The sequence below is a fragment of the Microtus oregoni genome, unplaced genomic scaffold (assembly GCF_018167655.1).
Source record: "Microtus oregoni isolate MIOR12 unplaced genomic scaffold, Mior012 000008F_ref0000371, whole genome shotgun sequence".
NCBI classification, from domain to species: Eukaryota; Metazoa; Chordata; class Mammalia; order Rodentia; family Cricetidae; genus Microtus; species Microtus oregoni.
Genome location: NW_024543067.1, coordinates 36,191,427 through 36,263,515, shown reverse-complemented (window position 1 = coordinate 36,263,515; position 72,089 = coordinate 36,191,427). Strand labels below are relative to the sequence as shown.

At 35.8% G+C, this 72,089-nt stretch overlaps 4 protein-coding genes and 1 pseudogene across 4 annotated transcripts; 2 read left to right on the top strand and 3 right to left on the bottom strand.

Annotated features, from left to right (window-relative positions):
• Window positions 1-1,529: 1,529 nt before the first annotated feature.
• Window positions 1,530-2,468, top strand: LOC121451684 (olfactory receptor 7G2-like). Its single transcript, XM_041657382.1, has one exon. It carries the CDS (start codon window positions 1,530-1,532, stop codon window positions 2,466-2,468), a length of 939 nt encoding a protein of 312 aa, XP_041513316.1.
• Window positions 2,469-21,023: 18,555 nt separating this feature from the next.
• LOC121451724 (olfactory receptor 7D4-like) lies at window positions 21,024-21,977 on the bottom strand. Its single transcript, XM_041657454.1, has one exon. It carries the CDS (start codon window positions 21,957-21,959, stop codon window positions 21,024-21,026), a length of 936 nt encoding a protein of 311 aa, XP_041513388.1. The 5' UTR covers window positions 21,960-21,977.
• Window positions 21,978-40,457: 18,480 nt separating this feature from the next.
• LOC121451930 (olfactory receptor 18-like) lies at window positions 40,458-46,941 on the bottom strand. The gene is made up of 2 exons (XM_041657753.1): window positions 46,913-46,941; window positions 40,458-41,400 (listed from the first exon to the last, which is right to left on the bottom strand). Exons 1-2 carry the CDS (start codon window positions 46,939-46,941, stop codon window positions 40,458-40,460), a joined length of 972 nt encoding a protein of 323 aa, XP_041513687.1.
• Window positions 46,942-55,828: 8,887 nt separating this feature from the next.
• On the top strand, window positions 55,829-56,221 carry LOC121451269 (annotated as a pseudogene).
• A 12,276-nt stretch (window positions 56,222-68,497) lies between these two features.
• LOC121451751 (olfactory receptor 7G2-like) lies at window positions 68,498-69,421 on the bottom strand. Its single transcript, XM_041657494.1, has one exon. The coding sequence runs from the start codon at window positions 69,419-69,421 to the stop codon at window positions 68,498-68,500; it is 924 nt and encodes a 307-aa protein (XP_041513428.1).
• Between the last annotated feature and the right edge of the window lie 2,668 nt (window positions 69,422-72,089).

Sequence of the window (72,089 nt, the reverse complement as noted above, 5' to 3'; positions counted from 1 at the left end):
GAGCCCCACTTTTTTGGTTATGTGGGTCACACACTCCTAGTGTCCTTGAACCCTTTGGCTCCTAAAATTCTTTCTTCCCTTCTTTCAGGGTGTTTTCCAAGAGTACAGACACAATAGAGATTTCTCTTTCCTCCTAATATTTAGCTGTGTGTCTCTGCATCTACTCCTATGAGCTGCTTGAAGAAGCCTCTCTGATGACAAGTAATATTATTTTTAATATTACTTCCCTAAATGCAAGACAGCCTCCCATTCAAATTTGCAAGTTGGATTTGATAAAATTAATTGTTTTTATAATAAGTTGAATCAAGCATCAGGTCAAATTAAGCACATAGATAAAAACTCTATTATCAAATTTATTTTGTAGAAGGGTTTACTATCTTGAGTAGATATGTAAGCCAAACAACTTAATCTTAAAAATAAAGTATTAAAATTTTATAATCACCTATTTATTCTTCAATTATATCCCTATTTTTCTATCTAGTTTAAAAGACAAAATGTAAATTGATGATATGTGTGTGTGTGTGTGTGTAAAAGGTGCTCAATATATATTTAATTAATTTAGTTGAGCACTGTAGATACCTGAAAAACACAGAAAGAATAGAGATTTTAGTTTTTAATCTCAGCTTCAGAGAGTTCATTCCATGACTGTAGCCCCATGTGCTTAAGATAGATATTACAGTTGCAATACTATGTGGTAGAGGAGAAAATTACCACATCTATTTTTATGCCACATCTTTGAAATCAGAGTGATGCAATAAAGAGAATGAGATTTCACAATCTGTTCTCCAGAGGAAGAGAACAAGTCACTTGCAAACTACATGCTTACCCATAGTAGGCATCTTTGGGATTAGAATAAAAGTGGAGTAAATAACTGGACTAATGAGGCAATTTTTATTTATCCCCTTGAGATATGTGATTGGGTAACTCAGTGTGAGGTGTAAGTTTAAAGCATAATACTTGCACACTCAGAACGAGAAGCACTTGGACCTTTTAGTGAAGTTACTGAGGACAAATACTAAATTTCCAATATACAGGTTAGCTTCTGAAATTAAGATAAGTATCTTATGAAAATTTTATCCTGAGGTAACATGAGTAAGAAAGTAAGTGAGAAAGAGTAAATATGAAAAGAGATCCTCTTGATTTGTCTTTTCTCAGTCAAGTAATCCCATGAAATAAATCCAACATTGATGAATATTTTATTTACCAGGTTCCATATTCTGAACAACCAGAGGTATGATTTTTATTCATTAAAAAATATTTTCTTTCTCAACACATATTTCTCTTAATATATTACACTATTTTTCTGATTTTTTATACTGTGGACAGAAGACTTTGGAGTACTTTAAACATTAAGACTATTATATATGAGGTAGGTAAAAAGAGATAATATAGGTTTCTATCAATAGAATATAACTATAGCCAGTGGTATTCTAAGGCTATTCTAACAAGTACTTAAGTGATTCTGTCACAGATGCTCTTGAATTCAATTTTCTTTTTACTTTATTCATTTCAAAATTCCCACAAAAATAATGGAACTAAAAAACCAAACAGCACTTTCAGAATTCCATCTGCTTGGACTGACAGACAATCACAAACTTCTGCCCCTCATCTTCACCATGTTCCTCTTCATGTATCTGATCACAGCTCTGGGAAACCTGCTTATCATCATGGCCATCAGCTCTGACTCCCAACTGCACACTCCCATGTACCTTTTCCTCTCTATTCTTTCCATTAATGACATTTGTTATAGTACAGTCACAATCCCCAAAATGCTGGTGAACATTCAAGTACAGGACAACAGCATAAGTTACATAGAATGTCTCTCTCAAATATGCTTTGTTTCAATTTTTGGTGGAATGGAAAATTTTCTACTGGCAGTGATGGCCTATGACCGCTATGTGGCCATTTGCAAACCCCTAAGGTACACAGTCATCATGAACTCTTTTCACTGTGTCCTGATGGTTCTATTCTCCCTTTTCCTTAGCATTATGGATGCCCTGCTCCACAGTCTGATGGTCCTGCGGCTTTCATTTTGCACAGAACTAGAAATCCCCCACTTTTTCTGTGAGCTTGCGCAGATTATCAAGCTTGCCTGTTCGGATACCTTTCTTAATAATTTCCTGATATTTGTTGCAGCATTTTTCTTTGGGGGTGGTCCTGTCTGTGGAATTATTTTTTCATATATTTACATCGTGTCCTCAGTCTTAAGAATGCCAACATCTGCAGGAAAGCACAGAGCCTTTTCCACTTGTGCATCACATCTGTCTGTCGTTTCCTTATTCTATGGGACAGGATTTGGTGTGTACATCAGTTCTGCAGTGACAGATTCTCTCGAAAACACTGCAATAGCTTCCATGATGTACAGTGTAGTTCCTCCATTGCTGAACCCCTTTATCTATAGTCTACGAAACAGGGAAATGAAGAAAGCATTGGGGAAACTTGCTGGTAGAATCATTTATCTTGTGTGATGTATCCTGTGGTATCCATGTGGCATTTTAGAGAAATTCAAATTCAGTAGAATTCTAGTGAACAAAAATTCTCCCCTTTTCTGTAGTACCTAAAATGACTTCAATGTGTGATAATGACTTGGCATACTTCAACTCACGCTCAATTTTGTTTATGTTGTATGGTCTGGATTAAGCTCTATCTATATTACCTTAGTTCTCAGGGCAGTTACTTTACCCACAATACACAGAAAGACTACCTAAAATTACAGATGTTATTATATTTTTTTCTCAAAAGTAGTTACAGTTGGTAAACTGGACTTGGTATGAATACCACTGAAATAAAACTGCATCTATGTGGTAGTATTATTTTTTTGGTGACCTGAGAATTTCAACTTATTACTTAGATTCCTATCAACTTGCTAGATATGTACTGAGAATCTATCATCATCTACCTATCTATCTATCTATCTATCTATCTATCTATCTATCATCTATCATTATAGTAAGGATATCTATTATAATGTATCTTTATTAATAAAATTTATTACATTAAAATATCAGTTAGTTCAGATTCATAAAGCTTTAAAATGAACAGTGAAATTGGTTTCAGTTTAAGATTATCAGTTGTTGCATTAGTGAATTAAAATATAACACTTCATTTTTTTCAAGTATGTTGGAAGATTTATAACAAGATATAGGTAATTTTCATTTGATTCTATAAAAAAAAATATTCCTCCCCGGAACTGGTTTTCTTTAGAAATGCTATGGATTTAGGGAAAAACATAGATGTCAAATTAAATATGATGCCAAAGACATACCATTTCAGCCCTTTGCTCTGTTACATGAATATTTAACACTTGAATAATTGACATAACACATCTTTGCATTGGACTGAGTGATGGCCTTATGTCCATCTGGTCATAGAAAATGTATTAGAAATAGCTTTTATTATGCAAAATACTAAAAATTCCACTAAGAATCTACATGTAGATTTTTAAATAATTGCATATTTATAATTTCTTATTATATTTTTACTGAATGTATTTTATATATTAGTACCAATGCTGTCTTTTATTCATGATATAAATGTATAGAAAGACAGGTGTGAATATGAGGCTAACAAAGAGAGAAGTAGCATAGAGAAGTAGACAATACCGTCTTTATGTTGAAAGCTATTGAAAATAAACAGGGGTCCTGGAAATACTGACATATTTGTAAAATCTTTGGATGCCAAGTTAAATATAAACAATGAGAAAGAAATGCCTCAAGTTAATATCAATACAAAGTATCTCTCCATTCCCCAATGAAAATTAACTTTTAATGTGACAGAACTCACAAAACTAAATACACAGAAAAAAAAACAAAAACTCAAATTCATAATTGGACAGTTTTTAAAAAATAATTGCCAGAAAGAATAAACGAGAACTTTTCTTAATAAAAAAAGGGAAGAAGAAAAATATGTAATAATATTTTTCCAACATAATATTTTATTGATTATTTTGGAGTTCTATAAAATTAACCTCAATCACACTCACTTCTCATTCCATACTGCTGGAAGGTTTTGGGCAGGCTGCTGGGCAGTGGAATGCATTAATCATCTTATTATGTGCTACATTTTGTGTGAGCAGTACCAGCGTGCTAGGCAAGATATACCAACTGATACAATAGTTTGAAAAGTCCTAAGAAATAATGTCACTTCTCAGACGAATTTGAGACTTTCCTACATAAGAGAAATTAATGACTGATGATGTAATGCTGATCCAAATCTCATGGATGTGAACATCATAAACCCTAGGTTAAAACCTGTTGCTGTTATTTTTAAATGTCCATGCTGATTGTCTTATACATATTTGTACTTTTATCCTTAGACCTGGGGTGCTCTCACCCATGGTCAGAGAATTTCTTTTGATACAGGCAGTAGTCGATGGAGAAATTCATAACTGGAAAAGTGCTGAGAATAAAAAATTGAGTTCTCATTCCTAAATGGGACACGTATAGTAACCATGCCATCAAGGCTTGGTGAACATGGCAGAAGACAAGGAGGAAAGAGTATCTAAGGCTGAATGAGGAGAATAGTGAAATGGTGTCTTCTGTAAATGGCATGCCTATGAAATTCCTGAACACCCTATGACTGTGGCTACCTTCACAAGAACTGTGCCAGATCAAGGCTGCCAAATTACTTGCACATATCAAGTGCACAATCTCGAGGTCAAACTTCTTCCATAAGATCTGTTTGGAGTGGGTAGTAGCTGGAGGAGGGAGAATCCTTCATTTTGGAGAATGTGGCACCAACTGGATTCAGTACATTCTCCAAAAAATATGTACATTAAATTGGAGGGAATTTTGTGGAAGAAAATGTGAGGAATGTTAGAGGGATAAATAGAGATAGATATGATTGTATTTCATTGTAACAATTTGTAGAATTCTGAGAAATAAAAATTTAAACATTTAAATAGAAAAAAGGGAAATGCATTGATAATTTATCTAGTTTTATTAAAAACCATACATAACAACAACATCATAACTATTTCTCGTCAAGATCCAGCCAGGCTATGTTTATGGATCCACTTTTTAATATTTTTCTACTAAATCAGCTCTTGATAATTTACATTTTTCCTCTAAAATCACTTTTAGATATATTTTATATATCTATAAATGATATTTTCTAATATCATTCCTGTCTCTGTGTTTTTTTCTCATCCTACTTTTGTTTAGGGTATTACTATTGGGAGGTTACACCATATTTTTCTATAAATCAACATAAAGCCTAAAAAGTAGCTTTCATTTTTATTTCTACTTAATACAAATCCCATGCAATGTCCTGTAATTTACTTTTTTTTGGAGGGAGCCAAAATGTACTGTACATTACTTAATGTAAATAATGACTTATGAACAAGCATTTGGTTGTTAATGATATTAAATATGAGCATCAAACTTTGCAGCTATAGATAGCAGAAACAACTCTTCAGGTTCTGAGTACAGTTCTTATTTTTAATCTATTGTTTGTATACAATGTTTATTTTTTCAGGAAATTATCTACTTTGAAAATAATGCAAAAGCCAGTAGCTTTATTATGTGATAATTTCTAGCAACAAAGGAGATAAACATATTGATCTGAATGAATACCTAAATGTATAAACATCAAGATCATAAGAAATAAAGTTATATATTTACATCCTACTCCTGAACTCCTGACTACGAATCCTTCAATCTAAGGGCACACACCAGAGACACACTTGTGAAAACATCTGTGTGAGCTTTATTCATCACCTCACCTTTGTTAACTAAGAGTAAATCACTTAGTGACACTAAGAGAAAATAAATGCATAATTTATAACCCTCATGGAATAAGAAAATAAGTAATATGAATAACAATACAAGAGCTATGATCTGTTATGTAATAGAGCTGTATAAGCATCAGTGTTGGTGCTGACAGGAATTTATTATGATTATTACATTTTGTTAATATACATTAATATCTACTTTTGTCAGAAACAAATAAGAAACCATGGTAGTGTGGATGAGAATGACACTTATAGGCTCATATATTTGAATACTCTTTTCCCCAGTTGGAAGACCTGTTTGTTGAAGATTAGGAGATGTAACCTCGTAAAAGGGAATGTTTCAATGGAGGTGGAATTTGAGGTTTTAAAACATTCCACTATCCCCATTGTCTTTTTCTGTCTCTGCATTGTGGATGCATTTCAATTGCAAATTCATTTTCAGTGTCAGCAGCCTGCTGTCATCTTCTCCAACACCAAGGTCATAGATTCTAACACTCTAAATCTTAAGCCCTAAATTAAATGCTTTCTTATACAACTTGTTTTGGCCATGATGTTTTATCACAGCAAAAGAAAAAAAGTTAGCTAAGACACGAGCAAAACACTACAATGTAGGAAAAACGAAATGCAGTATTTTATTTAAAGGGAGTTTTTCTGGGTAACTTCTGCTGCAGAGAGTAAAATGCCTTCTGATTGGGGTCTCCACCCCTGTCTCTCAGTTAGGTGCAAATAAGCAAAATACCTCCAAAAAGAATGCCTGAGTTTGCTGAAAATAGTGGAATAGTGAAGTAATTATGTCATATAATTTTCATTATTTTGCAACAGTGGTTCCCATATTTACATTTGTGGGCTATCTTCAGCATCAGAGGATATTTTTTAAATTCTGGTTTTGTATTGGTTGACTAATCTTTGTTTTTACACATTTTTTTTTAACAAGAGGTGAGTCTAAGGTACTATCTGAGAACCATTCTTCTATTAATAATACATTCTTTAAGATATTTACAGTTCCTATAGAAAACTTACCTATATTTCTACAACGTACATTCATCGTATTGACCCTGGAAGCACAGCACCCATTTTATCTGGAACCTTTCCTCCTCCTTAACATCCCAATATTACACATTTTAAACTTTTATTATATTTATTGTCATTAAACAATTGAGTCCATAGTGCTGTTCATAATCACATATGTTTATGGATATTTACTGGAGCTCTACAAACCTACCAGTGGCCATCCTCACAAAGTAAAGAAACTTTCCCTCACTCAGAAGCCATAGATTTCCAATAATTCATAGGGAAGTTTGCATTTCTCAGCACTCCTCTCTGTCATATGGCTCTAATATGATTTTATCCCCTCTTCCACTATTTTCTATAAGTCACAGAGCATAGACAATGATACACATGAAATGTGTCCATCGAAGAACTCTCAGTCAATTATTCATTCATTTCCAACAGTTGTGTCTCTGCATTAATCACTACCTTATTAAGTGAAATTCATTTTTAAACATGAGAGAAATACATGAGAGAGAATACATCTATAGGAATATAAATATAATTTTTTTTTTTTTGGTTTTTCGAGTCAGGGTTTCTCTGTGGTTTTGGAGCCTGTCCTGGAACTAGCTCTTGTAGACCAGGCTGGTCTCGAACTCACAGAGATCCGCCTGCCTCTGCCTCCACCTGGGATTAAAGGCGTGCGCCACCACCGCCCGGCTTATAAATATAAATATTAAGAATGAAGTTTGACACCATGTTTATTTGGCAAAAATGATGACAATGTCCTTACATTCCTGCCTAAAATCTCCATGGGCTAGATTTTTGCCATGTCCACAATCACCAACATGATCTGATAGAAGCTTCTCACAAGTGAGAAAAAGTGGAGAGGAAATATCATTAAAGATGTTCAACATTCTGAATAATTAGGGAATGAGATAAAAGCTATTTTGAAATTTCTCTTTACAATAGTCCAAAATGACCAAGATGAACAAAACAAATGGCAACATATTCTGGTAAGGATACTATGATAAGCTCTGTGAAGCTCTCAAAAAAGCAAAAGTATATTGATCATATGATCCAGCTACACTACTGCTTAGCATATGCCCTATGCCAGAAATATTTCTTTAGCCATGTTCAGCCATTGTTACTATATTATATTTGAAGTTATTCTTTAGTGACAGGCTCCTGAGAGGGAGGGCGAGAAAATAGGTAATTTGCAGATTGAGAGATCTTTCATGAGATGATGTCTCTGTAAGCAACTTTATTAAAGGTTATATTATCTTACATATGTTTTTCAAAGGGAATATGGGGCAGAATCAACAGAAAGCTTTCATATAATGGGATGAGGTCAGCAAAAGGCTAATGAAACAATATGGTACAAAATGAACACAAGATATCCTTTTTAAGATTTTATGATTTTATTTTATTTTTAAATTGATTTTATTGAGCTATACATTTTTCTATGCTCCCCTTCCTTCTGTTCACCTCCCATTCTCTCTTCTTCCATGGTCCCCATGCTCCCAGTTTACTCAGGAGATCTTGTCTTTGTCTATTTTCCATGTAGATTAGATCAATATATGTTTCTCTTAGGGTCCTCATTGTTGTATGGGTTCTCTGGGATTGTGAATTGTGGGCTGTATTTTTTTGTTTGTTTGTTTTATGTGTATAAGCCACATATGAGTGACTACATATGATATTTGTCTTTCTGTGTTTGGGTTACCTCATTCAAAATCAAACTTTATGGATCCATCCATTTGCCCATAAATTTCAAGATGTCAGGTTCTTTTCTGCTGTGTATCTCTATTGAATAAATGTACCGCATTTTCCTTATCCATTCTTCAGTCTGTGACATTTAGGTTGTTTTCAGGTTATGGAAACAATGCTGCTATGATTGAGCGTTATTTGGATATATACCAATAAGTAGCATTACTGGGTCCTGAGGTAGATTGTTTACTAATTTTCTGAGAAACTGACATACTGACATCCAGAGGATTTACCAGTTTGCACTCCTACCACTATGGTGGAGTGTTTCCTTTACACCACATCCTCTCCAGAAGAAGTTTTCATCAGTGTTTTTGATCTTGGCCATTCTTATAGGTGTGAGATGGAATCTCAGAGTTGTTTTGATTTGCATTTCTCTAATGGTTAAGCATGTTGAGCATTTCCATAAGTGTTTTTCAGCCATTTTAGATTCTTCTGTTGAGAATTCTCTGTTTAGGTCTGTGTCCTATTTTTTCATTGGATTATTTTGATGACCAATTTCTTGAGTTCTTTGTATATTTTAGAGATTAGTCTTCTGTCTGATGTGTGTTTGGTGAAGATCTTTTCCCATTCTGTAGGCTGCCATTTTGTAGTGTTGACCATGTCCTTTGCTTTACAGAAGCTTTATTGTTTCTCTCAGTGTCTGTGCTACTAGAGCTATATATACTCAAAGATGCTCAAGCATAACACAACGACATGTGCTCAACTATGTTCATAGCAACATTATGCATAATAGTGAGAACCTAGAGGTCCTTCAGCCAAAGAATGGATAAAGAAAATGTGAAACACTTGCACAATAGAGTACTACTCAGCAGTAAAAAAATAATGACATTTTGACATTTACAGATAAATGGATGGATCTAGAATAAAAGGCTATATTGAGTAAAATAACCCAGATCCAAAATGACAAATATATGTACTTTCTTATAAGTGGATTATAGACAATAAAGCAAAGAAAAACCTGCCTATGGTCCACAAGTACAGAGAATCTAGACAACAAAGAGGACCCTGAGAGAGACATACCTAGATCTACATAGGAAGAAGAGAAACACAAGATCTCCTGAGTAAATTGGGAGTGTGAGAGTCATGGAAAAGGGTAGAATAAGAAAAGGGAGGAAGGCAGGTTAATGGAGAAAAATATAAGCTGAATAAAAGAAAATAAAAATATTCCCAATACTTTAATATTACGGCTTATATTTTACAGATACTCAATAGATAAAAAATTAGAATTTCATTCCTTTTTCTTCTATATATTTTGCTGTTTAATTTGAGATATAACTAAATATATCACCCAATATGATGTTTTCTAGATCCATCCATTTGCCTGCAAATTTCAAGATGCCATTCCTTTTTTACCACTGTGTATCACTCCATTGTATAAATGTAACTCATTTTCCTTATCCATTCTTAAGTCAAGTAACATTTAGGTTGCTTACACATTCTGGTTATTACAAATAATGCTGCTATTAACAAAGATGAACACATGCATTTGTAGTATTATTGAGCATCCTTTGGGTATATACTCAAAAGTGGTATTTCTGGGGTCTTGAGGTAGGTTGTTGCCTAATTTTCTGAGAAATTGCCATACAGATATCCAAAGCAACTGTACCAGTTTGCACTCCCACTATCAATGGAGGAGTGTTCCCCTTACCCTACATCATCTCAAGCATAACCTATCATCACTGTTTTTGATCTTGGGCATTCTGACATTTCTCGGATGGCTAAGGAAGTTGAGAGTTTCATTAAGTGTCTTTTAGCCATTTTAAATTCACCTGTTGGAATTTATCTGTTTAGGTCTATCCCCATTTTTATTGGATTATTTATTCTTTTGATGAATATTTTCTTGAATTCTTTCTATAATTTGGAGTTTGATGTGTGTTTGGTAAAGATCTATTCCCATTCTTTAGGCTGCTGCTTTCTCTTGTTAACCATGTCCTTTAATTCTTCACAGAACTTGAAAGAAATTATACTCAACTTCATAAGAAAAGACAAAAAACTGAAGATATCCAAAACAATCCTGTATAATAAAGGAACTTCTAGAGATATCAAAATCCCTGACTTAAAACTCTACTACTGAGGTACAGTACTGAAAACAGCCTGGTATTGACATAAAAACAGACTGGAGGACCAGTGGACTTGAATCAAAAAATATAGACATAAAACCACAAAGCTATAAATATTTGATTTTTTTACAAAGACGCAAAAAATATAAAATCGAAAAAGAAAGCATATTCAGCAGATGGTGCTGGCACAACTGGATATCAACATGTAAAAGAAAGAAAACAGATCCATAACTATTGTTATGCATAAACCTCAAGTACAAATAAAACAAACGCCTCAACATAAAACCAGTCACACTGAATCTCATAGATGAGAAATTGTCAATTACACTTGAATGTATTGGCACAGTAGACCATTTCCTAAATATAACCCCAGTAGCACAGATACTGACAGCAACATTTAACAAATGGACCTCCTGAAACTGGAATTCCATTCCTAATGAAAGGAAATTCATGCCTGGTAATATAAACATAGCCAGGCACCCATGGCTATTAGATCCATGGATTCTAGAGTTAAGCCTACTACTGTCACTTGCCTAAACTGGAATAACTTTAAACTATTTTACAAATACATATTTTTATACATAGATAAGTGTAGCTCTTACCCCCATCAAACAAGCTTCTTTTTGCAGCTGCTTAAGAACATTACAGAAATTCACAATTGATCAAAATGCAGAGAATATACTATAACATACACAAATCCATTTTGCAAATCAACCATATAGCCTCTACACCAAGGCACAGGAAGCCTCAGAGAAGGTGAAGTAGAAATACTAACACAAGAAGATGACCAAGATGTTAGTCAGCTATTAGATACCATCTTTTATATATGACAGGGAAGAAGCACTCATGAAATGGTAACAATAATGTAATCTATACAAAATAAACACAATTACATTACTGATTCAATTGGTAATATGTATTTGTAAAATTTCACAAGGACCATATGCTGGATGAAGAGTTACAGTTTTGCAAGGAAACAGTAAATGCTTTCTAATAAATTATTCAATTCCAAATTGTTCGTATTATTCACATATTCATATGAGCAACAGTGAGTGGACACACTGGAATACAGTCTGAGAAGTTAGGGTATAAGAAGGCTTGACTAAACTCATTGGCAGAATAGTTTGTTTTGAGCTTTACCATGTGCTTTTTCAATGAAAGCTAAATAAGCCACAATTCATTTTTCTCCCACTATCCTTTTTCCTTTAATGATCATATTTTGTGGTCAGCATTTGCATCTTAACATTGCTTTGTGTCTAGTGCTTTCTCTTGTCTGTTTTGTGTTTTCTCACATTGTTTTTTATTTTTATTATCATTGAGGTTTATTATTTTTACACTGAAAACAGCCTGAATTTAAGATGTCATTTGATCATCCTGACACAGAAGAAATAGAAGAACATGATTTTAAATATAACTTTATTAGGATGATAGAGACCCTTAAAGAGGAAATGAAACATTTCCTTAAAGAAAGGGAGAAAAAGACAAACAAAAAACTGACATAAATCCATAGATCTCTTAAAGAAACCCCAAAAAACCAAGAGAAAAGAATCAAAAAGGTGAAGAAAACAGTTCAAACAGTTCAAGAATTGAAAACTGGAATAAAGGAAATAAAGAAAACACAAACTGAGTGCTAAGTTGGAAGCATAGACCCCAACCCCTTGCATCTATCACAGCCCCCAGACCTGAGAGTTGTATTGATCTGGACTTCAAATCCCTGAAGGTCAGGTCTTGACCCCTCCCTGGGGGGGTCAGGCCACAGAGTATTTAAGTGAACTCCCAAAAGAGGAACAGGTGGTCCCTTTCCTTTCCTCCTGGTGGTTGCATTCACTGCCTCCCAGTTCTCCCTTGGGGCCACCTGAGAGCGCAGGATTCCCACTAAACCTGGATGGTTTTTAATTTAGCTTGTTTTGATTTGGCTTGACTGGGAATTTGTGTTGGCAGAGAGCTCATGTTAGGAAAAATTCTTAACACTGAGGGAATGGTAGAAATGAAAAACTGTGTAAGTATACAAAAACTACAGATCAAGCATAATCAACAGAATATAACAGAAGGTAGAAAGAATCTCAAGTGTTGAAGAAACAAAAAAAAATAGATTCATTGGTCAAAGAAAATGTTAAATCCAACAAATTCTTAACATAAAACATCCAGAAAATCTGAGACACCATGGAAAGAGCAAACCTAAGAATAATTGGGATAGAAGAAAGAGAACTCTAACTCAAAGGCACAGAAAATATATTCAACAAAATCATAGATAAAATCTTTCACACCCTAAAAAGAGATATGCCTATTAAGGTACAAGAAGCTTCCTGAACACCAAATAGACTAGCCACAAGAAAAATACAAAAACATTCCTTGCCATCTAATAATCAAAATGCAAAACATACTAAATAAAGAAACAATAGTAAGAGCTGCAAAGAAAGAAGGTCAAGTAACTTATAAAAGTAAACCAATAAGAATTAAGCCCAGACATCTCAATGGAAATGTTGAAAGCTAGAAGATCCTAGACAGATGTATTGGAGGCACTAAGGGACCATGAATGCAAGCTCCGGCTACCATACCAGAAAAGCTTTTAATCTACATCAATATAGAAAACAAGATATTCCCTGAAATAACCAGATTTAAACAATACATATCCACAAATCCAGCCTTACGAAAAAATACTAGAAGGAAATTTTCATTCCAAGAAAACTAACTGTATAAATAAAAATACAACACCAGATAACCTAAATCAGCAAACCCCAAATAAGAGAAACACACAAACATTACCACTGAAAAAAAGCAGATATTAAAAATCACTGGTCATTAATATCTCTTAATATCATTGAACTGAATTCACCAATAAAAAGACACAGGCTAACAGAACAGATACAAACACAGGATCTGTCCTTCTATTGTATACAGAAAATACACCTCAACCCCAAAGACAGACATCACCTCAGAGTAGAGGATTGTGAAAAAGATTTTCTAGTCAAATGGACCTAAAAAACAATCCTAATATCTAACAAAATAGATTTTAAGCTAAAATCAATAAATCAGAAAATATTTATGAATAATAAATAAATAAATAAATGAGAAAAGACTCACCACAGGAAAAATAAACCATCAAGATGAAGTCTCAATCCTGAATATCTATGCCCCAAATACAAGAGCAACCACATAAGTAAAAGAAACATCACTAATGCTTAAACCGTACCTCAAACCCCACACACTAATAGTAGGAGACTTCAACTATCCACCTTCCCCAATGGACATGTCAACCATATAGACACTTAACAGAGAAATAAAAGAACTAACAGATGTAATAACTCAAATGAACTTAATAGACATCTACAGAACATTCCACCCAAATATAAAAGAATATACCTTCTTCTCTGAAGCTCACAGAACCGTCTCTAAAACTGACCACATATTCTGTAACAAAGCGAACCTCCTCAGATACAAACAAATTGTAATAACACCCTGTATCTTATATTGGATCATCATGATTTAAAGTTAGAATTCAACAACAACATTAATTGCAGAAATCCTACAAACTCATGGAAATTGAACACCCGTGGGTCAAGAAAGAAATAAGAAATTGGAGACTTTTGAGATCATCTGTGACATTACATTGATGATTTCTAAACTCAGTGTGATAAGTTTGCTCATTAACACAGCAGTAAATATAAATTCTGTCCAGTAGAGCTAAAGAATGGGACAGTTGTTTGATTTCACTTTAATGAGTTTTGATCTTATCCAAACTAATCAAAAGTCAAAGAAAGAGCAAGAAAATCAGAAATGTAAAGAGGGACATAACAATAGTAACCAAGGAAATCCATAGAATCATTAGGTCATACTACAAAAACCTGTACTCCAGCAAACTAGAAAATGAAAAAAATGGACAATTTTCTGGATAGGCACTACATGCAAATTAAATCAAGATGACATGAACAATATATATATTTATTTATTTTTAAATTGTTTTTATTAAGCTATATATTTTTCACCTTCCCTTCCTTCCTCTTCCCTCCCCTCCTACCATTTCCCATGGTCCTCATGATCCCAATGTACTTAGGAGATCTTGTCTTTTCCTACTTCCAATGTAGAGTAGATCCATGTATGTCTCTCTTAGGGTCCTAATTATTGTCTAAGTTCTCTGGGATTGTGAATTGTGGGCTGGTTTTCTTTGCTTTATGTCTAAAAGCCACCTATGAGTGAGTACATATGACATTTGTCTTTATGGGTTTGGGTTACCTCATACAATATGATATTTAAAAGATCCATCAATTTGTCTGCACATTTAAAGATTTTATTATTTTTTTCTCCTCTGTAGTACTCCATTTTGTAAATGTATCACATTATCCTTAAATATTCTTCACTCTGGGGCATTTAGGTTGTTTCCGGGTTATAGAAACAATGCTGCTATGAACATAGTTGAGCACATGTCCTTGTGGTATAATTGAGCAACCTTTGGGTATATACCCAAATGTGGTATTGCCAGGTCTTGAGGTAGTTTGTTTCCTAATTTTCTGAAAAATTGTCATACTGAAATCCAAAGCAGTGGTACCAGTTTGTACTATCAGCAGAAATGGAGGAGTGTTTCCTTTACCCCACATCCTCTCCAGCATAAATTGCCATAAGTGTTTTGATCTTGTCCATTGTTACAGGTGTAAGACAGAATCTCAGAGTTGTTTTGATTTTCTAATGACTAATCATGTTGAGTATTTCTTTAAGTTTCTTTCTGCCATTTTAGAATCATCTGTTGATAGTTCTCTGTTTGGGCCTGTACCCCATTTTGTTTTGAATTATTTGTTTTTTACTGACCAATTTCTTGAGTTCTTTTCATATTTTGGAGATCAGCCCTCTGTCTGATGTGGAGTTGCTGAAGATCTTTTTCCATTCTGTTGGCTGTCGTTTTGTCTTGTTTACCATGTCCTTTGCTTTACAGGAGCTTCTCAGTTTCAGGAGGTCCCAATTATAAATTGTTTATATGAGTGACTGTGCTACTGGGGTTATATTTAGGAAGTGGTCTCCTGTGATAATGCATTCAAATGTACTTCGACTTTCTCCTTTATGAGGGTCAGTGTGGTTGGTTTTACGATGAGGTCATTGATCCATTGGAACTTGAGTTTTGTGCACAACAGTAGATATAGATCTGTATTCGTTCTTCTACATGTTGATATCCAGTTATGCCAGAACCATTTGTTGAATGTGTTTTCTTTTTTCCATTTTATATTCGTTGTTTCATTGTCAAAAATTAGGTGTTCATTGGTCTGTGGATTGATATCTGGGTCTTTGATTCAGTTCTCTTACTCATCCTGTCTCTTTTATGTTAATCCTGGCTGTTTTCAGTACTGTAGATCAGTCCTCTGTCTGATATGGGGTTGGTAAAGATCTTTTCCCATTCTGTAAGCTACCTTTTTGTCTTATTGACTGTGTCTTTTGTTTTGCAGGAGCTTCTCAGAAGGATAAGTGACCCTGCTGAGATGTTTTGGGACTGAATACCATTGTGAAAGGAGACTCATGGCCTCACAAAGTTTGTATAGATATGAGAGTGATTTTCCAAAAGACAAGTGTTCCTGTAGCTCTGAAGAATGGGTTATCCCATGTGGATATGTATGTATATACTTCCCTTGGTTTTGTCTATTGGTCTGTCACCTATACATTTACTATATAATCTTGTAGGCTCACAGAGTGGCTTCCATTTAGTGCCTGACTTCAACAACTCTCTTTTTTAAATTAATTAATTAACTTTTAAAAACAATCTTTTCTAATTTTACATATCAATCCCAGTGGCTACGCCCTTCCCTCCTCCTGCTCTCTCCACTTTCTCCATCTATCCCACCCAAATCTACTCTTCAGAGAGGGTAAGACTTACCATGGGGAGTCAACAAAATCTAACACATAACTTTGAGATAGGGTCAAGGCCATTCCCACTATATCTGTGCTGAGCAAGGTATCCATCCAAAGAGAATGAGTTCCAAAAAGTAAGTACAAGCAGTAGGCATAAATCCTGGTCTCACTGCCAGTGGCCCCACAGTCTGCCCCAGTCATACAACTGTCACCCATATTCAGAGGGCCTAGTTTAGATGTATGCTTGTTCCTTTGCTGTTTTGTTGGAGTCAGTGTGCTCACATTAGCTTAGGTAAGCTGTTTCAGTGGGGATTTCCATCATGGTCTTTACCTCTTTGCTTGTATTCTCACTCTTCCCATGCTTTGAATGGACTTTGGGTCTCAGCCAACGACTCCACTGTGGATCCCTTCTTCTGCTTCCATCAGTTGCTGGATGAAGGTTCTATGATGATATTTAAGATAGTCATCAATCTGACTACAGGGCAAGGCCAGTTCAGGCACTGTCTCCACAATTGCTTAGGGTCTTAGTTAGGATCATTCTTGTGGATTCTTGGAAATTTCTATAATGCCAGGTTTCTTAATAGCCCCATAATGGCTCCTTCAATCAAGATGTCTCTTTCCTTCCTCTCTGTCTCTGTCCTTCCCCCATCTTGACATTCCTATTCCCTCAAGTTCTCCTTCCCTCCTCTTCCTTCCTTGCCGTCCCTTCTCCCCTCATCCCCATGCTCCCAATTTTCTCAGGAGATTTTGTCTATTTCTTTTTCCCAGGGGGATCTATATATGTTTCTCTTAGGGTTCTACTTGTTACTTAGCTTCTCTGGGATTGTGGACTATAAGTTCATTATCCTTTGTTTTACAGCTAGTATCCACATATGAGTGAGTCCATATGATGCTCATCTTTCTGGGTCTAAATTACCTCACTCAGGATGATTTTTTTTCTAGTTCTATCACTTGCATGCAAATTTTAAGCTGTCATTGTTTTTGCCATTTTCCGATGACTCACTTTGATTGTGGAGGGAGATCCTTTAACCCCTCACTCATGTGTTCTTCATGACCTAACGGTAGAACCATGTGGACAGTCCATTTTGAATGCCTGCTTAGGGTAGATCCTGGCCATTTGTAGAAGTCTTCCTTTGTTGTTGCCTTTTAGGAGAATAAAATTCTTTGGGCCTTTCTTTTTTAAAATTTGGAAACTTAGTTGTATTGTGTGTTCATCTGAAGACACCTCCTTCATTTATTCCATTTCACAATAAATTTCTGTTTATCTCTTTCATAAGGATCTTTGGCTCCAATATGAAATCTTCTGGTGCTTGATTTCTTCTTAAACTCTACAGTTTGTATTTCTTTTTCTTTGCTGGCCATTTTTCATTGGAGACCTGCATAAGAGTTGTTACTAATAACCATATGACAATAAATCTTATGGTGTATTTAAATATCCTCTCCCAAGGAAGTTAGCCTATTACTATTCAATTTAACATTAGACAGATTCTTTGGACAAAGAAGCAAAGCAACTACATTCTTTGCCAAAATATAATAAGAATGTGTCTCTAGACCAACTGCTGATATTGATCCCCTCTGAAATATTTTGATCTTAGCACTATTGTCTTCCAAGCTCCTACTTGAATGACCTCTAAGCCTTTTTATAACATTGAATCATGTTCCTAGTTCACAGTCAATGTTTTGCACATTCCTCCACAAGCAGCAAGTTGAAGCCTATCACAGCAATAGCCAATTCTCTGGTATCAACTTCTGTCTCAGATTTCTTTTCCCTTTTCTGTGATAAGATACTATGACCAAAGCAACTTTTAGGGAACAATATTTACTTTTGGGCTTATAGTTTCAGAGGTTTGGAATCTATTATGGTAGAGCAAAGGAATGAAAAGTTGAGAACTTACATCTGATCAGTAAGTAAGTGTTGAGAGGTGGAGACTGTGAATGATGAGAGGCTTTTGAAACCAAAGTCAAACCCTAGTGACACACCTGTTCTATATAATTCCTAAAGACTTTTATTAACTGGGTACCAACTATTCAAACAAATGAGCCTATGGGGGTCAGAATAATTCAAATCACCAGAGAGTTTTGGAGCAGTGATGTGAAACAGTGTTTTATGAATATAGCATAGTTATTCCATTCATGCTCTCTCTGCAAGGCATTTCCAAAATTCCTGTCATCATTTCATATTGTAAAGTCCCCATGCTTCCCTTAGGAATACAGACTGTTAATACATTCTGAGGCAAATGTGTGACATTTTCTTTGATGATATAGTTGCTTGTAAGTTGCATTGTTCCAGTAAATAATACTTATGCCATGTGAGATACCAAAATTCAACTCTTCTTGATCCCAAAAGGGACCAGAAAATAGAACATTACATGTTGGGAATAAAGGTTTCAAGTGCAGAGAGAAATGATCAAAGAGGTAAGGAAAAGAGTTAGAGAATGACTGAAGTTCTTATATAAATATAGTACATTGTCAAAGGATAAATTAAATTCATGAAAAAATTTAAAGAAAGAAGTTATATTTGCTTAGAGTGTCTCTCACAGGTCTTTAATATATAAAGAAAAATGATATACCTAAAATGTTTGAACTAATAGGCTCAGTAAAGATGTAGGATAAAAACCAATTTTCATGGATCAGTGTTTTTGCATAGAATAAAATTGAAACCTCTTATAAAGAAATAAAAATGATTGAATGTTCAATATTTGTATGTTCATATTTATTGTATATATTTATGAAATTATCAAACAAATAAAAATTGTGTGTGTGTGTGTGTGTGTATGTATAAACATTAACATGTCCTCATCATCAACATCCCAATTCTCTGCATCTGAGGACCTATATGGAACCCACTTCCCAGTGCCTCAGAACCTCTATAGGTTAGACGCTACATCTTTCGGTATAATCTCAACATCTCAGGATCCTTATGGCATTCACCTATAGCATCTCAGGTACTGGGGCACAAATGCTTCTCTGGTCAGAGGCCATATTTCCAGCAATTTAGGCATCTAACCTTTAGTTTCTCAGAACCTGAGTAAAACTTGCTACCCAGTTTGCAGATTATATTGTATACTTTCTGGAACCCTAATATTTAGTGTCTCAGAGTACCATTCCCAGACCTATGACTTACTCAAGAACACTAATCTTACTGTAATATAACCTGTGAGTAATTCCTACTTGCTTATGCCATAGCCAATCTTGTTCAGAACCGTAGCCTCTGCTTTCTCCATATCTTCTAGGAGTTTGTCTCTTCCTCAGGAGAGAGGCTATCAATTCTGAATCCCAACTTCTCATATCTAAGCATCTTCCTGGGGTAGCAATCTGTTCCTCAAGTCTAATAATATATCACATCAACCAGGCAAGCTACCCCTCTCAGAGTGCTTTCTAATGTAATATTTTATGTAGCCAAACTGCAACCACTTCAGCTACTGCACACAAAAGTCAATGCTGAATATTACTGAGACTGAACTTCAAGTATTATTAAGCTGATCAGATCAGTTGGAATAACATCAAGTAGAGAACCAAACACTCACTCAATGCATATGGATTAAAAACTCATACCAAAAGCCGTAAACAATGGAAATGTGCAAGTTCTGATATGAAAATACAGAAAATAAAATTTCAAGATAAACGTATCACCTCTGAAAATTAGCAATTACATAATAATGATTTCCAATGAGAACAACTTAGGTGAAATTCAAAGAATTCAAAATTATAAATATTTTCAAAGATATAAACATGATACATTAGTGAATTCCAAATTAATTTTTATTGCATTCTTCCCTTCCTTCCTCCAGTGTGGGTGTGCATGTATGTGTGATGGCAAAAGTGTGCAGATCACAGAATAACTTGGGGTAGCTTGAACTATTCATTTATATAGGTCCTATGTAGTAATATTAGTGGCGGGGCTGCATCCCTGGCACCCGGCCACCCGCACGGCTAGCTTTACAAGAAATAATTACACGGACACTGTATTCATTTAAACACTGCTTGGCCCTTTAGCTCTAGCCCTTACTGGCTAATTCTGATATCCGGATCAACCCATCTCTAATAATCTGTGAGCACCGGTCTTACCGGGAAGATTCTAGCCTACGTCCATCCTGGGTCAGAGCTTCATGGCGTGTGTCTGCCCAGGAGCCGGGAGCATGGTGTCTCTCCTGAGGCATCTGCTCCCAAGAGGAGAGTTGTCGAGTCTCTGAGCTCACTTCTTCTTCCTCCCAGCATTCTGTTCTGTTTACTCCACCCACCTATGTTCTAAGCTATGAGCCCAAGCAGTTTGTTTATTGCTTAACCAATGAAATCAACAGATTGATATATGACACTCCCACATCAGTCCTACGTATTGAACTCAGGTTTTTGAGCAATTCTACAAGTTCTCAATTTAAAATCAATGAGAGTTTTTATAACAAAAACAAAATGAAACAGACAAAAAACTGTACTACCTTTAACCAAGTTAAAAATTTTGAAGACTTTCTAAAAAAGATGAATGAGTATGGAAGCAACCGAGGGAAACACACATGAATCAAAAAAGAAATGGTGCTTTGTGAACATGAAATAAAAAAAGCATTTTTAGCATATAAATAGGATATTAAAATCAACAACATTTGTCTCAGAACCTACAATGCTTACATATTTATTTGGTCATTGGTTTGTTAGGGACAAGAAACTGCTCTAAGGAGTCTTACCAGAGCCCCCATCACATCTTTGTTCCTCAGGCTGTAGATGAAGGGGTTGAGCATGGGGGTGACCACAGTGTACATTACTGAGGCTACAATACTTCCTTGAGAAGAATGGGTCCCAGCAGAACTGAGGTAAACCCCAAGTGCTGTTCCATAAAATAAGCAGACCACACAGAGGTGAGACCCACAGGTTGAAAAGGCTTTAGACTTGCTTATTGCAGAAGACATCTTCAATAAGGCAGAGACAATATGAGAATAAGAAAAGATGATGCCAGTGACAGGAAACACGCAGAATAAGGCAGTACCTATATACAACAAGATATTATTGATGAGAGTATCAGAGCTTGCTACCCTAAGAACCTGAGCTAATTCACAGAAGAAATGTGGGATTTCTGTACCCATGGAGAAGGTCAGTTGCTTCATTAGTAGGCTATGAAGCATGGAAACTGGTAAAATGATGATCCAGCACATCAGAACAAGGAAGCCACAAAAGTGAGGGTTCATGATGACTGTGTAGTTTAAAGGGTGACAGATGGCTACAAATCGGTCAAAGGCCATTACAGTAAGTAGGAAATTATCCATTCCTGCAAAAACCATAAAAAAATATACTTGAGTGAGGCACTGTATGTAGGTGATATTTCTGTTCTTTGTTTGGATGCTCACCAGCATCTTTGGGATAGTGGTAGAGGTAAAACAGATGTCAACAAAGGATAGGTTGGTAAGGAAGAAGTACATGGGAGTGTGGAGGTGGGAGTCAGAGCTGACGGCCAGGATGATGAGCAGGTTCCCAAGCACTGTGACTAGATACATAAAGAAAAAGATGCCAAAGAGAATAGGCTGCAATTTGGGATCACCTGAGAGGCCCAGTAGGAGGAATTGTAATACATCTGTGTGGTTTTCTTTTCCCATTCCTGAGGGTTTTCTTTTTGACAAACAGGCAAATGTTCAGAAATCATCCACATTGCCATCAGTCCCACATGACTTTACACTCTCATCTTTGGATGGTTGTTCTTAAGCCTTCAGCATCCTTCCCATCACCATGATGTCCTTAGTGAATAACAATCTCATTTCACTTTAAATGTTTATAATGCTTCAAAAATTTTAGTTTATCAGAAAACTTTCATTATAAAACCACTCAATTATTTAAACTCCCTCTTGGCTTATCAATATGTATTAACTGTAGAATGGTCACAAGACATTTGTTCCAGAATGACCATAGAATTTCCTTGTTTCTAAAGTCCTGTAATAAATAAAATATGCATTTTAACCCAATCAATATTTATTTTTTAAATTTATAATTATTTGTATTTTAATAACGAGCAAATACTATTTCCTTTATAAATATTAGTCCTATTAGATTTATTTCAGATTTTAAAATGACTATCTATAGTAAGAATATCAACAAATGATATGTCATTGCTATTATTATTCTCTTTTATGATATGTATTTTATATATATAATTCTTTCAAATGTCAGAATGGAGCTTGGTTTAAAAAACTGAATTCTCAGCTCAAATATCTAGGAACAATATTTTAGTTTACCAAATTACCATTTATGTGATTCTGAGACAGTTATTTAAACCCACTTAGCTACAAATACTTTTACATCTTGATATTTACTACATAAGACTGAAAGAAGAAATTAAATGAGGTTACAATTTATTTGTTCTATTGTCATATGCAGTTGACATTCAAAAAATATTAACTTTTCTTCTGAGGATGCAATAATTCTGTACTACAGGGCTATTTAGCAATATCTGTTTAAACTTGAACATCCATAAAAGATGGAATTCTTTTTTTTTTTTTTTTTTTTTTTTGGTTTTTCGAGACAGGGCTTCTCTGTGGTTTTGGAGCCTGTCCTGGAACTAGCTCTTGTAGACCAGGCTGGTCTCAAACTCACAGAGATCCGCCTGCCTCTGCCTCCCTAGTGCTGGGATTAAAGGCGTGTGCCACCACCGCCCGGCTCAAAAGATGGAATTCTGATGGTTATAAAATACAACCATTAAAGGAAGGTTGGAGAGGGGAGCACGGAACCACAATTCTTAGTTAAGGGAGCCACTTTAGGGTTGGCAAGAGACCTGACCCTAGAGGGGCTCCCAGGTGCCCAAGCCGAGGTCCCCAGTTAGTTCCTTGGGCAGTTGAGGATAGGGAACCTGAAATGACCCTATCCTAGAGCAATACTGACGAATATCTTGCATATCATCATAGAACCTTCATCTGGTGATGGATGGAGATAGAGACAGAGACCCACACTGGAGCACTGGACTGAGCTCCCAAGGTCCCAATGAGGAGCAGAAGGAGGGAGAACATGAGCAAAGAAGTCGGGACCACGAGGGATGCACCCACCCACTGAGACAGTGGAGCTGATCTATTGGGAGCTCACCAAGACCAGCTGGACTGTGACTGAAAAAGCATGGAATACAACGGACTCTCTGAACATGGCGAACAATGAGGGCTGATGAGACACAAAGGACAATGGCACGGGGGTTTGATCCTACGTAATGTGATGGCTTTGTGGAAGCCTAGCCAGTTTGGATGTTCACCTTCCTAGATATGGATGGAGGGGGGAGGTCCTAGGTCTTACCACAGGGCAGAAAACCCTGACTGCTCTTTGGACTGGAGAGGGAGGGGGAAAGGAGTGGGGGGAGGGGGAGAAAGGTGGGAGGAGGGGGCGTAGGGTGGGAGGAGGGGGAGGGAAATGGGCGGCTGGGAGGAGGTGGAAACTTGTTTTTTTTTTCTCCTTTTCTCAATAAAAAAAATAAAAAAAAATAAAATACACCATTATTTTGAATGGGTGCAACTTTTTTGATCAGTGAACCTATGTTCTTTTAGTAAGAGAATGTCAATGTGTGTTCTTCCAAGATATATAAAAAGTAATGTGGGCTGCATGGAAGAGAGGGAGGAAGAATTATACAAGCCTGGGGGTGATGAAAGTTGTCACAAGGGAACCCACAGAGACAACTAACCTGGGTTCAGGGGAGCTCACAGATATTGGACCAACAGTAAAGGAGCCTGCTTGGGACTTACTTAGGCACTCTACATGTGTGTAACAGTAGTATAGCTTGATCTACTTTTGGAACCCCTCGAAATGGAAGTGGGGCATGTCCCTGATGCTTTGGCAAGCTTTTGGGAACCTATTCCTAAAACTGGGCTGCCTAACAAAGACTTAATATAAGATGAGGATCTTTATCTTACCTCAGTTTGATAAGCCATGCTTTGTTGACACCCATGGGAGGTCTGGCCCTTTCTGAACAGAAACAGAGGAGTGGACTGGTTGGGGCAGAGGGGAAATGGGGGGAGATAATGGGAGGAGAGTAGGGAGAGGAAATTCTGGTAGGGACGCAAAATAAATGAATAAATTTAATTAAAAGAAGAAGAAAAAAGGAAAAAATAATATAGGACCATTGAATTAAAATGAAATATAATATAATATAATATATATATATGAGAGGGTATGCTCACATTGTCATGTCCATGATAGGCAGTTTTTTTTAAGTTAGTACAATCAAGGGATAAAACAAGTATTTGATTAAATCAACCAAGATTTCTAAAGTAAATTATTTTAAAATATTAAGATAATAAATATGATTATTGAAAGTAAACATTTTCATGATATAAGTCACTATTATCAATATCTACTTAAGTTTATCTAAGTGATAAATCGATATTGAATAATAAGTTATTGCATAAAAGTGGGTAGGAAAGGTTTATCTTAAATACAAATGTTTCAGCAGAGAGAAGAAGTAAGGAACAAAGAAACATTCACAGCAGAGAGAAGGGTACAGGCATTTGTTGTATCAGATTCCAGGAAGTGACTGATGAAGAGATGAAGAGCAGATGGCAGAGTCAAGAAGAATACAATGCATGACGCAAAGTAAAGACATCCATTTATTCTTCCTTAATGTCATCATCAAACTGGTAGATTCAAATTCACCTTTTGTTCAGAATTTATGACAGTTTTCTCTCATCATTTACCTTTCCAAAGACTCAAATGTATCCTGAAATGTAAATGCTAAACAAATAAAATTTTTGAAATCATAGTAATGATGTGCACCTAATGTCAATTATGTAACAAAAATTAGAATCCAACCTCATCATGACTATCCCTCAATACAGATACAAACTGGGTAGTATAAACTATATTCCTGTCAAATTTTAAAATAAGGACACGATGAGAAGTTAATAGCAATTTTAGAAATGTTAGTCCAATTAACATAAGGATGTTAGTCAACAGAGTTTCCATAGCAATTTGTTATAACAACAATTGCGAAAGAAAATGTGGTTGAAAAAGTTTACAGCCATACTCATTGTTAGAGTACAATTTCCTAATCCAATAACTAATGATTATTTTCAAACCACAGTCTGGAAGATATTAACACGCTAGCATATCTGCCGCAAATCCATTAGCATGTTAATTTATTCTCCCCCAATCTCCATCCTATTTTTCTGAACACTTAAAGGATTATTTTAAAAGAAAGGGATTAGACAACTTATATGACAAAGGGAATGTCACTGAATGTTGAGCCTCATAATTAATTATAAGCAAATGTTAGTTGAAATAGAAATGTAAAACACTAATTACAACTAAAAGTAACAGGTGATATTGAAATTCAAGTAATCAGGAAAAAATAGGTAACAGAACAGAAAAATTAAGTACGATATAATTGACAATACCTGGTGCATAAGAAATTTTGATGAGTTGTTAATGAATAAATAATTGGATGCAGAATGTCTGGAAGGAGAGCACATGGGAAGAAATGTTGAAGAACTGGAGACTATACAAAATTCTATTTTTTAAGTAAAGTTGTGGAATTTTTATGTTTAAATTATTTACTTTATCTTTTGACATTATAGCATAATTACATCATTTATCCCATCATTTTCTTTCCTTTAAACCCTCCTATGTAACACTCCTTATTCTTTTTTCACTAATTATTGTTTTACACACACACACAGAGAGACGTTTCTAAATGTATAAATACAATCTATTCAGTCTATGTACTATTACTTGTATGTATGTTTTCAGGACTGATTATTCGGTGTTGGATAGCCAATTTGAGTGTTCGTCCCTGAGGAAGACTATTTCTTCTGATTTCAGAATTCCTTGATTGCCTGTAGCTTTTAACATCTTTTACCACTTCTCCCAGATCCTCCTCACTTCCTTGTAAATTCAACTTCATGTTTAGTTTCTTTCTCTCTCTCAAAATCTCTCCCAAACCAAATAAAATCCAAAGCCACAATCAAAACAGAGAAATTGAAAAACAGAAAGTCAGTAGGATCAAACCAAACAAACAGAAAATTCCCCCCAAAAACAAAAAGACAAAAAGTACACACACACTCATACCTAGTATAATTTTGTGTTAGTCAACTTCTGGACAAAAATTACTTTTCTTTATATGAGGCTCCAGATTCCAAAGAGTGAGATAAAGAAATAGAGTAGGAACAGAGAAAGAACCAAAACTGTGAAAACTAGTGTTATTTCAAAATACAGAGTTCACTTCCAGAGAAAAAGCTGTTGCATTCTCATTATTATTATTCCATAGACAAAGCTAATTTTTTTTTTAGTATCACTAGTGCTACTGTCTACCTCTAAATCCACTATCTTGACCAAGATATACAGATTCTCTCATATGTCTGTCACTAATTTTTTTCTATTTCCATAACGTGTTCCAATCCACACATGGATTATTAAGAGTCTAGAATAATGTAATTGTAGATGAAGGACAATGACATGGTTGAAGCTTCTATCATTTAAATCACTTAATTACCAGAGCTCCTCATTAAATAAATAAATTGTTCTATTTCTTTTCCAGGTCCCAACACTTTAGTTTTCCCTGAGGGGAAAAAAAAAGAAAATTGCAGAGAGGAAAATTTTTAGTTGATTTTATATTCAGTTGGACATTAACCAGGAGGCATAAACATTTCTTCTGAGGAAAGGTTATTTCAAAAGTTACAAGGAGTCTCCTATCAGAGTATTAATTTGTATGAGGATCCTAGAGATGATCTCTCTTTGATATCTGGGTATATGGAATTGATTTTTGTTTATCCACAATGTTATGTTACTGATGACAGCTTATGCTGGAGAGGTTGTGGGGTAAAGGGAACATTCTTGCATTGCTGGTGGGAGTGCAAGCTGGTACAGCCCCCTTTGAATGTCAGCATGGCAATTTCTTAGAGAATTAGGAAACAGCCTTCCTCAAGACTGAGTATTACCACTTTTGGGTATATATCCAAAGGATGCTCAATCATGCCACAAGGACATGTGCTCAACTATGTTCATAGTAGCATCGTTTGTCACAGCCAGAACCTGGAAACAACTTAAATGTCCCTCAACCAAAAAATGGATAAGGAAAATGCTGTACATTTACACAATGGAGTACTACACAGCAGAAAAAAATAATGACATCTTAAATTTTGTAGGGAAATGGATGGAGCTAGAAAAGATCATTTGGAGAGAGGTAACCCAGACCCAGAGGGACAGTTATGACATGTACTTATGCATAAGTGTTTTTTAAACATAAAGCAAAGAAAATCAGTTTACAAATCACAACCCCAGAGAACTTAGACAACAATGAGGACCCTAAGAGAGACATACATAGATCTAATCTACATGAGAAGGTGAAAAAGACAAGATCTCCTGAGTACATTGGGAGCATGGGCACCATAAGAAAGGGTTGAAAGGGTTGGGGGAGGCAGGGAGGAGAGCAGAAAAAATGTAGAGCACAATAAAAATAAATAAAATAAAAAGAAGTTCTTATTTTTCTTTGTAATTTTTATATTAAAAAGTTCAAATTAAAAGATACAATTATATGTGGTTAATGCATGCAAGATTGTTATGTAACACTACATTTCATGAATTGATAAATACAGAAATGTAACACATATGCTGCCTCATATAGTTATTAATTTTGTGATAAGACACTTAAAACACACTTAGAATTTTTCAAAATACTCATGAAATTCGTTAATATGTAATTAGAATTTTGTATATTTTGACATCCCCTTCCACTGGCTTAGATTTAGCTAAATAAGAACCTTATTTTGTATTTCTATGAAATAAACTTAGTAAAATTGTGATCTGATTGGTAATTATCTTACTTCTCATTTTGTAATATGATCTTGCAAATTCCTCATGGTTTGTCTAGGCAACCCACATTCTACAAGATGATTTTTCCTGTTTGTGAGTGATCTCATCAATGGACTTTCTGAATGAGAGATTGTTGATTTTGAAATCTAACATGACTATGTGCTTAGGACAATGATTGGAGGACCATGGTTTAAAATTAGAATTCAACAGCAACACTAATTCTTGAAAGCCCATAAACACATGGAAGTTAAACAATGCTCACCTGAAACATCAGTGGGTCAAGGATAAAATAAAAGAAGAAATTAAAGACTTCCTAAAATTCAATAAAAATGGCCACACCACATACCCAAATTTATGGGACACAATAAGAGGAAATTTCACAGCACTAAATGCCTACATAAAGAAGCTGGAAAAATTTTACACTAGTGAATTAACAGACATTTGAAAACTCTAGAACAAAAAGAAGCAAACTTACCCAGGATAAACAGATGGCAGAAATAATTAAATCAAGAGCTGAAATCAACAAAATAGAAACAAAGAAAACTATATAAAAAAATCAATGAGACAAAGAGTTGATTTTTTTGAGAAAATCAACAGAACAGAAAAATCTTTATCCAACTAACCAAAAGGTAGAAACAGAATATCCAAATTTAAAAAAAAAAATCAGAAATTAAAAGGGGGACATAAGAACAGATACAGAGGAAATCCAGAAAACCATTAGGTCAGATTTCAAAAAACCCATACTCCACAAAAATGGAAAACTTAAAAGAAATTGACAACTTTCTAGATAAATATCACTTACCAAAATTAAATCAAGACCAGATAAGCAAATTAAGTAGACCAATAACTGCTAAAGAAATAGAAACATTCATCCAAAGACTCTCAACCAAAAAAAAAAAAAAAAAAAAAAAAAAAAGCCAGGGCTAGATGGTTTCAGCTCAGAATTCTACAATATTTTCAAAGAAGAATTAATACCAATACTCCTAAAATTGTTCCATCAATAGAAACAGAAGGACCATTGCCAAACTCTTTTTATGAGGCTACATTTACCCTAATATCCAAACAACATAAAGACATTACTAAAAAGGAGAATTACAGACCAATCTCACTTATGGACATTGACACAAAAATACTCTGTAAAAGTACCAGCAAATTGAAACCATGAACATATCACAAAAATCATCAACCATGTTGAAGTTGGCTTTATCCCAGAGATTCAGGGTTGGTTCAACATATGAAAATCTGTCATATAATCCACCATATAAATGAAGTAAAAATTAAAACCATATGATGATCTTATTAGATGTTTAAAACCTTTGGGAAAATACAACACCCCATCATAATAAAGGGTTGGAGAGATCAGGGATACAAGGAACATACCTAGACATAATAAAAGCAATATACAGCAAGTCAGTAGCCCTGTTGTACATAGATGATAAATTGGCTGAGGAAGAAATCAGAGAAACATCACCCTTCACAATAGCCACAAATAGCATAAAATATTTTGGAGTAACTCACACCAAATAAGTGAAGGAGCTGTATGACAAGCACTTTAAATCTTTGAAGAAAAAAATTGAAGAAGATACCTGAAAATGACAATATATCCCAAGTTCTTGGGTGATATTATGTTAATTCTCTACCAAAATTAACATAATAAAAGTGGTCATATTACCAAAAGCAATCTACATATTCAATTCAATGCGCTTCAAATTTACAGCAAAATTCTTCACAGACCTCAAAAGAACAGTAGTCGAGCACAAACCCCCTCCCCCAGCTCCTTCTGCAGGGCTGTCTTTCTTTTGCACGACCTAGCCCCCCCAGCACCCCTCCCCAACCCTGCCCTGCTGTATGCTAGGACCAGTGCTCAAGTACAGTTTCAAGCTCCTAAACTAAGGCGACCCACCCAGAGTGGTGAGTGCCTGCCTAACGGGCAGGCCTCAGGGTCCCCTGTAAGGGAGCCAGGCACCTTCAGCTCCGGCACCAGGCTTCCTGCGCGTTCCTGGATACCATCCCCCCCTTGCTCCATTCATCCTGTTGGCCCTGGATCATTGGGCTACCTGCGGCCCTGTTTAGTTGCTGAGGAATCCCATCAGGACGGGTGAGTGTGTGCTACCCAGGGGCAGCCTGTCCTGGAAGAGAGCACAAACCCCCTCCCCCAGCTCCTTCTGCAGGGCTGTCTTTCTTTCGCACGACCCAGCCCCCCCAGCACCCCTCCCCAACCCTGCCCTGCTGTATGCTAGGACCAGTGCTCAAGTACAGTTTCAATCTCCTAAACTAAGGCGACCCACCCAGAGCGGTGAGTGTCTGCCTACCGGGCAGGCCTCAGGGTCCCCTGTAAGGGAGCCGGGCACCTCCAGCTCTGGCGCCAGGCTTCCTGCGCGCTCCTGGATACCACCCCCCCCCACTTGCTCCATTCATCCTGTTGGCCCTGGATCATTGGGCTACCAGCGGCCCTGTTTAGTTGCCAAGGAATCCCATCAGGACCTTTGCGGAGGAATCCCATCTGGACAGGAACGGTTCCTGCTTCTACACTGAAGAGATATACCCTGAGAGTCAATCACAGCAAAGTCTGGACCAAGAGACCAGGCCTCTCCTGGCTCCATTTGAAGGAAGAGATGGGAAGGCGCCAATACAAGAATTCCTCCAACAATCTGAAAGGCAACATGACACCACCAGAAACCAGAGATCCCGAAATAAGAAGAATTGTACACCCTACTCCTGAAGAAATAGAAGAAATCGACTCAAAAGTGAACTATATGAAAATAATAGAGGACCTTAAACAGGAGGTGAAAAACTGCCATAAACAATTAGAGATTACAAACAAAAAGGTAGAGGAAATGAATAAATCGCTCAAAAACACGCAAGAAAACCAAGAGAAACAAGAAAAAGCAATCAAACAGGTTAGGGAAGCGGTTCAAGACATGAAGAATGAAATGGAAGCAATGAAGAAAGCACAAACCGAGGGAAGAATGGAGATGGAAAATCTGGGTAAACGAACAGGAATGACAGAAACAAGTACTAACAACAGATTACAAGAGATAGAAGAGAGAATATCAGACACTGAAGATACCATAGAAAAAATAAACACACTGATCAAAGAAAACAGCAAAACCAACAAATTCTCATCACAAAACATTCAGGAAATTTGGGACACAATAAAAAGACCAAACCTAAGAATAATTGGAGTAGAAGAAGGAGAAGAAGTGCAGCTCAACGGTACAGAAAATATACTTAATAAAATTATAGAAGAAAACTTTCCCAACCTGAAGAAAGAGGTACCTATGTAGGTTCAAGAAGCATACAAAACACCAAATAGGCTGGATCAAAAAAAAAACATCCCCTCGCCATATAATAATCAAAACACAAAATACACAGAATAAAGAAAGAATATTAAGAGCCGCAAAGGAAAAAGGCCAAGTTACTTATAAAGGTAAACCTATCAGACTTACACCTGACTTCTCTATGGAAACCATGAAAGCCAGAAGGTCCTGGATAGATGTACTGCAAAAACTAAGAGATCATGGATGCAAGCCCAGACTACTATATCCAGCCAAGCTTTCGTTCACTATAAATGGAGAAAACAAAATTTTCCAGGATAAAAACAAATTCAAACAATACGTAGCCACAAATCCAGCCTTACAGAAAATTATAGAAGGAAAATCACTAACCAAGGAGTCCAACAATGCCCACAATAACTCAGTCATCTAGAGACCTTTCACCAGCACAACTCAAAGAAGGGAAACACACAAACCTTACTACTAAAAAAGTGACCGGAGTTAACAACCACTGGACATTAATATCACTTAATGTCAATGGGCTCAACTCACCTATAAAAAGGCACAGGCTAAGGGATTGGATACGAAAACAGGATCCAACATTCTGCTGTCTACAAGAAACACACCTCAACCAGAAAGACAGGCACCTACTCAGAGTAAAGGGCTTGGAAAAGGCTTACCAAGCAAATGGACCTAAGAAACAAGAAGGTGTGGCCATACTAATTTCTAACAAAGTTGACTTCAAACTTAAATCAATCAGAAGAGATGGAGAGGGACATTTTATACTCATAACAGGAACAATTCATCAGGATGAAGTCTCAATCCTGAATATCTACGCCCCTAATATAAAAGTGCCCACGTATGTAAAAGAAACATTACTAAAACTCAAGGCAGCCATCAAACCACACACACTAATAGTAGGAGACTTCAACACTCCTCTCTCACCAATGGACAGGTCAATCAAACAGAAACCTAACAGAGAAATTAGAGAATTAATGGAGGTAATGAAGCAAATGGACTTAACAGACATCTATAGATTATTCCACCCGAAGAGGAAAGAATATACCTTCTTCTCTGCAGCTCATGGAACCTTCTTGAAAATTGACCACATACTCGGTAGCAAAGCTAACTTACACAGTTACAAAAAAAATTAGTAACCACCTGCGTCTTATCAGATCACCATGGATTAAAGTTAGAATTCAACAACAATGCTACCCCCAGAAAGCCTACAAACTCATGGAAACTGAACAGTCAACTACTGAACCATACCTGGATTAAGGAAGAAATAAAGAAAGAAATTAAAGTCTTCCTTGAATTCAATGAAAATAAAGAAACAACATACTCGAACTTATGGGACACTATGAAAGCAGTCCTAAGAGGAAAGTTCATAGCACTAAGTGCCCACTTAAAAAAACAGAGAAAGCTCATATTGAAGACTTAACAGCCCACCTGAAAGCTCTAGCAAAAAAGAAGCAGACTCACCTAGGAGGAGTAGAAGATTGGAAATAATCAAACTGAGGGCTGAATTCAACAAAATAGAAACACAGAAAACAATCCAAAGAATCAATGAAACAAAAATCTGGTTCCTGGAGAAAATCAACAAGATTGACAAACCCCTATCCAAACTAATCAAACGGCAGAGAGAGAATACGCAAATTAATAAGATCAGAAATGAAAAGGGGGACATAACCACAGACACAGAGGAAATTCAGAGAATCATCAGATCTTATTACAAAAGCCTGTATAACACGAAACTGGAAAATGTAAAAGAAATGGACACTTTTTTAGATAAATACCATATACCAAACTTACACCAGGACCAGGTGAACAATCTAAACAGACCTGTTGGTCGCGAAGAATTAGAAGCTGTTATCAGAAACCTCCCTACCAAAAAAAGCCCAGGACCAGATGGTTTCAATGCGGAATTCTACCAGAACTTCCAAGAAGAGCTAATACCTATACTCCTTAATGTATTCCACAATATAGAAACAGAAGGGTCATTACCTAATTCCTTTTATGAAGCTACAGTTACTCTGATACCAAAACCACACAAAGACTCAACCAGGAAAGAGAATTACAGGCCAATCTCACTCATGAACATCGACGCAAAAATCCTCAACAAAATACTGGCAAACCGAATCCAAGAACACATCCGAAATATTATCCATTATGATCAAGTAGGCTTCATTCCTGAGATGCAGGGCTGGTTCAACATACGAAAATCTATCAATGTAATCCAGCATATAAATAAACTGAAAGAAAATAACCATATGATCATCTCATTAGATGCTGAAAAAGCATTTGACAAAATTCAACATCCATTTATGTTAAAAGTCTTGGAGAGATTAGGGATACAAGGGTCATACCTAAATATAATAAAAGCTATATACAGCAAGCCGACAGCTAACATCAAATTAAACGGAGAGAAACTCAAAGCCATCCCGCTAAAATCAGGAACACGACAAGGATGTCCACTCTCGCCATACCTCTTCAATATAGTACTTGAAGTTCTAGCAATAGCAATAAGACAACATAATGGGATCAAGGGGATTCGAATTGGAAAGGAAGAAGTTAAACTTTCGTTATTCGCAGATGATATGATAGTGTACTTAAGCGACCCCCAAAACTCCACCAAAGAACTTTTACAGCTGATAAACAGCTTTAGTAATGTGGCAGGATACAAGATCAACTCCAAAAAATCAGTCGCCCTCTTATACACAAAGGATAGGGAAGCAGAGAGGGAAATCAGAGAAGCTTCACCATTCACGATAGCCACAAACAGCATAAAATATCTTGGGGTAAATCTAACCAAGGAAGTGAGAGATCTATTTGACAAGAACTTTAAGGCATTGAAGAAAGAAATTGAAGAGGATACCAAAAAATGGATGGATCTACCTTGCTCTTGGATTGGGAGGATCAACATAGTAAAAATGGCAATTCTACCTAAGGCAATTTATAGATTCAATGCAATCCCCATCAAGATCCCATCAAAATTCTTCACAGATCTTGAGAGGACAATAATCAACTATATATGGAAAAACAAAAAACCCAGGATAGCCAAAACAATCCTATACAATAAAGGATCTTCTGGAGGCATTACCATCCCTGACTTCAAACTCTATTACAGAGCTACAGTAATGAAAACAGTGTGGTACTGGCATAAAAACAGAGAAGTAGACCAATGGAATCGTATAGAAGACCCAGATTTTAACCCACAAACCTATGAACACCTCATTTTTGATAAAGGAGCTAAAAGTATACAATGGAAGAAAGAAAGCATCTTCAACAAATGGTGCTGGCACAACTGGATGTCAACCTGTAGAAGAATGAAAATAGACCCACATCTTTCACCGTGCACAAAACTCAAGTCCAAATGGATTAAAGACCTCAATATCAGCCCGAACACACTGAACCTGATAGAAGAGAAAGTGGGAAATACCCTACAACAGATGGGCACAGGAGATCGCTTCCTATGTATAACCCCAGAAGCACAGACATTAAGGGCAACATTGAATAAATGGGACCTACTAAAACTGAGAAGCTTCTGCAAAGCAAAGGACACTGTCACTAAGACACAAAGGCAACCTACTGACTGGGAGAAGATTTTCACCAACCCCGCAACAGACAAAGGTCTGATCTCCAAAATATATAGAGAACTCAAGAAACTAGACTTTAAAATGCTAATTTACCCAATTAAAAAATGGGGCACTGAACTGAACAGAGAATTCTCAACAGAAGAAGTTCAAATGGCCAAAAGACACTTAAGGTCATGCTCAACTTCCTTAGCAATCAGGGAAATGCAAATCAAAACAACTTTGAGATATCATCTTTCACCTGTCAGAATGGCTAAAGTCAAAAACACCAACGATAACCTTTGCTGGAGAGGCTGTGGAGGAAGGGGTACCCTCATCCATTGCTGGTGGGAATGCAATCTTGTGCAACCACTGTGGAAGTCAGTGTTTCGGTTTCTCAGGAAATTCGGCATCAACCTACCCCTGGACCCAGCAATACCACTCTTGGGAATATACCCAAGAGATGCCCTATCATATGACAAAAGCATTTGTTCAACAATGTTCACAGCAGTATTATTTGTAATAGCCAGAACCTGGAAACAACCTAGATGCCCTTCAATGGAAGAATGGATGAAGAAAGTATGGAATATATACACATTAGAGTACTAAGCTCCGGTAAAAAACAATGACTTCTCGAATTTTGCATGCAAATGGATGGAAATAGAAAACACTATCCTGAGTGAGGTATCCCAGACCCAAAAAGATGAACATGGGATGTACTCACTCATAATTGGTTTCTAGCCATAAATAAGGGTCACGGAGTCTACAATATGTGAATCTAAAGAAGCTAAGTAAGAAGGGGAACCCAAGGAAAAACATATAGTTATCCTCTTGGCTAAGGGAAGTAGACAAAATTGCCAGGGAGAAAATTGGGATCTTGGGGGTGGGGTGGGATGGGGGTAAGGGGAGATGGGGAGAGAAAAGTTAAGGGAAGGAGGTCGGGCCTTGGGAAAACAGGAGGATTGGGATAAAGGAAGGTTGGACAGGGAAGCACGGAACCACAAATCTTAGTTAAGGGAGCCACTTTAGGGTTGGCAAGAGACCTGACCCTAGAGGGGCTCCCAGGTGCCCAAGCCGAGGTCCCCATTTAGTTCCTTGGGCAGTTGAGGATAGGGAACCTGAAATGACCCTATCCTAGAGCAATACTGACGAATACCTTGCATATCGTTATAGAACCTTCATCTGGTGATGGATGGAGATAGAGACAGAGACCCACACTGGAGCACTGGATTGAGCTCCCAAGGTCCCAATGAGGAGCAGAAGGAGGGAGAACATGAGCAAAGAAGTCGGGACCACGAGGGATGCACCCACTAACTGAGACAGTGGAGCTGATCTATTGAGAGCTCACCAAGACCAGCTGGACTGTGACTGAAAAAGCATGGGATAAAACTGGACTCTCTGAACATGGCGAACAATGAGGGCTGATGAGACACAAAGGACAATGGCACGGGGGTTTGATCCTACGTAATTTGATGGCTTTGTGGGAGCCTAGCCAGTTTGGATGTTCACCTTCCTAGATATGGACGGAGGTGGGAGGTCCTAGGTCTTACCACAGGGCAGAAAACCCTGACTGCTCTTTGGACTGGAGAGGGAGGGGGAAAGGAGTGGGGGGAGGGGGAGAAAGGTGGGAGGAGGGGGCGTAGGGTGGGAGGAGGGGGAGGGAAATGGGAGGCTGGGAGGAGGTGTAAACTTGTTTTTTTTCTTCTTTTCTCAATAAAAAAAAAGACTATAAAAAAAAGAACAGTAGTCAACTTCATAAGGACAAGTAAAAGACTTAGAATAGCCAAAAATAGCACAGTTAACAGTACAAGGCATGAGTTTTATTTGGTGAAGTAGGCCTTAAATCCAATCATAAAGTATTTGTTTACTCCATAAACTCAAGCCACAATTGCACAGATTGGTATATCTGACCAGACCAACCATCATTGTTGTTCACAGGGTTCCCAAAAGGATAAGGCTGTTGTTGGCCTCTTTTCCATGACAGCATTCAAAACACCTTCTAATACAATAAAGATAACAAGTAAGGAAAAAGCCTCAGATCAGTGTAGCTTCAAGTTGGGTTCTCTTCAAATGTAACAACTGCTCTTTACTGTGGAACCATCTCCCCAGCCTCTCGTACTGGGCTCTTTCATTTGACAACTATAGTATTTGGGAAATGTATTGTTCCCATGTTAAAGGCAACTCCATTTGAACTCTTTTTATATAGGTGTATGTCTTTAAGTGTGTTTCTGCAGTAGTATACTATGACAAACAGTGCTGCTATGAACATAGTTGAGCACATGTCCTTATGGCATGATTGAACCTCCTTTGACTATATACCCCAAAGTGGTATTACTTGGTGTTGAGGAAGGCTGTTTCCTAATTTTCTGAGAAATCACCACACTGACATCCAAAGGGGATGTACCAGCTTGCAGTCCCACCAGCAATGCAGAAGTGTTCCCCTTTCCCCCAAACCTCTTCCGCATAATTTGTCATCAGTGTTTTTTATCTTGGCCATTCTTACAGGTATAAGATGGAATTTTAGAGTTGTTTTGATTTGCATTTCTCTGATGACTAAGGATATAGAGCATTTTCTTAAGTGTCTTTCAGCCATTTTAGATTCCTCTGTTGAGAGTTCTCTGTTTAGGTCTGTACTCCATTTTTTCATTGGATTATTTATTCTTTTGATGACCAATTTCTTGAGCTCTTTGTATATTTTGGAGATCAGACCTCTGTGTGATGTGGGGTTGTTCAAGATCTTTTCCCATTTGTATGCTGTCATTTTGCTTTATTGACCATGTCCTTTGCTTTACAGAAGCTTCTCAGTTTCAAATGATCCCATTTATTTATTGTTACTCTCATTGTCTGTGTGACTGGTTGGGAAGTGTTCTCCTGTGCCCATGCTTTGAATAATACTTCTCACTTTCTCTTCTATCAGGTTCAGTGTGGTCAGACTTATATTGAGGTCTTTAATCCATTTGGTCTTGAGTTTTGTGCATTGAGGTAGATAGGAATCTATTTGCAGTCTTCTACATGTTGACATATAGTATGTGAGCATCATTTGTTGTAGAGGCTTTCTTTTTTCCATTGTATAATTTTGGCTTCTTTGTCAAAAATCAGGTATTCATAGGTGTATGGATTAATATCCGGGTCTTTAATTCCATTGGTCAACCTGTGTTTTTTTTAGGCCAATACCAAGCTATATTCTTTACTGTAGTTCTATGATGGAGCTTGATGTAAGGGAGAGTAATGACTCCAGAAGTTCCTTTATTGTACAGGCTTGTTTTGGATATCAAGGTTTTTTGATTGTCCATAGAAAGGTCAATATTGTTCTTTAGAGACCTGTGAAGAATTGTGTTGGTATTTTGATCGGTATTGCATTGAATCTGTAGATTAATTTTATTAGGATGACTATTTTTATAATGTTGATTCTACCTATCCAAGAGCATGGGATATATTTCTATTTTCTGATATCTTCTTCAATTTCTTATCTTAATGACTTAAAGTTCTTGTTGAATAAGTCTTTAACTTCTTGGTTAGTGTTATCACAATATTTTATGTTATTTGTGGCTGTTGTGAAAGGCGATATTTCTCTGATTTCCTTTTCAGCTTCTTTTTCATTTGTATATTGGCAGGCTACTGAGTATTTTGAGTTGGTTTTGTATCCTGTCACATTATGGAAAGTATTTATTAGCTATAGGAGTTCTCTGGTAGAGTTTTTGTTGTCACTTATTTATACTATCATATCATCTGCAAATAATGAAAGTTTGACTTCTTCCTTTCCAATGTGTATCCCCTTGATTTCCTTTTGTTTTCTTATTGCTCTAGCTAGAACTTCAAGAACTATGTTGAATAGATATTGAGACTGGTCAGCCTTGTATTTTTCAGATTTTAGTGGAATCAATTAGCATTTCTCTCCATTTACATTGATGTAAACTGTAAGCTTGCTGTATATTGCTTTTATTATATTTAGATATGTTCTTTGTATCCCTGATATCTCCAAGACCTTTATGATAAATGGGTGTTAAATTTTGTGAAATGTTCTTTCAGAGTCTAATGAGATGATCATAACCTTTTTTTTCTTTCAGCTTATTTACATTCACACATATAAAATAAAATAAGTCAATCTTAAAAAATTTCTCCCTGTTCCGTTCTATGAGTCTTCATTGTTCCTTCAGAAACATTTGTTTGTACTTCATATCGTTCATACATACAAACATATATTATTTCATGTATCTATATAAATTATAGGAACAATGAATGAGAGGAAACTTTTTTGCTTTCTGAAAATGCTATTATTTACTTGATATCACTATATTAATTTACTTTCTACAAATGAAATAAATTTTGTTAAACATGATTGAAGATCTTTCTGTTGTGTAAAAAAAAAATCTCATATATTCTTTACTCCTTTCTATATTTTTGGCAATGCAGGGACCTCTAAAACTTAGATATTGTGAGTAAAGTTGCAATAAACTTTGCCTGGAAATTATTTCTGTGATATGTTGAGTTGGAGTGTTTTGCATAAATACCTGGGAGTAGTAGAACTGTGTCATAAAGAAAATCAGTATTTAACTGTCTTGAGTAATTTCCATATGACTTAAATAGTTACTGGAGTAGTTTATATTCATATTTGTGATATAGAAATGTTCTTATTTGTTCATTATTAACTGTTATTTTCTTTCTTAATCATTGCCATTTTGACTGGGATGAGATGGATTATCAGTTTAGATTTGCTTTGCATTTATATGATCTATAATGAAATAAAACATTATTTCTTAGTTTATAAGTATTTTAAAAATGAAATATGTCGATATATATATATATCAAAGCATACATTGATTGTGAAAAGGGGTATAAGTTGTGAAAATAGAAAGGAACTTGAACTTAACTATTTCACTTTATTATTTTATTATTATTGAAAAAAATTTCTGCCTCCTCCCCGCCTCCCATTTCCCTCCCCCTCCCTCCACTCCACTCCCCCTTCCCCCACTCCATTCCCCCTCCCTCTCCAGTCCAAAGAGTAGTCAGGGTTCCCTGCCCTGTGGGAAGTCCAAGGTCCTCCCCCCTCCATCCAGGTCTAGGAAGGTGAGCATCCAAACTGGCTAGGCTCCCACAAAGCCAGTACATGCAGTAGATTCAAAACCCAGTGCCATTGTCCTTGGCTTCTCATCAGCCCTCATTGTCCGCCATGTTCAGAGAGTCCAGTTTTATCCCATCTTTTTTCAGTCCCAGTCCAGCTGGCCTTAAAGCCAGGGTCTTTACTAAGAAATTATGAATTTTCTTCAATATATTAATTTAGTTATGTTTAAGAAAATACCTAGACAAGATCTAGGTATTCTTATTCAATTAAATTAAAGAGAACCTGAAGGAATATCCATTTAGGTATTAGTGAAGTAGGATGAAAGTAGTAACACCAAATAGGTTGTGTTTTTAGGTGTAAATAGTTGGGCTAACAGCTCAAACTCCAGAAATGATGGAAGGGGTTGTGCAGTTATATCATTCTTTGTAGCAACCTCAAAAGGGCACTTTTAATTTCCCTGTTCCTCAGGCTGTAGATGAAAGGATTCAGCATAGGTGTGACTACTGTGTATATCAGTGAAGCCATTGCACAGCTTTCTGGAGAATTTGATACAGTTGAACCAACATATACTCCAATGGATGTTCCATAAAATAAGCAAACAACTGAAAGGTGAGACCCACAGGTGGAGAAGGCTTTATATTTTCCACTTGTTGATGGAACTCTCTGGATGGAAGAAATAATTTTATAGTAGGATAAAAAGATCCCTGAGGTTGAAAATAAACCAAAAAAGGCACCAATGAATTGAGTGACTATGATTTTGGTAAACATTTCAGAACAGTCAAGATTTAGAAGTTGAGAAGGATCACAAAAAAAGTTAGAGATTTTTATATCCTTGAAGTATGTAAATTGTTGCACAACCAAATTATGCACCTGAGAGTCTAAAAGACTGGCCAAAACACATAGCAAAACTAAGAACGCACAGAGGTGAGGGTTCATAATGGTTGTGTAATGCAGGGGGTGACAGATGGCCACAAACCTGTCATAGGCCATTGCAGTCAGAAGCATACTATCCATACACCCAAAAATTATGAACATAGACATCTGTGTTAGGCAGCTCACATAGGAGATGTCTCTGCTTTGATTTTGAATATCCCAAATCATCTTTGGGACTGTGGTGGAGATGAAACAGATGTCAGACCAGGAGAGGTTAGAGAGAAAGAAATACATTGGGTTATGGAGGTGGGAGTCAGAGGTGACAGCCAGGATGATGAGCAGGTTTCCAAGCACTGTAACTACATACATTAATAAGAACAATCCAAAGAGGATGGGCTGCAGTTCTGGATCCTCTGAGAGGCTCATGAGATGGAATTGTGAAACAACTGGTAGATTTTGCGCTTCTGTATTGTTTGGACACCTTTGGGCAAACAAAATTAATTGGAAAAATAGATAAAATAAGGCATGATTACATTATAATCTCAAAAATAAGAGAAACAACTTAAAAGGGAAAAATCCATATATTTAAGTTCAAGTAATTACAAGTAAAATGGTATAACTTGAAGTTCATCATGTACAGCATCATGACAATCCCAAGAACCTGGAATTTTCTATAAGGGTTTCTAAGTTACACATATCCTTTCATACAAATGTATTCCTGAGGAAGTAAGCTTAAGAGAATTTTAAAACCAAGGACATTAAAAATCATGTTAGAATACATGTTAGAAAGGTCATGTTAGAATACAGCTATCCTTTTGGTTGATGCAGAGAAAAAATAACCTTTCAATTTAAAAAATCATTTTTATTACAGCAAAATAACTATATCTTATTTTTTAAGACATAATTAAAATTTTTGGTGAGTTAAATTCTTAAGAAGATGGCAATTGCTTAAATTTTATTACTTTGTGCATTAACTTAACATTGTCCATTTAGACAGGGAAAGAAATTGTTATAAGGGAATGTTTGAAAATCCTATACTACATCAAGTAGGAAAACCTAAAAGAAATTAATGGATTTATAGATTATTCAAACCAACAAAATTAAACCCAGAATTTAGCAAACTAAATGTATCAATAGCAAATGAGTAGTTGAAAGTTTAATAAAAGATTTCCAACTTAAAATGTTCAGAGCCAGAAGGATTTACTGCTAAATTCTTCCAGACCTTTACAGGAGATAGAAAGAAACTTCTTAAATTATTTTTTTTTAAATCAGAGAAATAAGAAACATTTCTTAAATCCTGTGAATCTCTCATCATTATATAAGCCAAAACAAGGTAAAGACATACCAAAAGTGAAAACTACAGGCCAACATTGCTGGTGAACAGACATACATTAAAAGATAATATTAACCATAATTTATTTGGCTTTATTAAGAAGATTCAGGAATTTTCACCATATGTGTGCAATAAACCACAACAATATACTTAAAAACAAAATCAAGCAATCATCTAAAAGATGCAGAACAAAACCTGTGAAAAAATCCAAGATACCTTCATAATAAAAGTTCTAGAGTATGTAGTTTAGAACATACTCCATCATCATAATAAATTATATATTAGAAGCATGCAGTCATTATCATCCTAAATATATAAAGTTATGAAGGAATCCCATTGAAGTCACTAATGAGAAAGGACTCCTGAGAACTCAAGAACAATGGCAATGGGTTTTGGATCCTACTGCACGTACTGGCTTTGTGGGAGCCTAGGCAGTTTGCATGCTCAACTTACTAGACCTGGATGGAGGTGGGGGTTCCTTGGACTTCCCACAGGACAGGGAACCCTAATTGCTTTTCGAGCTGGGGGGGGGGACTTAATTGGGGGAGGGGGTGGGAAATGGGAGGCGGTGGCGGGGAAGAGACAGAAATCTTTAATAAATAAATAAATTAAAAAAAAAACAGCCACATAGACCAATAGGATAAAATCAAAGACCCAAACATTAACACTTGTAACTTCTGCCAACTAATGCTTGACAAAGACCCTCAAATTATATGCTTCAGATAAAATAATTTTAGCAAATGGTGCTGGCCTGTAAGAACGGCCATGATCAAAAGCACTGATGACAACTTATGCTGGAGAGGTTGTGGGGAAAAGGGAACACTTCCGCATTGCTAGTGGGAATGCAAGCTGGTACAACCCGTTTGGATGTCAGTCTGGAGATTTATCAGAAAAGTAGGAAACAACCTTCCTCAAGACCCAGTAATACCAGTCTTGGGTATATATCCAAAGGATGCTCCATCGTGCCAAAAGGACATGTGCTCAACTATGTTCATAACAGCATTGTTTGTCATAGACAGAACCTGGAAACAACCTAAATGCCCTTCAACGAAAGAGTGGATAAGGAAAATGTGGTACATTTACACAATGGAATACTACACAGAAGAAAAAAATAACGACATCTTGAATTTTGCAGGAAAGTGGATGGAGCTAGAAAACATTATTTTGAGTGAGGTAACCCAGACACGGAAAGACTATTATCACATGTCCACAATCCCAGAGAACTTAGACAACAATGAGGACACTAAGAGAGATATACATAGATATACATAGATCTAATCTACTTGGGAAGTAGAAAAAGACAAGATCTCCTGAGTAAATTGGGAGCATGGGGACCTTGAGAGAGGGTTGAATGGGGAAGGGGAAAGGCAAAGAGGGGAGCAGAGAGAAATGTAGAGCTCAATAAAAGTCAATAAAAATGGTGCTGGGAACACTGTATTTGTACACGCAGAAGAATGAAATTAGACCAGTATCTATCACCTTCTACAACAACAAACTCCAAGAGGATGGAAGATCTAAATGTGAAAATTGAAATTGCTAGAAGAATATATACCACAATTAGTGAAAAAGACGGCATGAACTTGAAAAAGAATAAAAAGGGGTATATGGGAGGAAAGGAAAGGGGAAATTATGTAATTATATTCTTAAAATGTAAAGGAAATAAGTTTTCCCCTTTGATCTTGGCATCTTTGACCTGTTAATATTGCTACATTGCTTTTTCTGTTCATAACCTTTTTATTTACAACAAAAAATTTGAGTTCCTGAGGTCTCACTATGTTTAACTCCCAGTAACCATATACCTAATTATATATGTCACTGATATTTTCTATTGTATGGGCTACAATTCTCTTATTTAAGTTATGCGAGGTAAACTTTGGGTCATTGTTTCATATTATGATTCAACTGGGAAAGTGCAAATGAAAAAAGCACAGGAAAAGATGTAAACATTTCTGCACATTGTCCTTATTTTTAATTACCATTATAGTTATTATTCTATGTGGTGAGCATTTTGCTTGCGTGTATATGTATGGGTGCTGGGAACCAAAACAGTGTTATCTGCAAAACATAACTACCCTTAACTGATGAGCCATCTCTCCAGCCTCTTCCCTCACTTTTAAAGTGGGCATAATAAATCACCTGCCTAAAGAACTTTGAGTCCTATTTATCTTTTTACTTTAAACATGTCTATAAAATCCTAATGTCACAAATTCAAATAATTACAAATATTTCTAATTACTGGTAAAACTGAACAACCCTAATTTTTATTGAATAACTATGTTTTTCTAATACTGGCTTAATTTCCTGAATATGATCTCTGGTTTCCTTCAATTTTTGTGCATTGTTTTAAAGTTATGGCTGAAAAAATTCATCATATACATACCATATTTTCTTTATCCATTCCTGTGTTGGATACTTAGACTGATTCCATAATTTGTCAATTGGAAATAGTGCTACATTCAAAGCTGATGTGTGTCTCTGTGCTGTAATGATTTGGAGTACGTTAGGTAAATATTTATAAGGGTTATAATTGAATCATATGGTAAATTTATGTTAGTTTTTGAGGAACCTTTATTCTTATTTTCAATTTTTCTGGGCTAAGGTGCCCCCACTAATAGTAAATTAAAATTTTGGTGAGGACAACTTTCAAAAGCATTGATGCTCCGGCTGATATAATATTTTAAAATATGGATTAGGCCAAGTTAGAAAATTCACATGCATTTATTTATTCTACCTTGTAAAATTTCTTAGGTCTATTAAATTGTGTTGTGATGATTAAGTAAATGAGTGTTATAATCCATTCAAAGATAAGGTTAAAAAATATCTCACTTCTATTCTCATGGAGGCATTTTGAAAGAGGCAAAAATATAGAAAAAAAAATCTGAGTGTTTTGAAGGAACCAATGTTTGTGAGCCAAGAAAGGGTCTATTTATTGTTGACATATTTTTTGAAACATCTTTTGTGATAACTGTAGTATAGGCTCTGAGGAATTGGAAAAAAATAGATATAATTATTATCTTCAATTTATTGTAGAATGCTCATATAAAAGAACAAAATGAAAAAAATCATTACATAAATAGAAAATCATAACTGTAGGTTACAATGTAGCTTATTTGAATCTTTACAAAGATTAACCTCATTATTAGTCATAATATCTAAAAATATTGTTATTTCTTTACCAATACTTTATAAATATGTATTAGTTACACACTGAGCTTCCCATTTATCTGTTACTATTCAATGCAGTTGTATCTACTAGGAATAGTCACAGATGAATATATCAATTTCAGAGATACTAACAGCATTTCAAGCATTATAGAAATAATAATCAAAGATAAATTAATTCAAAGTTAAATTATTTCTTGATATGATGAAATAACATTTTAATTTCTCTTTTTTCATTTTAATTTCTCTTAACCATCAAATATTTTGTTTAGTTATCTCATCTTAGAATAATACAAAATAGAATTTATCAGCATTACTGTGTGTTGAATGTGAGTAAGGCAAAAGTACATGTAATGTATCTTATATGCTAAACAGAAAAATACTATTTATTTTAGATCAATATAAATTTTTATTTTCTTTAGGTTTTGAGATTAAAATAATAGAATCATGTTACTTTCTACCTTCCTCCCATATACCCTTCCTACCCTTCCTTTCTCTTTTTCAAATTCATGGTCTCTGTTTTCATTAATTGTTATTGCACACACACGCACACAAACATGCACACACACACATACACACACACACCTAAATGTAAAGTACAAACTATACAGTTTGTATAATGGTTCTTGTATGTATGTGTTTAGGAGCTAACCGTTTGGTATTATTTCTTAGCGTATCTTTATGAGTTTTAGCAGTCAGGAATTCAAGACATGACAACATACACATATAAGCATTCATGATAATTCTGTTCAGTAACCAATAGGCCCCTTTTGAAAAAAAATGTTTCATCTTCACAATAGGATGGTACATTTCAAGTGTAGCTTACTATATTTTTCATCTTAATACTTTGGTATACAAGTGATATAAAAGCTGCATTTTTTTGTTTTCCAGGAAAAGAATTGGTAATTTATGAAATGGAGATAATTAGGTAAATGAAGAAGAATAATTTGCATAGAATGCACAGGTCAGAGCTCAAAGCTCAAACCTTTCAGTAATAGTACAAGATGCTCAATAGCTAATTCCAGGACAGGCTCCAAAACCACAGAGAAACCCTGTCTCAAAAAACTAAAAAAAAAGAAAAATTAGTACAAGATGCTACTGCTGCTCTCCTTTAGCCACTGTTCTTCCTCTTCTTCGTAACAACAGCATTTCATAGGAAACAATTTTGAAGGAGTCATCTGATGACCATGGGAAATAGATATGATACTGTGGTTATTCTCATTCCTCTTTTTAAATCACATTCATAATATTCTACGAATGCTTAGTCAATAGACCATTTTTCCTCTTGATGTGTGGGATATCTTTGATAATACTATCCATGGGGAAGAAATCAAATTGAATTATATCAGTCCCCTTAAAATAACACAGAACATAAATTTCCCACTTATCATAGAAGAAAATTTACAGTCAGGTTTTTTTAATCAACTTTTCTCTTAATGATGAGAAACCAAGACTTCTAAGGGTTCTTTCTTCATCATCCATTTCACTCAACACTTACTTGTTTAAGCCGGTTCTTTGCTGGGTCATGACCAAGATCCAAAGTAACACCTTTGTCTTGTGATCATAGAAGGCTCTGGTTTAATTTTCATACTTGATGAAAATATATATTGAATTATCCCCCTGATGCAGTCAGACACTAGAAAAGAATTCTCTTCAGTTCCCCCTAAATATTCAGGTCCTCAAATAGCAAGGTTGACAGCCTGGGGTAATTATTGACTCTTTTATGACCCTGGAGATAGAATGCCCAGAGTTCATAATTACATAAATTGCTTCACATTATCACAGTATCTCAGAGGTTCTTAACATTAGAAGAGAAAAAAGGAAGAAAAGAGAAATAGTTTACTAAAATCTCTTCATTACTCAGGAGAAACTCTAGTTACAACTTAATGTATTTCTTTACTTTTATATTATTTTAAAATACCCATATGTTAGATGCCATTAATTTGAATGAGATAAAAATCATTTAGCAAGTGGTATATGGGAGGCTTTGGAGGAAGAAATGAGAAAGAGGAAATGATATCATTATAAACTTCAAAATGTAATAAAATCTTCAAAAATAAAAGATATAATTCTATTTCATTGTTGGGTCTTAAGTGGTTTGTGTATCAGGGTAATTGTGGCCTCATAAAACATACTGGACAATGTTACTTCTGTTACTATTTTGTAGAAAAACTTAATATTGGTTTTAACTCTTCTTTGAAAGTCTGGTATAATTCTATGCTAAAACCATCTGACCCTGATCTTTTTTGGTTGGAAGAGTTTAAATGGCTGTTTCTGCTTCATGAGAGCCTATAGATTTGTTTTAAATAGATTATTTGATCTCATTTTAGCTTTGGTAAGTGGCACCTAGAAAGATAATTATTTTTTCAATTTGCTGGACTATAGCATTTTAGAATATGATTCTCTGGATCTTCTCAGTTTTTGTTGCTATGTACCACTTTCCATATTTTTATGTTTCAATCTCATTATGACGGATTTGTTTATTTTTTCATTGGCTAAAAATTGGTAGCTCACATGAACTTAGAAATTTGTTCATTTATTTTAGAATTTCCAATTTATTGGAATAAGTTTTTGAAACCTATGATCTTCTGTACTCATTGGCCTATTTTGTAATGTATCTTTCTACATATCTAATCTGATTAATTTTGACTTTTCTTTATTTCTTTTGGTTAATATGGCTAAGTGGTTAATAAAATTGCTTCTTTTTCTCCAGAACCAACTCTACACTTTGTATATATATATTTTTTTGTTTCTGTTTCATCAATTTCTTCCTTAACCTTACTTTTTTTGCTTTTATTCACTAATTTGGGGTTTGTTTTCTTTTTATTTTTCTAAGACTTCAATAAATAATATGTTTTTGATTTGTTATATTATATTTATAATACCCATTATTTGTGATGAATTAAAGTTTCCTTTAAGTCCATTGTTCCTATAGGTTTTGGTATATTGTGGGTTTTTTTTTTTTATTTTCGAGACAGGGTTTCTCTGTAGCTTTTGGTTCCTGTCCTGGAACTAGCTCTTGTAGACCAGGCTGGCCTCGAACTCACAGAGATCTGCCTGCCTCTGCCTCCCGAGTGCTGGGATTAAAGGCGTGCACCACCATCGCCCAGCTTGTATGTTGTGTTTTTCTTTACATTTATCTCTCCTTCTGTAAAGAAATGTCCCTAATGAAAATACATTTACATTTTAAGCAGGAACTCTTAAGCACCTCGCCAAAAGTTCTTCTTAAATCAGATTTAAAATATTTCCAGTTTTATAATATAAATGGACTGGATTTGATAAATATTGGAATGGAAGGTTTGTGGATATTTTACTGGTCTGGCTCAGTGCTTGAGGTGCAGAGAAAGCATATGATGGAGGCAACAGTTCCCAGGGTTTCTTACCTATTAATGCTGTTGGAGGGGAGGCCACTTGTTTTTTCATGGCTGTCTAGCCCTGAAATAATCACCAGAAACTATATTAATTAAATCACTGCTAGGCCCATTAGCTCCAGCTTCTTATTGGATAACTCACACATATTAATTTAACCCATTTCCATTAAACTGTGTATCGCCATGAGTCTGTGGCTTACCGGGAAAAGTTCCAGCATCTATCTTCAGTGGGACTACATGACTTCTCTCTGATTCCACTTTTCTTTCTCCCAGCATTCAGTTCCAACTTCCCTGCATACTTCTGCTATGCCCTGCCATAGGCTCAAGCCAGCTTTTTTTATTAACCAATCAGACTCATAGGATACAGAGGGGAATGATTCCCACATCATGCTGACAAGGGATAGGAGTATGTCCGTTTCTTTTTGTGTATGCCAGTCAATTCAAAAATCTAGAAAGATTATTATTTTATTATCTTGTCTAGGATAAAGAGTAGTTAATTTTTATTGTTGTCAAGTTATACATCAATATTAGATTCATACATAATATTTTTGTGCACTTCAAGGCGGTAAGAGTAGTTGGTTGAGTTTCAACATATGGAAAATTTGTATATATTAATGAAACAATAAATAGTTCCAAAATTAGTAAAATGGCTGTTACTTTGTTGAAAACTATTATATAGTTCCTCTGCATCTATTTTTGTGGACTTCAAATGTTAATACTTATTTTGATAAGAAAGACATTGTCTTAGCATGACTATTGATCCGGTGAAACACTATGACCAAAAACAAGTTTGGGGTTAATTTACACTCCCACAGCACTGTTCATCATTGAAGAAAGTTGGATAGGAACTCAAAAAGAGCAGGAATCTTAGGGTAGAAGCTCATTCTGAGGTCCTCAAGAAGAGCGTCTTAGTGACTTGCATCTCTTGGATTGCTTAGCCTGCAATCTTTTAGAATTCAGCACCACCAGCCCAGAGATGGCACCATCTGTAATGTACTGGACCCTCCCCCAGCAATCACTAATTACGAAAATGCTTTACAGTCAGATAAATGGAGGCCTTTGGTAGAAATGAAGCCAATGTCAGTCAAGAACAGAATGGAGAGGATGAAGTACATAGGGGTGTGGAAGTTGGGTCAGAGCTGACAGCCAGAATGATAAGAAGGTTCCCAAGGACTGATATCAGGTACATGGACAAGAACAACACACAGGGAATGGGTTGCAGGCTGGCAAGAGAATCTCAAGTGGTGGAAAAACACATTAAGAAATGTTTAACATTCTTATCCGTCAGGAAAATACAAATCAGAATGACTCTGAGATACCATTTTATACCACTCAGAACGACTAAGATCAAAAACACCAATGTTAGCTTATGCTTTAGAGGATGTGGAGTAAGAGGAACATATCTCCACTCCTGGTGGGAATGTAGACTTATACAAGCACTCTGGAGAAAAGTATGGCTTTAAAAAAAATGAGACAAGGTTTTTCTGTAGCTTTAATACCTGTCCTGGAATTAGCTCTTGTAGACCAGGCTGGCCTTGAACTCACAGAGATCTGACTACCTCTGCTTCTGGAGTGCTGAGATTAAAGGCGTGCATCACCACCACCCAGAAATATGGCATTTATTTTGAAAATTGGGATCATCTTACCTCAGGATCCAGCAATACCACTCTTGGGCAAATTCCCAAAAGATTATCAATCATACTACAAGGACATCTGTTCAACTATTTTCATAACAGCATTTTTTGTAATAGCCAGAAACTGCAAACAACCTAGATGTTGTCCCTCAGTTATCAAAGAATGGATGAAGAAAATGTGACATGTGTACACATTGGAGGACTACTCAGAGGTAAAAAACAATGATATCTTGAAATTCACATGCAAATGCATGGAACTTGAAAAAAAAACATTCTGAGTGATATAACCCAGACCTAAAAAGATGAGCATAATATGTACTCACTCATAAGTGGATACTAGTTGTAAAGCAAATTATAACAATCCTATAGTCCATGACCTTAGAGAAGCTAAGTAACAAGCTGAACCCTAAGAAAAATATGCATAGACACACCTGGAAAGGGGAGTAGACAAGATCGCTTGACAAAACTGGGCGCATGGGGGTGGGGGAGAAAGGAGGTCGAAGGGGAAAGGGAGGGAAGAAAGGAAGGGGGAACGGGAAGGGGAAAAGACCTTGAGAAATGGGATAGTCAAGTTGTAGGAAGGACAAAGATAAGAGAAAGTTAAAAGATATTTTGATTGAGGGAGTCATTATGGGACTAGCAAGAAATCTGTCACTAGAGAAATTCCCAGGAATCTACAAGGATGACCTCAGCTAAAACCCTAAGCAATAGAGGAAAAAGTACCTGAACTGGACTTGCCCTATAGTCAATTTTATGAGTATTTGAAATGCCAACATAAAACCTTTATCCAGCAAGATGGAAAGAGAGGCAGAGACCCACATTGGAGCACTGGGCTGAGCAGCTAAAGTCCAGTTGAAGATTTGGAGGAGTGAGAATATGAGCAAAGAGATCAGAATATGATGGTGACACCCACTGGAACAGTTTCTTAGCTAATGGGAACTCACTAACTCCAGCAGGACAAGGAAGGAACCAGTCTAGGTCCAAACTAGTCCTGAATGTGGGTGACTGTTGAATGGCTGGGAAAGACTGAGGAGCAACTGACTGTGGCACCAGGATTTATCCCTACTGATTGTACTGGATTTTTGGGAACCTATTCTCTTAGGATGGATACCTTGCTCAGCCAAGATATAGAAGGGAGGGCCTTGGACTTTCCCCCAAAGCAATCTGCCTTACCCTCTCTGAGAAATGGATGGGGAGTGGGGGATAAGAGGAGGGGATGAGAAGAGGGGAGGGAGAGGGAATGGAGATTTGCATGTAAAATGAAAAAAGATAGTTTGTTTTCTTTTTATAACATAAAATTAAAATAAATTAAAATTTAGACATAAACTAAAACAAAATCCTAAGCCTATGCTATGTGAGATTTTATCATGAAGATTCAAATAAAAGAAAATTAAAATTATAACACAAAAGATAAAATTTTTAAATACATAAATTCATGTATATTTTCTGAAGTAAGAACTGAACAAAGAAAATGGTAAAGAATTTTCAGAAAACTTGTATTTTTCAGGTATAGCTCACTGATAACAAACAGCTATTATTTATAATTATATTTTGACACATAAATATGCCTTATTTTATGGGTCAAACAGAAATCAGATCCTGATGTCATTAAATGTGTAGTGAAGTTTTTGATAACCATTAAGTAATATTTTAATGTATTAGTGTGGTCATATGAGTTAGGTATGCAAGGGCTCAGAAAAGTCATGAGAAGAGATAATAGAAAGAGTGGTTCAATATAATGAAACTTTGGATTGCTGAATCTTATCCTTGAACTTATTCTATTATTGGACTTTAAGGGTATGTGCTTCTGAAATGAGAATCATAGTGACATAATTGGATCTAATGAAGACATTAGGAAATTTGGCCCATGGACATGCAGAGATTATAATTCAGCTTCCTTCAACACATCTGGCCCAATCAGAAACAATTACCTAAGGATCCTCCTAGAAAGAATCATACCAGACAATACTCAGCCTCTGCATTTTATGATGACATATCTTCCAACTTTGATATCTATGTAAGTTAGGAAGTATAGGCATCCTTTGTTATCAACAGGCCATCTAAAGTCTATTAGTTAAAGTTTAGATAGTAAAATTAAGTCTAATCCACTATTAATAATTTAAGTTTAAATTTATCTTAATTCTTGTATGTTTATTGTATACTTCAATCATAATTCTCAAAAATTGAACACATCCCTGATGTTTACAATGATTAACCTCTGATGTTTACAATGATTAATATAGCAATGTTAAATTTCAGTCTATTGAGTTTTATATCCCCAAATACTTTGCTTATTTCTGATGAGTGTATAGGTATTTGTGTTCCTGAAAGAACAGATACAAAAACAAAGCCCTGTATGAAATGGCGGTATAAAAATACTATACACTGAGAGTTAAAATAGATAATGTTATTCCTTTCTGCTATATGACATTTGACTCCTTTCACTTTTGGAGGAGCCCACCACCCAGCTACCAAATAAATCACACACAAACAAGCTAAGATCTTATTCTTAGCTATAAATGCCGGAACTTAGATTGGCTTCTTTCTGGCCAGCTTGTCTTATCTGAAATTATCCTGTGTACCTTTTGCTTCTTGGCTTTTATCTTTCTCATTTCTGTATATCTTACTTTCCTTCTCACGCCATGGTTGGCTTTGTAGCTGGGTGGCTGTTTTCATCTCATTGTTCTCTTGCTTATCACTCTTTGTTCTCAAAGTCTTTGCCTGCTAAGCCCACCTATTTTTGCTTCTGCCTTGCTATTGGTCATTCAATCTTTATTTGGATTATCAGGTGTTTTAGACAGGCACAGAATCACAGCTTCACAGTTAATCAAATGCAGCTTTAAAAAAAAGCAATAAAAAAAGCAATATACATGATAATAGTATTCCCACAAATTATTCATTTCTCGTTATGAAATAGCCTCACTGATGTAATTTCAGATAAATTAAATATAATTGATTAAAATTTTTGTGCACTTAACTTATAAAGGATGGGTAAGTTGCGTACATATATTGAAAGTGAATATCACAATAAAATTAACAATGTATATGACAGATTTTTACCATGAAGGTAGGTTTTTTTTTACCAATAATTTCTCTAGTTATAAAGGGTGTGATGGATTCTGCATTACATTGAGAATATATGAGTCGAATATTATAGCATGTGGTATATACCTTATTCTCTTTGATGCCACCTGAAGATAGCATCTACAATTCACAATAAACATCAGCATTAACACATTGACTGTCTTATAAATAAAATGGATAGTGTTAGTTCATTAACACTTATCTAGTACCTGGAATGTTTATGTTTCCTAAAATCTGCAGAACTATAAATACTTTGTTTGTTTAAAAGTCAATGTACTTTATGCCATCAATTCTCTTGCATTTTCCCTTAAAACTGAAAAGCCACATTTTCCTTTGCCTTATGAAAGAACTCCACAGACCTGAACAGATAATTTGGTGGTAACATTGCATCATTCCTCCTAAAATTTGCTTCCAAATAATGGTGAGTACCATTTCCCTGGGGGAGTCTCATGGGTTTGAACTCTATATAACATTTTCTAATCTTGCTCAGGTCTACACGTAGGAAGGATTTCAATTATTGAACTTAACTTAAAGCTTGTAAGTAGACTGACTTACCAAAAACAAAAAAGCTATAGATTTTGATTTGGGATTCCTCTCTGTGTGCTGTGATTACCATTACTGAATAAAGAAACTGCTCTGGACCTATAGCAAAGCAGATCTTAGGTAGGCAGGGAAAGCTGGAATGAATGCTGGGGCAAAGAATGGCGGAGTCAGAGAGATGCCATGGAGCCATCAGAATCAGACATGCCAAATCTTTGCCAGTAGCCACTGCCATGTGCCGATATACAGATTAATAGAAATGAATTAAATTAATATAAGTTAGCCATTAAGAAGCTAGAGATAATGGACCAAGCACTGTTTTAATTAATACAAATTCAGTGTGATTATTTCAGGACTGAGCAGCCAGGAACAATGAAGCAGCCTCCTCCAACAAGATTTTGTCCAGTAAAGATTATTAAAATTATAAAAGAAAATTGGAGATCTTAGTTATAATCCAATAATATTAATTTGTGTGCTCCAGATACATGAATAGACATGGGCTTTAAAAAGTCAATTGGGCGTTTATAACAACTCTTCATTCATTAAGTCAGTCACAAATATCGCATTGGCTTATGTGATGTGCACATTGTTCCCTCAAATATTGAATCCCTTTATATATAGTTTGAGTAACATAAACACGAAGGTAGACTTGAACAAACACATCAGTAAGGCAATGTGTATTCTCTGATGTTTCAGTTGCTGTGGGTTTTGTTTTTTGGGACAAGACAAGTTGGAAGGAATTACCGGTAAGCAACCGAATGTTTGAGTTATTCTTTGTATCATGTTAAGAAAGTCTTTTGTTACCTTCTCCCCCTGTTTACATTGATATAAAAGCTCTGGAAAAATAAATGTGGGTGAATTTCAGTAATTACTGGAATGCCTTCCTGACATTATTCTATGGTTTTTGTTCTGTTATTTTTCATGTGTCTTCATAATCTGGCAAGAGATATTTTTGTCAAGGTCAGTCTTCAACATATGGCACCCAATGTGGGGCAGTCCAGTGAATGCCAAAATGCACAAAAGTGTGGCCAGGTGTACAAGAGAGTACATAAAACCACAAAAATGCACCACAGTTGGAGAGGTGAGTAATAAGTGCTCAAAAATAAATGGTAAATAATATTAAAAATGTCAGAAAAATTCAAAAATAAAACTAAAAATAATTGTAAATATGGGACAAAATAGTATAGTTGCTTAAATATATTTCTGAAATGTTTCTATACCCCAATAAACCTCTCTGCCGACACAATAATAATTGAGTCAGACCAACTCAAATTGAATTAGAGAAAGCTAAGCTTTAATAGATATCAGTGCTCCTGGTCACCATCTTTCCCCCAAGAGAGAAGTCAAGGAAGGAAAACTGGAAAACCACGTGTTTGTTCTCTGGAGCACAACTTAAATATCCTGTAGGGGTGGTCTTGAGCACCTCTGGGTGCCATTTCTTATTGTTTCTCTCAGGGTCAGTGCTACCGGGGTTATATTTACGTAGATGTCTTCTGTTCCAAAGCACTTAAGTGTACTTTCAACTTTTTCTTCAATGATGTTCAGTGTGGTTGGTTTTATGTTGAGGTATTTGATTTATTTGGATGTAAGTTTTGTGCATGGTGATACATATGAATATATTTTTATTCTTCTGCGTGTTATGCCAGCACTATTTGTTAAATATGCTTTCCTTTTTCCATTTTCTTGTCAGCTAAGCAGACTTACAACTTGGATTATAAAGATAGCTTACAAACTTTGAATAAAATATACATTGCCTAAAACCTTATTTAACATATATTACAGGAGATGGCTTCAAGGTTACTTTGCAGAGTGGGTGCTCTGGCGGTTCAGTCCCTGACGGCCCCTGGGTCCCCTGGTGCAGTTGCAATGTGCTCCATGACGTCTTGGGGTGTGCATTCCTACTGATGAGGAGCAGGCTATAGGGCTGGAGAGAGAGATCATGATAGCCACAGAGAAGGGACTAGCTCCATACAATATTCTACCTCCAAAGCTAGATTTGGGCATTAAGGAAGATTCTAATTTAGTTCCATCCACCATCAACTAATGAATAGTGGGCTGCATCTTTGTGAAGAGGACAACTGTACCATCATCTGGTTTTGGCTGCACAAAGGTAAGACTCAGCAATGCCCAAGCTGTGGAACCTATTATAAGCTGATGCCCCACCAACTGGCCCACTGAGCCCTGCATTAACTTTTTAGACTGTGATGAAAAACTTTTCTCCAATAAAAACTAGCCATTGTATTGGATCCACCCCACACACACACACACAAAAAAAAATCCTACAGGAGATCTTGAACCACTAAGTAAAATTCTTTTTTTTTAAATTTTTTTATTAAAAATTTCGGCCTCCTCCTCACCTCCCATTTCCCTCCCCCTTCCTCCCTTCCCCTCCCCCTACCTCTCCAGTTCAAAGAGCAGTCAAGGTTCCCTGCCCTGTGGGAAATCCAAGGACCTCCCCCCTCCATCCAGGTCTAGGAAGGTGAACATCCAAAAAGGCTAGACTTCCACAAAGCCAGTGCATGCAGTAGGATCAAAACCCCGTGCCATTGTCCTTGCCTTCTCAGCAGCTCTCATTGACCGCCATGTTCAGAGAGTCCGTTTTTATCCCATGCTTTTTCAGTTCCAGTCCAGCTGGCTTTGGTGAGCTCCCATTAGATCAGCCCCACCATCTCAGTGGGTGGATGTACCCCTCGTGGTCCTGACTTCCTTCCTCATGTTCTCCCTCCTTCTGCTCCTCATTTGGACCTTGGGAGCTCAGCCCGATGCTCCAATGTGGGTCTCTGTCACTATCTCCATCCATCACCAGATGAAGGTTCTTTGGTGATATGCAAGATATTCATCAGTATGGCTATAGGATCGGGCCATTTCAGGCTCCCTCTCCTCAGCTGCCCAAGGAACTAGCTGGGGACATCACCCTGGACCCCAGTGAACCCCTCTAGATTCAAGTCTCTTGCCAACCCTAAAATGGCTCTCTTAATTAAGATATATACTTCTCTGCTCCCATATCCACCCTTACTTAATCACAACCATCCCATTCTCCCAAGCTCTCCCCATCCTCCCCTTCTCACTTTTCTCTCCCCATCTCCCCTTTCCCCCATCCCACCCGACCCGAATTCTCAACAGAAGAAGTTCAAATGGCCAAAAGACACTTAAGGCCAGGCTCAGTCTCCTTAGCGATCAGGGAAATGCAAATCAAAACAACTTTGAGATATCATCTTACACCTGTCAGAATGGCTAAAATCAAAAACACCAATGATAGCCTTTGCTGGAGAGGTTGTGGAGTAAGGGGTACACTCATCCATTGCTGGTGGGAATGCAAACTTGTGCAACCACTTTGGAAAGCAGTGTGGCGGTTTCTCAGGAAATTCGGGATCAACCTACCCCAGGACCCAGCAATACCACTCTTGGGAATATACCCAAGAGATGCCCTATGATACTACAAATGCATTTGTTCAACTATGTTCATAGCAGCATTATTTGCAGTAGCTAGAAGCTGGAAACAACCTAGATGCCCTTCAATGGAAAAATGGATGAAGAAAGTGTGGAATATATACATATTAGAGTACTACTCTGTGGTAAAAAACAATGACTTCTCGAATTTTGCATGCAAATGGATGGAAATAGAAAACACTATCTTGAGTGAGGTAACCCAGACCCAAAAAGAAGAACATGGGATGTACTCATTCATAATTGGTTTCTAGACATAAATAAAGGACATTGAGCATATAATTTGTGATCCTAGAGAAGCTAAATAAGAAGGTGAACCCAAAGAAAAACATATAGTTATCGTCCTGGATATTGGAAGTAGACACGACTGCAGGACAAAAACTAAGTAAAATTCTTAGAGGGAGAAGTGATCTAAATTTCAGTATGCAGCTTACAGAAGCTACCAGATGGGCACTCACCCAGGTAGAGTATGCTATACAGAAATAGCAAGTACATTACATTAACTATAATCAGCACTAACAATCATATAAATCACCTACAAAATTTACTCCTAAGGCAGTTGTATGGAAACATGGCCCGCTTTTATGGTTGTACCTTCCGATTCACTAGTTAAGGTATTAAATCCTTATTTTAAAGCAGTAACTTGCTTAGCACAAAAATAGGATAAATTCTAGGGGATATTTTGACAGGGAATTTGCTATGATCAATGTTCCCTATACTAAGCAACAGATTAATTGGTTATTTCAAAATAGTGATTCTTGGGCAATTGTGTTTGTTCAATTTAAAGGCGAGGTTAACAATCTTTTCCCAGCTGACCTGTTGCTGTAATTAACACAACTGTATTCCTTTACTTTTCCTAAAGTTGTAGCAAAAGATCTCTTAAAGGATATTATGCTAAATTTTACAGATGGTTCGTCCAATGGAAGAGCTGCATATGTTGTTGAGGGTAAAAAGGAATTGTGGAGCATGCCCTTGTCTTCGTGAAAACAACTTAAAAGAATAAAAACAAGAAAATTAAAAATCACCATATAATGCCATAAGTCATGAACCTTTTATGGATGTATGTGAACAATCTGCTGCAGAAAGATTTTGGCATGATGATACCAAGGTGACTTTTTCTAAGGCAAGGTAAAAAGACCCTTGTGTTAGATTATGGAAAGGAACTGACCTTGTATAACTTGTGGTCGAGGATATGTTTGTACTTTTTTCACAGGAAAAAAAAAATAAAGCGAGATGAGATGACTGCAAATACAGCAGAGAAGTACCAGCCCTGATGATGTCATAGCTACTGATGACTCCATAGGAAAAGTGGAAAGAGGTTCCTAAACCTGTGATCCTGATTTCCTTATGCCTACATGCTGCAGGCCAAGGAAAGGGGTACCTGAACTACAGGACTGAGGTTAGGAAGCTCATGGCTTAACTGTGGGTTACTAGACTGCATCTGGACACTCAGGACCCACACTGCCACTGAGGTTGCTGCTACCGCCACAATCCTGACAACAGCTTGTTACAATCTGACAAGAGAAAGAAGATCATTGTGGTGACTGGTGACTTCTAGCTCCTTGATGGAATTGATGCACAAACTTCAGACCTATTGAGACCTGTTTACCCTGGAGCCAAAGCAGAAATACAGCTACACATTTTGCAATTTTACTCTTTGGGACTCAGAACACATTTTTGACAACATGGTATTCAATCTGTTGTTGAAATATTGGACCTGAGAACTGAGACCTAAACTTTTCTCTCAGGGAAAATGGTATTGTTACAAGGAGTGACAGAATTCCCTCTTCAAATATGGGGAGGGTATCCTAAAAGATTTTAGCTGCTGCTCAGAGACTGGGACAATTAATTAAAAGCAGCAATGCGGTTGGACTATAACCTATCACAGTAACCTTTTCTTGTCTTTTTATTAAAATGGATTTAAGAGAATTGTAATGTGGCAAATTGTATGTTTATTGTTAATTTCTACTCTAGAATTGTGTTATTATCAGGTTAAATGTAACAGCTTTAATTCACCATAAGATGTTAAGAAAAATTTGTCATTTTCTATGAGTGCTTGGGTTTGATATAATTGATAAAAAATTTAGATTTTGATACAGCAAAAATAGTTAAGAAACAATCTAGAACAAATAAAAAATGCATTCCCAACCCTGGTCATCCTCCTTTCTTTTAATGAGGAGGCTGTAGCCATTAGGAGCCTGTTTATTCACAAAACATTATCTAATTGCAGATAAAGTCTCTTGACAAAAACTTGGCTCAGAGACACAAAACCCAGAGGTACTTTCTCCCTTAACCCTTTGCTTACAGAGGTTGGGAGTCATAGATAAGTTTGATAGTTTTTCCTGCCAGGCCCCTAAGACATGGAAATTTATAATTAGAATACACATACCAAAGATGGGTAAGTCTGGGAAACAGAAAATTGTTCACTTAAGGCAGATGTAGCGGCATAAAATGAATGCAGACTGATTGTAAAAAATATATACAGCTTTAATGTAGAAATAGACTTACAGTACCACGGTTCCGCGGAGAACAGGAAGCAGAAGGGGCGGCTGGGCACATGCCTGGCAGATTTATAGGTAAACATTAGCCTGAGGCAAACACGCCCCCAATGGCCTGGACTTGGACTTATCCCTACAGGCAGACAAGATCATCTGTCCTGTTGCAGAAACCTAGGCCTTATTAAAATTAATAAAAAGGGAATAAGCCAAGTCATTCTGTATTATATTGGGATCATCAAATCATTCTTTAACTATGCAAAGCTTAAGTGGCAATTGTTTAACTACTTGTCACCATTATACAAAGTAATCTGATAACTCCCCTATATGTTTGATTCCTCTAGAGAACCCTGACTGTAACATCTAATCTTGGTTGACAAATTGTTTATATCTAGAATCACCTACAACCTACACAACTGAGAATACCTGTGACATATTTTCTTGATTTGATGATTTGAGGTTGAAAGACACCAAATCTTCTTGCAGCATGCCACATGAAAGGATATGGGAAAATGAAGCTTTTGCTTTTTATCTGCTTGTGTTCACTCTTCCTGGCATGTTCATCCATCTTTTTGAGAGGCCAACCCATTGCTGGTACAAGAACTTTTATTTTGGGTTCGAACCTAGGCTGAAGAGTATCAGTTCTTTAGTATCTCTTCTGAGTGCCAATTTCAGATTGTGCCTGCTGAAACATTCGGTCTTGTTGACTGAACATCTAAGTATCCTTGACTTTTCTAGTGCGGAGTTGTCTTTATTGGACTACTCTGAACCACGGCATGTAAGCCACTCAAATAAATTCCCTGTACACACACACACACACACACACACACACACACACACACACACGCGCGCGCGTCCATTTTATCTCCTTAAGTAGGCATGATTAATATGAGTTTGAGGGGAACAATGTATATGTATGGTGTTTATGGAAAGGGAATCACCAAGTTAATTCTATATTGCTTTAGTTGTCTTTAATTATGTGAACTCTCCAGTTTATAATGACAATAAAATTAATAATGTAATAAGGAACTTTGAATTCTGAGGCTCCTAGAGATATGGAAATATAACATCAGCATGCAATCTATAGAACGGCACTGCACCAAAGAAGAAATATTTGCTACTCAGCCAGTTGATGATCCTTTTTGACTAGCTCACAATTATCACATTATTTATCTGTATTTATTTATCACTAAATCTTCCATATTCATTTCCCAAAAGAGATGATCTTCTCACTACTCATGAATCCAAAAGCAGGAACACAAAATTTCTTTATTAAAACTTAAAAGTACACAAAGGATGATTAGGAACATTTTAATTTGGGGGAATCTTTAAGCGGATGTTGGCAGAACCTCAATGGAGTTAATAAAGGATCTTCTAAGCACAAGTAAAGAATAAGACTATGATACATCTGTTACAGTTAGAAATGATTAAAGATGAATTTGAATTTATTGTGTAAAATGTAGATAACAAATCAGAGTCGAGTAAACATTAATGGAATTTAATAAGAGACAACCCTAAAGGTTTGTATTTTTATAATTTATTTGTATTTATAGTTTTATATGTATATTCACACATATAAAGAATATTGATAGTCACATATAACAGATTAGGCCCTTTAAACGAAGTAAAAATAGGGACAGTGTTTATATTTTATGTGGAAACAAGATTTATTAAAAAAAATATACACATGAAATTGAGGTGCTGAAACACGGGTAAAGATTGTAAACTGCCTAATGATGTCCAGTCTCTGAGTCAGAAAATGATCATCATGAATCATTGTCTTCATTTGTGATTTTTGAGGGAAAAGTCTCTTGAAATAAGCATGATAGCAAAACTGCTCTTTCAACAGGAACTCCCAGGAATGTGAACTGTTACAAGGTAGGTTTGTGACACCCTTTATCCATACGTGGGCATGTTCAGGAATCATCATCAAGAGACATTCAACAACATTACCTTTAGAAGCAACTAACCCAAATTTCCTTTAATGTACTGGAGAGTTTAAGTATAATTCTTGCATCTTACTTAGAAAGACACTCCGCCTGACTTTTTGAGTCCATTCCCTATGGTGGGATACCTTGCTCAGTCTTCATACAGGGGAGAATAGCTTGTTCATGTCTCAACTTGTTGAGATGCCAGACTTTGTTGCTTCCCCAAGAAAGGTGTTACACCTCTGAGGAATGAATGAGGGTTAGGAAAGGGTGGGGGTGGAATGGGGAAGGGAGAAGTGGGGTTGGTATATAAAATAAAAACTAAAGTTCTTTAAATAAAATGAAAGGCTGAGTGGAGGTGGCACACAGCTTTAATCCCAGCACTTGGGGGGCAGAGGCAGGCAGATCTCTGTGAGTTCAAGGCCAGCCTGGTCTACAAGAGCTAGTTCCAGGACAGGCTCCAAAGCTACAGAGAAACCCTGTCTCAAAAAAGAAGAAGAAGAAGAAGAAGAAGAAGAAGAAGAAGAAGAAGAAGAAGAAGAAGAAAGAGGTCCATTTAGTCACTGAATGTCATCATATATATACACTAACTATATATAAATATATATGATTTATTATTTAATATATATATATATAAATAAACAGTGAAATGTATGATATTTCCCTATTTTTCTCCATGAACATTGCTCATACAAATAAGTTTTTGGAACTGAGTATTGTGGGGTGTGCCTTTAATTCCAGCACTCAGGAGGCAGAGGCTGTGTGTTTGAGGCTACTGTTGTCTGTAAAGTGAGTTCTAGGACAACCAGAGCTACACAGAGAAGTCCTGTTTCCAAAAGAAACAAAAAATAAAAAGTCCAATGAAACAAACAAACATTAATATTGAAATCATTGAAGAATTAAGCTATCAAAAGATAAAAAGTTTTCCCTTGCTCAAGGAATAATAGGATTAACATAATAGATATGGACCCCTAACCAAAAGCAACCTTCAGATTCAATGCAATACACACCAAACTGGCAACACAATTCTCCAAAGATCTTGAAAGGACAATTCTCAACTTCATATGGAAAAACAGAAAGATCGCAGATAGCTAAAATAATCATGAACAATAAAAGAACTGCTGGAATTTCACCACACCAGATTATAAATTGTTCTTCAGAGCTACAGTAACATAAACCACTTGGTATTGGCATAAAAACAGACAAGAATATCAATGGATTTTAATTTAATTCCAAGACATAAATCCATAAATGTATGGATACTGACTTTTGATAAAGAAGCCAGAAATAAGCTCTGTAAAAAGGATCTTCAAAAGATGCTTCTTGTAAAATCAGATGTTTGCATGTAGAGTAATGCAAATAGATGCAGAATTATCATCACCTTGCACAAAACTCAAATCCAGCTAGATTAAAGATCTCAACATAAACTAGATACAGTGAACCTAATCAAAAAGAAAGTAATAAATAGCCTTGATTCACTAGAATAGGTGACATCTTTCTGAACATTGCACAGACAGTGCAGGAACTAAAATCTCCACTTAGTAAATGGGACCTCATGAAACTGAAAAGTTTTGTAAACCAAAGGAAACAGTCGTTCAATGTGGCAGCCTACCTAATAGAACAAAGTTTTTTTATCACCTCCATATCTGATAAGTAAAGAACTAATATCCAAAATATATAATGAACTCAAAAAATTAGATACAAAATAAATAATCCAATTAAAATGAAATACAGATCTAAAGAGAGAATTGCAAATATAAAAAACTCAAATGACTGAAAAATGTGAAAAATGTTCAACATCCTTATTTATCAGGAAAATTTAAGTCAGAACAACTTTGTTGTTTTATCTTACACCTGTCAGAATAACAAATACCAATAACAGAATTGACAGCACTTGCTGGCAAGGATGTCAAATAAGTAAAATTTCACAGGGTTCCATAAGTTCTCAGAGGAAAGATTTAATGAAAGCTTTATATTTAGGACTCTGTTTTCCAAGGTTTCTCACTCTCTTTATAATAATTGGCTGTTGGTCTGCGTATTTCCATCTGCTCCAGTAGGAACCTTCTCTGATGATTCTTGAACAAGGTACTGATTCAAGAGTAGAACAGAATATGATTAGGAGTCATTTTCTCAATACTTTTTTAAGACTAGTAGTTTTCTTTCATTTTAATCTAGGTCTCTAGATTATTTAGTCTCTGTTACTAGGTTACCCATATAGTGTTGCTTATCGCTCCCATCTTGAGGTGCAGGCCTTAAGTCAAATCAGACATTAGTTGGTTATTAGCACAAGCTTTGCATCACCATTATTTTGCAGGCAGTACATCATTATAGATCAAATATTGTGTGGATGTATTTGTGCACACGTTTCTCTTTTGTTAGCCTGCAGTGTACCTTCCCATACCAAAGGCACTAGAATGTGGGAGTTTCGGTTCTGTGTACGAACCATCTCACCCTCTCTGTGTTCAATGTCTTGTGCAATGACTTGTGATGGGGCCCTCTTCTCAGTTGTGAGGAACAATGTAATGTTCTTGGCTTGTTTAGGGAATTTCATAGGATCCTTTTGGCTAACAATTCAATTGATTGTAACCAAGTCATAGTACTGACAACTTTATTTTGCGACTATGTCTACTCCATGATTTAGAAAATTCATCAGTATCACCTTCATATATTTTTTTTAGAAGTTTGCACTTCACTGGGTTTCCAAACCTTTCAAATTCTAGCTGTCTCTTCTTCCATTCTCTCCCTAAACCCCATTGCCACTACCCATGTGGCCCTCCCTTGGCAATCCCCCCCACCCCAGTTTACATATAAAAATCTATTTTATTTCTCCCTCCCAGGAAGATTCATGTGTATCACCTGTCCCTTCCTCTATATCTGACTTCTCTATGTCTATGGATTGAAGCTTGGCTATCATTTACTTAAAGGCTAATATCAACATATAACTGTTTTTTATATTCATCTTTTTTTGTCTGAGCATCTTAATCAAGAAGATTTTTATAGTTTCTTCTACTTGCCTGCAAATTTCATGACATCATTTTTCAGCAGCTGTGTAATATTCCTTTGTGTAAAAGTACCATATTTTTTAAATTCATTCATCCGTGGATGAACATCTAGTTTGTTTCTAATTTTTGCCTGTTATAAAAAAAATCTGTAAGTCTCCTCGTTAGTATAGTGGTGAGTATCCCTGCCTGTCACGCGGGAGACTGGGATCTGATTCCCCGAAGGGGAGCCAAAAAAAAAAATCTGTAAGTCAATATACATGGGCTTTGATATCATAGATGTTTTTTAAAAAAACAAATTGTGTTTCGATAGACTCCTTAGACATCATTACCTACAAATCTGTCTTATACCTGATTTCTTTGTTATGGAAGCAATCTTCTCCAGTATCCTTTCTTCTTGATATGTGGCCATGTGCCCTTTTGTCCACCTCACATATTTCTCATCACCTGTACTCTCTCTTTGTCTACTTTCCACATTGTTTGGGCTATATTTACATGGCCACAGATACATTAATATATACTGAACACACATGTATATCCATATTTGATGGAGGAGGGTTCATACACCAGGCTGGCCTTGAACTTAGAGAGATCTGCTTGCCTCAGACTCTTGAATGCTAGGATTAAAGGCATGAACCACAACACCCAGATCACAAATACTTATTTCTTATTTCTTGATACTAGCTTGCTATTCTAAAATTAGTGAGATGAGTTTCAAAGAAACAAACTTTAAGTCAACATTCTTATTCTCTTTGCTTGTAGAAGGGAGAACCATAACTTCTCAGAAGTTTTATTTAGTTTTTTTCATTTTAGAAAATTTCATACATATATATAACATAATGATATCCATAATTTTCTACCATTTGTCCTCCTAACTTTCTATCATTTTTACATAATTATACATGAAGCAACAGATGTTATGAGTTCAGGATTTTAACAGCATGGCATATCCATAAGATAGCATTGTGTAGGACTCTTTCTTGCCATTACATATCTTTGAACTGCTCGTCTGATATGTTCCCTTCATTTTGAGTGTTTGGTACCATTGCTTTGTTTACAGTTGAGCAGACAATAATTTGGAGGCATCTTGAGAGGAACTGGAAGGAGGAAGTAAGAGATAGATATGACCAAACACAAAATGAGAATTTTCAAATAATAAAAAATATTTTTCATAAGAAAAAAAGAATTGATAAGCCTGATGATGGCTAGAACATTAGAGAAGAAATGTTTTATATTTGACAGAGGAACATTATCACACATTATGAATGATATAGTATCAATGTGTTGATGAGTTCTTGGATCTACATAGAAATGTCTATATATATATGACAATACATAATTTTATATAGATTGTCCTAGGATTTTTATTGCTGTGACAAGACATCATGACCTTAGTAACTCTTATAAAATAATACAGTTAAGTGAGGTTGGTGTATAGTTTAGTCCATAGGTTTAGTCCTTTATCAGCATGATGGGAAACATGGTGGAATGCAAGCAGACATTGTGCTGGAGGGGAGTTGAGGGCTCTACATATGGATCTGAAGGCAGTAGGGCGAGAATGATACAAAATTTCTCCAACAGTACCACACCTACTTTAAAAAGGCAACACCTCCTAATAGTGCCACTCCCCCATGAGACTATGGGTGTCATTTTCTATTATTCCACCATATTGATAAAACATAACATTTATTTTAGGGAAACTATACATCAATAAAATAGTTAGGATTAAATATAGGACTTTTGTATGAACACACAAATTGTATTAGTAACAATTATTTTGCTATTTTGTCTTTTTTTCAAAGCTGAGGACTGAACCCAGAGCCTTGCACTTGATGGGCAAGCACTCTACCTCTGAGCTAAATCCCCAAAACCAGTAACAATTAAACAGAATAGTCATAATGGTGTACCATTAACTATGTACCGTAGAGTTAGTCTTCAGCATTTCACGTTTATCGTGTATCTACTAGGTTTTTACTTGTATTTTTACAGTTAATAAAACCACCTACCTTCGTAAATAAACAATTTTCACTGACCCAAAATATTTACGTTATAATTATTAGTGGAATATTTTTTGAGGGGGTGTGTCGAGACAGGCTTTCTCTGTAGCTTTAGAACCTGTCCTGAAACTAGCTTTTATAGACCAGGCTGGCCTTGAACTCACAAATATCTGCCTGCTTCTGCCTCCTTAGCGCTGGGATTAAAGGCATGCACCACAATCACCGGCTAGTGGAGTATTTGTTAAAATATATAAAAAGAAGGATATTTAAAATAAGATGAAAACCAAATATTGGAATAGAAAGATAATGAATGTGAATCAAAATGGAAGGAATCCTTTTGACCTCCTAATAATCAAATAATAGAATTAATACTTATTCAATGCCTGTAGGTGTTCCTTAAGGATTTATGTTGCCCCATGTTCACATGGGAATTCAAGTGTCTAAATAATAAGAAGCTGTGGATGTTGAAACACTAATACTACAGAGACTAAAAGCAATTTTCATATGAGAGAACTCAACAGTTTTATTCAGATGGCACACTACCATCTGAATTTAGGGACTACCATTTTAGTTATAGAGGCAGATAGCTGACTGTCTTTCTCATGCTTCAGTGCTGACACCAAGGCCATGTGATATCTCCTACTTTATGTCATGCCACTATTATTAGGTTCTTGTCTATCAGTCTATCTGTGAAAACCGTAAAGAGACTTTAGGAAGATGAACAGAATCACATTATATGTGGTGTGTCCTTCTAAATTGCGTATTTTCTTTGATATCTGAGAAACAGTAATTATGATAATGTCTTTTATGGTCCAGTGATGTCTTCTATCCGTAACAACACTGTATTCTTAGTCAGATTTGAATTATTTTCAAAATTCTCCAGATTTTCTTTTGTTTGAAAATTGTCATGTGTACATATGTATGTTGTGAGATTATTCTAAATTTTCTGCATGCCTTAGAAAATCCTTTGTTGGTCAGATATTTGTTGTTTATGACTTTTTGTTATAAATATTCTGAGAGTAGGTGGTATAAAATATCGCTGACTTCTCTGCTTTATCTACTGAATATAAGGTAAAATAGACATTATCAAGAGATACAGATCACAGTTAGAAACTTGTTTTGCTTTTAAAGAAGAATGTGGTTCAGTTTCCAGAAATCATATCAGTTAACATAGAATTGCATGTAATTTCATTTCTAGAGAAGCTGCCACCACTTGGCTTTCTGCGGGTACCCAGAATCCTATGCATATGTACAGATAAACACAAAACATATACATATAATTTGAAACAAAGTAAATCTTCCAAAAAGTGAGGATGGCATAAATTGCCAAAAATGAATGCACCATGAATATTGAATTCACTAATGTTGGTATTTAGCCAACAGAGTCCTTAAAACTACAAAACTGTTCACATCAATATCATATATAATATAGATCCCTGTAAAAAACTCTTTTGGTTTTCAGAGGAAAACATGTTTGTCAATTAAATGGATCTTATATATTAATTCATTGTTTGAATAGATTTGCCATTCATATATTTTCCATAATGAAACACAAATCCAAGAAAATCAAAATATCAAAGAGAAGATACTATAATGATGATTTTTTCATAATTCCTTTCATGTCCTTATTTCTAAGGCTAAAGATAAATGGGTTCAGCATTTGTGGGACAACTGTATACATCACATAAGCCACTGAAGCCTTTTTGGGTAAAATATTATTAACTGCAGAGTTTATGTAAACCCACAACCCTGATCCATAGGACAAAGTGGTCACTGATAAGTGAGACCCACAAGTGGAAAAGGCTTTGTATCTCCCTCTCACTGAAGGTATTCTACAAACAGAGAGAACAATTTGGACATAAGAGAAAATAATACCAGAGATTGGGATGCCACCAAATATAAATGTTGCAAGATATATCAGAATATTATGAACAAGGGTATCAGAGCAGGCAAGCTTCATGACTTGAGAAAGTTCACAGAAGAATAAGGAAATTTCCAGGTTTGTGCAAAAGGATAGTCTCAATACCATGAGACCAAGAAGTCCCATGTTCAAAATGCTGATAAGGATGGAAAAGAGAATTATTAAACCACATGAGTGAGAATTCATGATGATTGTGTAACTCAGTGGATAGCAAATGGCCACATATCGATCATAAGCCATTGCTGCAAGAATGCAACTTTCAAATCCAGCAAAAAACAAGACAAGGCAGACCTGAGTGAGGCAGCCTGCATAACTGATGCTCTGAATCTGTGTTTGGATATTTAATAACATGTGTGGGATAATGGTTGACGTTAAGCATATGTCATTAAAGGACAAATTGTAGATAAAGAAGTACATAGGTGTTTGCAAATGGGAGTAAGAGCTCACAGCCAGGATAATAAGCAGATTCCCCAGGATGGCGACCATGTACATGAAGAAAAAGAGGCAAAATATGACTGGCTTCAGTTTTGGATCATCTGTTAGTCCCAGAAGAAAGAAGTGAGAAACATCTGTTTGGTTTTTACTTCCCATGTTTTTGGCAATCTATTTGAAATACAGACAGAAATAAAATGTAGGGGCAATCAATATGTTGGAAGATGTTAGAAGTACAAGTTCTTTGGCTGAATCATATTTATTCTTAACAAACTCTTAATACAAGGGCCAATGTATATGTCCTAACAAGCACTCCATAGTACTTTGAATATGATTATTTTGAGGTAAATATAAATCATTTTAAAACCTAGTTTATTATAGCAGCTGTTTAGCATTCAAATTATTTATTCTGGTAATTTTCTCTACATAGAACCCTCACTTCTCTTATTGCAAATGTTATGGATTTTTTCAAGAACATGTTTTTTTTTGTATTGTAAAAGCCAGTAAAAATATAAGTGTAATATAAAACATGCTTTTTTAGTCAGAAGATTCATGGAATTATACAAAAAAGATGAGCAAATATTATGTAAACTTTCTTATAAAAATTTCCCAAACCACAGGATGTTTTTTGAGATTATTGTATAGTTACATGGTATTTACCTCACCATCCTCATTTCAAACCTTCTGACCTGTCCCTCCTTTCTTGTTTTCATATTCACGGCCTTCTTTTTCATTAACAGTTATACAGTTATTGTACACATATAAGTATATTTATATACATGTCTATATATACCCAACTAACCATGAATTAAAGTACAATAGAAAGATCTTATTTACTACCAAAATAGATTTTTGTCAACATTGGAAAGTAGAATTAGAGTTCATCCTTATTACAGCCCAGAGAGAAATATATCCCATCTCCTTTACAAGTTAATTCTAAGAGAAACTGTAAAATGTTATCTATGAGATTCTCTGTTTCATATTAGGGAGTTCTAATTAGCTAAAATATGACATTTTGTTTTTTAAAAATGAATGAAAGAACATAACAAATATATAGAAAATCAAACAAAGGGATTTAACTTACAAACAGTATTGTCTGTCATATTTAGAAAGGATAAAGTTTCTAGATGACAGGATTATATGAACCTTTTAAAGAATACTGGTTACCTAGGGTGGATGATTCTGTATGGCATGATCTCTGTTTTCAAGGAAAACAGAAGTAGCTATGATATAGATTATTTGATGGAGTATCAAACTTAAAAGCTCTGGATAAGAGATAGACAAACATCCAGATTTCCACAGTAGGATATATATCATAAACTGTTAACAACTTTGATTGAATTAATCAGTTGGAAATTTATGTGTATAATCCATGCTCTCCTCATGTAACTTAAGCATATAAAATTTTTAAAAAATTATATTCAACAAATCTAGGAAAATCATCTCTAAGAATATTTCACAAAGAGAAACATTTACCGTAAATTACTTTGAAGGTAGCAGTGCTTGCAGAGAATGTGCGATGTGCTGGGCTCAACATGCATGAAGGGAAATAAATTCCTTAGTTCAGTGAACAGATTGTAGTATTCTTCCATAACTTTTACTCAAGTTTTCATATTTTTCTTACAACTATATACTACACAGAATGTATTATTCATTGATATAAAAGCGGCAATAAAGGGGAGAAGTTTTAGAAAAGAAGAAAGAGGGGACTATTCCTATCAAGACCATGACAAATATCAGAGATGTGCCTGCCTGTAAAAAATCACTTGTGACAAGGATAGTCTCGTAGAATAATAATAAAGAAATATCATTGAACACAGCATTCTATGATCAGAGTTTGTAATAAATATATAGGAATTAGCATGAATTTAAGTATGAATGATTTAGATAATGAAACATACCTAAACTCACTTTGTAAATAAGGAACTTTACATTACATGGTTAGTCTCAAGAACAGTAGGACTCAATAGTGTACCTTGTTATTGACGACAGAAGATGTGTTCTTGTAAAGCAAAGAATTAGAGTCATTACTTCTTTGCTAGGGAGATTCACCTCAAGAAGGTTATATATGTGTTGGTGTCTACCTGGGACAGATATGTTGCATCTGTTATCACAGGATAACTCCTATAGCTTCTGTATCTCCAGGGACAAAATATCCAAAGGTCCTCATTAGGCCAGCTATGTATTGTAACTTTATTTTCTTAAACACAGGGGGTAAAGTAAAATAGTATGGCTGCCCTCCTGACACCTGGGGTTTGATTATATTTCCATCTTGTAATTATTATGTCTGTTTTTCTCCATTTCACAGTCATTATATATAATGTCACAATTATTATCCCTAAACCCTCATTAAACAGTTATTGATACACTAAACATTTTCTATGACAGTGAAAATGTTATTATGCTAAATTGGACAATATAATTATGCATGCTTTTTAAATATTTAAAAATTTTATACTCTGAACATAAATATGCTAATATTTCTTTGTATATTGTTAAAATGAGGGTGTTAAATATACTTTAGTGGAAGACATTTATCCATATCATTTCACCAAAGAACATTACTATGAAACAGAATAGATGTATCATTTATACATTGGAAATATAGAACTTGCTATTTTCTCTAACATATTTCATCCCATAAAACTGTATCATTTGAACTATAATTTCCAGACCGAGGGGAGGGAGCAAGAGATAACTGTTATAGATTCTGTAATATCAATATTTGAACTTCAGCAATGACTTAAAATGTTACAATTTTATACTTTTTGAAAATCATTCATAAAGCACCATTAATACTTAACCTCACCACCTATATTCCCATAAA

Bases quoted from the DNA above. Each gene is read 5' to 3' on its own strand.
- LOC121451724 (XM_041657454.1), bottom strand. From the start codon at position 21,959: ATGGGAAAAGAAAACCACACAGATGTATTACAATTCCTCCTACTGGGC.
- LOC121451930 (XM_041657753.1), bottom strand. From the start codon at position 46,941: ATGACCCAGCAAAGAACCGGCTTAAACAA. The intron at 41,401-46,912 runs GTAAGTGTTGAG...GTTTGCCCAAAG, and splicing joins CAAAGAACCGGCTTAAACAA to GTGTCCAAACAATACAGAAG.
- LOC121451684 (XM_041657382.1), top strand. From the start codon at position 1,530: ATGGAACTAAAAAACCAAACAGCACTTTCAGAATTCCATCTGCTTGGA.
- LOC121451751 (XM_041657494.1), bottom strand. From the start codon at position 69,421: ATGGGAAGTAAAAACCAAACAGATGTTTCTCACTTCTTTCTTCTGGGA.